Source organism: Panicum virgatum, chromosome 3K (assembly GCF_016808335.1).
Source record: "Panicum virgatum strain AP13 chromosome 3K, P.virgatum_v5, whole genome shotgun sequence".
NCBI lineage: Eukaryota > Viridiplantae > Streptophyta > Magnoliopsida > Poales > Poaceae > Panicum > Panicum virgatum.
Window position 1 is genome coordinate 40,026,355 of NC_053138.1, and position 66,857 is coordinate 40,093,211.

At 47.8% G+C, this 66,857-nt stretch overlaps 5 protein-coding genes, 1 long non-coding RNA gene and 1 pseudogene across 7 annotated transcripts; 2 read left to right on the forward strand and 5 right to left on the reverse strand.

Annotated features, from left to right (window-relative positions):
* Positions 1-9,688: 9,688 nt before the first annotated feature.
* LOC120699172 (auxin response factor 14-like) lies at positions 9,689-14,630 on the reverse strand. Its single transcript, XM_039983062.1, has 10 exons — positions 14,346-14,630; positions 14,186-14,242; positions 13,617-13,802; positions 13,436-13,520; positions 12,737-12,827; positions 12,494-12,658; positions 11,941-12,057; positions 11,792-11,867; positions 10,838-11,003; positions 9,689-10,745 (listed from the first exon to the last, which is right to left on the reverse strand). Exons 1-10 carry the CDS (start codon positions 14,586-14,588, stop codon positions 9,880-9,882), a joined length of 2,052 nt encoding a protein of 683 aa, XP_039838996.1. The 5' UTR covers positions 14,589-14,630; the 3' UTR covers positions 9,689-9,879.
* Positions 14,631-25,387: 10,757 nt separating this feature from the next.
* LOC120699173 (cytochrome P450 71A1-like) lies at positions 25,388-28,013 on the reverse strand. Its single transcript, XM_039983063.1, has 2 exons — positions 27,024-28,013; positions 25,388-26,301 (listed from the first exon to the last, which is right to left on the reverse strand). Exons 1-2 carry the CDS (start codon positions 27,987-27,989, stop codon positions 25,681-25,683), a joined length of 1,587 nt encoding a protein of 528 aa, XP_039838997.1. The 5' UTR covers positions 27,990-28,013; the 3' UTR covers positions 25,388-25,680.
* Positions 28,014-29,926: 1,913 nt separating this feature from the next.
* LOC120701456 (cytochrome P450 71A1-like) lies at positions 29,927-31,690 on the reverse strand. The gene is made up of 2 exons (XM_039985493.1): positions 30,717-31,690; positions 29,927-30,636 (listed from the first exon to the last, which is right to left on the reverse strand). Exons 1-2 carry the CDS (start codon positions 31,647-31,649, stop codon positions 30,028-30,030), a joined length of 1,542 nt encoding a protein of 513 aa, XP_039841427.1. The 5' UTR covers positions 31,650-31,690; the 3' UTR covers positions 29,927-30,027.
* A 15,605-nt stretch (positions 31,691-47,295) lies between these two features.
* Positions 47,296-48,276, reverse strand: LOC120701457 (L10-interacting MYB domain-containing protein-like). The gene is made up of 2 exons (XM_039985494.1): positions 47,971-48,276; positions 47,296-47,869 (listed from the first exon to the last, which is right to left on the reverse strand). The coding sequence occupies exons 1-2, from the start codon at positions 48,274-48,276 to the stop codon at positions 47,303-47,305; spliced, it is 873 nt and encodes a 290-aa protein (XP_039841428.1). The 3' UTR covers positions 47,296-47,302.
* A 1,640-nt stretch (positions 48,277-49,916) lies between these two features.
* LOC120699174 (gibberellin 2-beta-dioxygenase 3-like) lies at positions 49,917-51,689 on the forward strand. The gene is made up of 2 exons (XM_039983064.1): positions 49,917-50,900; positions 51,022-51,689. Exons 1-2 carry the CDS (start codon positions 49,965-49,967, stop codon positions 51,262-51,264), a joined length of 1,179 nt encoding a protein of 392 aa, XP_039838998.1. The 5' UTR covers positions 49,917-49,964; the 3' UTR covers positions 51,265-51,689.
* A 179-nt stretch (positions 51,690-51,868) lies between these two features.
* LOC120699176 lies at positions 51,869-54,156 on the forward strand. Of its 2 annotated transcripts, none has more exons than XR_005685263.1 (3): positions 51,869-51,966; positions 52,701-53,729; positions 54,100-54,156. It is a non-coding gene; the product is annotated as an uncharacterized LOC120699176 (long non-coding RNA). The 2 variants fall into 2 exon arrangements; XR_005685262.1 differs by lacking the exon at positions 51,869-51,966 and having other exon boundaries at positions 52,609-53,549; positions 53,645-53,729.
* A 3,881-nt stretch (positions 54,157-58,037) lies between these two features.
* On the reverse strand, positions 58,038-59,964 carry LOC120699175 (annotated as a pseudogene).
* Positions 59,965-66,857: the final 6,893 nt, after the last annotated feature.

The window sequence follows — 66,857 nt, forward strand, 5'->3', positions numbered from 1 at the left end:
AAGGTGTCTCCCGTCACGTTCCGCACCAGGACCTCCAAGGCCTCCTGGGTCAGGTCGCTTCCCTCCCCGCGGTGGGTCCTGCTGCAGTCGTTGAGGCCGGTGAAGCTCCACGCCGGTCGTGGCCGCTGCTTCAGGGGGGCGATCCGCCGCTTCACGAAGTCGCCGAGCACGTGCCATGAGGTGAGGCCGCTCTCCGCCAGCGACCTGATCTTGTCCAGCACGGAGTCGAACTCCGGCTGCAGTGACGGCTTGGCCCTCCAAGATGCTTTGTCGGTGGCGGGCCCCGCGGTCGGCAGGGCAAGGCGCTCGTTGGCTTCGGTGGTGGCGATCACCCAATCCCTGCGCCACTCCTCCCACCTTCCGCCAGCAAGGCCGGGAATGTAAGGAGTCGGCAGGTCGCTCCTTATCTGGAAGTAGTACCCTCCCACTTCGTCCCTGCTCCTTCCGGACCTCACCAGAATGAAGAAGTAGCGGAAGAGGATGACGCAGGGCCGAACTCCTACGAACATCTCGCATAGGTGCACGAAGATGGACGTCAGGAGGAGGGAGTGCGGTGTCAGATGCTGAAGTTGGAGGCCGAAGTCTTCCAGCAGCAGCAGCAAGAATGAAGAAATCGGCAGTCCCACGCCGGCGGAGATGTGCGAGGTGAATAGCACGAACTCCCCGGCGCGGAGGTTGCCAAGGGGAACCGAGCCTGCTCGCACGCCCCAGCCGGTCTCCTGAGCGCTCCACCCAAGCAGGCGGCGCACTGTGTTCAGTTCTCCCTCGGTCTGGAAGCGACGGGGATGAACAAGGGACGCCATCTCTTGGTGGGTGAGGAAGGAGCTTGTGTAGGGGGGAGAGAAGAGCGAGGAAGGCTCGGAGGCAAAGGGGCGCAAAGGCTGGAGGAAGAAGACGAATGCGGGAAAGCAACCGTGGAATGCGGTATGCCCCGCTATAAAGCCTGACTCAACCAGCGCGCCCCGGAACCGTCGCCGGAACTCAAGCGACGCCCGCACCCGGAGTTAGCCGCCCAGTCCATGACGTGGGGGCCCAGGCCCACCTGTCAAGGAGGGTGGGTAATCAACGAGGGTGCGAAAAGGCGGGATCCGAACCGTCGCCCACGCGCGTAAAGCAAGGCGGAAGCCGAGCCGACGTGCGCGCATTAATCGTAGGCGCGGCCGAGCTTTTCGGGAGCTGCGCCGGTGGTAAATGATTCGTTTACTCCGGCCGCAACAATGCCGAGCGTCGCGCGTGTGACTAGGTGAACCACTTATCATGGGGCCCTTAGTCAGTAATCCGTTGCGACGTGATGAGGCAACATCCAATCCGACGGGTGGTCAAGGCCGGTCGAGACCCCTGCAGAAAGGAGCTTCAAGCTATGCAGAGCCAAATCGCTGAAGTGGCCCCACCTGTGGGTTCGTACCTCTCCCAAGGTGGGCCCGGGGGCCACTGTCGGTACCCTGTAACAGGGATACCCACTCTTACTGCAGCAAGACAGGACCCGCGTAGTTACCCGTAGCTGCGCGGGAAAGATGGAGTAGCCAGGCCCCACAGGCCAGGTTTTTCCCTCACCAGGCCAACGGCCCCGGACCGTTCCCCGCCTGAGGATGGGTCCGGTGACGCCACGTGTCTACACAAAAGGGAAGCTCCGAGCTGACCGCCGGGGCCTCGGACCCCCAGAGGGGTCCGGAGCCTCCTGCGCCCGTCCGGACTCCCCTCACCGTGTAGGGGTCCGGAGCTGCCACGTGTCCCGGAGACGTGGGGTTGTGCGCGAGTCTTCCGCAGGAAGACTCGCCCACCTACCGCATTTAATGCGATGGACAAGGCGTGCTCTGCCACCGCGGTACACAAGACAGCCTTTTGACAGGCCCCGCTACGCGCCGCGTATTACCAAGGAGCACAGTGGAGCCGCCTGAGCCGCGCCGCGCAGAGCCCGTCTGCCGCATTAAATGGATACGACGGCCCGGCACTTTTCCATCATGCCGCCTACGCCGCTCCCTACATAGCCGCTCAGCTACATAACAGGCGATGCTACTAGCTGCGCCGCGCTCCGTCTCGACAAGACAGCGCCAAGACATGATGGACGGAGGGCTCCGGGAGCAGGTGAGCGAATCCAAGAGAGAGATCTCCCTCGCCTACAACGCCATAAGGTGTGAACACCTTGTTATTTTATATCGCATCGTTGGGCCCACCTGTCGGGGATCCAACAGCCGTGTACGCGCCCCCTTGAGATATAAAAGGGAGGTGCCCGCAGTGCACAGGACAATCTCCACAATCCAGACAGGCTGAAACTCTCGCACCTTCTCACTCTCGTGGAAGGCAATACAACACACAGTGGACGTAGGGTATTACGCTCCGGCGGCCCGAACCACTCTAAATCCGGTTGTGTTCATCGAGTTCTTGAGGAAGATTGATCTAAGACTAGCTAACCCCCGAGTACACACCCTCTGGGCTAGGGCGGGTGCCTTCCGCCACCCGGCCGTGGTTTGCAGCACCACGACAGTTGGTATTTTGTAACGTCACGAATAAAATCCACAAGCGCACGGATACTGCTGTAATTTTTACCCAAGAGTATTCCAGGGTATCGTATCTACTGAAGAACATGAGTACACTATCTACGGGTTCAGGCTCATTCAAGGACACACACTGGTGTAGGAGGGATAGAACATAGAGGACTTTATAAGATTTAGAATCTATGCTTAGAAGAAGAGATCACGTCGCCGTTATACTTCGAGCTACTAGTTTCGACCGGCTTATACAAGCCGATAGCTCCAATAATAATACTCTATCCAATATCCAAACTTGGAGGATTACTAGGGCTCGAACAGGACTGTCACCACCAGCCGGCTACCTCTAAAAACCGTAGGACTATCAGACAACTGAGTGGTATAGTCCAGCCTAGACACCACGTCTATGCTATTCCCTACTAATCTTAGCCCTGGCCAAGACTTGTCTTTTCTATCCGGGGTCTTAAGCTAAGATCAAATGCTACTCTCTAAGCATACACTCAACTTATATAAGGCAGATATAATAACTTGCAATCAAAACTCTAATTCTAAATAAGAAAGTCTCAAACACTTACAACCGAACAAGCATTGGTCGAGGTACAAGCGGAGAAGAGTGCCGACAAGCCCGGCACTTCCCCCGACTCCTCCTCACTCTCCTCCTATTCTTCTACACCTCCTAGACTATCTAAGCATCTACGATGAAGGCCTCAAGCTCCAAGGGAAGAGAGGTGAGTTGAGTTGTGTGGTATTCATTTCTTCCCCCCTCCTCTACTATTTATAGGAGGGAGCCAGGGTACTCCAGCCGGTGAAGTAGCTTGGGCCTGCCGAAACCGCCTTCTAGAACCAACTAGGAAGCACAATGTGGAAGATGGAGCCGAGGGGTCCCACTGGCATGTCGGCGGACCAAGGTGGTCGGCCGACCGCCACGTGGCACGAACCGACTTCAATCTTCTCTGGGTGACTGGTAAGTGGATCCCAACGTCGGTTATGGGTGGCTCGGCCTGTCTTAAGTCGGTTTACCCCCTCTGGTGGGCCCATAGATCCTTGTGCTTGCGTCTGATTGGTCGAGAGGGGATCGCCTTGGATTGATGACGTGTCCTGCGCATTGGCTGCTTCTCCTCCACTTGTGTGATTGCCAAATGGGCCTTTTCGGCCCTTGGGCTTGCTTGTGCTTTGTTAGAAATTTGTGCCTTCGATAATATGCTTGTTACATGCAGTTTTGGCCCAAATTCGCCTGCACACATTCTCAGACCAACATATGTGGATTTCATCAAATAATCATCCTATGCTAACATTTGTTCCTTCCGATGCTCGACTTTTGCACGATAGTTGACGGTCAAAATGGATCAATAGAGACCGTCAACAGTCAATAGAAACAGAACTGTGCAGAACAGGCTCCTATCGGAACTTCCGACCTAGGGTTGGAACTTCCGACAGGGCCCGCGAAGAACCCTAATCTTTGGAACGATAGATTTTGCAATCCAAACTGAATGAGATTTTAGACACTAGTTCTAGGATGTGTCAGGAAGCTATCCCCTAAAGGAATCCATCTAAAAACCATCTACATTAATAGATCAGGCGACAGGAAGTTTTGAACAATACCTTGAGCTTTTCCCGTGCGAAACGGAGAAGAGATGAAGGGGATTGGAGTCTTCGAGGAGTGGGGAATCCAATGCACACCTTGACAAAAAAAAATCCCATGGTCCAAACTTGAGTTCTCCTCATGGGTTTGATAGTGGAGAGTGAGGGGCAACGGTGGAGAGAGGGGGGAGTCAGGGTTTGATGTGTAGACCGTTGGGTATATATATATATATAGGAGGACTTATCAAAAGTTCTGACGGGGGACCGGAAGTTCCTACGAATCTAAAAGATTTACCCGAGAACTCTCGGTCGGAACTCTTTTGAAACTTCTGATTGGTGTTGGAAGTTCCGACACACTGCCGGATGTTCCGACGAAAGAAAAAACAGCCGGCCGAGAGGGTGAGGTCGAAACGCATCCGAAACTTCCTTCCCCGGACAGAAGTTCCGACAAGCACAAAACAACTCCAAAAAGATAGATTTTGACATGAAATGATTTGGAGATTTTGATAGATAATGCTTGTAGATATATAAGGCAACTTAATTCAATGTGATGAGGCACAAACAACATTTCATAGCAATGATTACATGAATCAAACCTTGATCCAAAGATCAAAATCCAAATTTTCGAAATAACTCACACAAATAAATCCACTTTTCTTATCTAGGCAGCAAGCAAGTATGTGCAATATGTCAAGCCAAGTTATGAGAATCCAAGTTATTTAATTCACTCCTCAAAGCACAGAACTTTTGCTCATCTAGTGGCTTAGTGAAGATATCGGCAAGTTGTCGTTCGGTGCTCAAATGACGTAGAGCGATATCTCCCTTAGCCTCATGATCCCGTAAGAAATCATGTCTTATATCTATGTGCTTTGTTCTAGAATGTTGCACTGGATTATTAGCTAGCTTGATAGCACTCTCATTGTCACACAAGAGTGGAATCTTACTAAACTCACAACCGAAGTCACTCAAGGTTTCCTTCATCCACAAAAGTTGGGCACAACATGCACCCGCTTCAACATATTTGGCTTCGGTGGTGGATAAAGCAACCGAATTATATTTCTTGGAACTCAAAGATACTAGAGAACGGCCAAGAAATTGACACATCCCCATTGTACTCTTCCTATCTACTTTGCAACCGGCATAATCTGAATCGGAATAGCCAAGTAGATCGAAAGTGGAGCCTTAGGATTTCACAAGCCAAGGTTAGGAGTATGTACCAAATATCTCAAATTCTCTTAGCAGCCATTAAATGACATTTCTTACAATTGGCTTGAAATTTTGCACACACGCTAAGCATAATATCGGGCCTAGATGCACAAAGATAAAGGAGGGAGCCAATCATGGAGCGATACACCTTTTGATCGACTGACTTCCCATCTTCATTTAGATCAAGATGATCATTTAGTGCCATGGGTGTCTTGATGGGCTTTGCATCGGCCATGTCAAACTTCTTGAGCATATCCTTTACATACTTGGTTTGACATATGAAAGTCTCTTCCTTCATTTGCTTCAATTGAAACTCAAGAAAGAACTTCAACTCACCCATCATAGACATCTCAAATCTCTTGGTCATGATCCTACTAAATTCCTCACAAAACTTTTGGTCAGCTGAGGCAAATATAATGTCATCGACATATATTTGACACACAAAAATATTTTTATCAACTTTGTGAGTAAAGAGAGTAGAATCGGATTTGCCCATTTCAAAAAATGTTCTTGAGATTAAAATTCTTATGGCATTCATATCATGCTCTAGGAGCTTGCTTGAGCCCATAGAGTGCCTTATGGAGCTTGTACAAATGGTTCGGATACTTGGGATCTTTAAAGTCTGGCGGTTGTTCCACATACACCAACTTAGATAGGAGGGCTATTCAAAAATGCACTTTTCACGTCCATTTATGAAGCTTGAAATCATGGTGAATAGCATAGGCTAATAATATTCGAATTGACTCAAGCCTAGCTACGGGTGCATAGGTTTCACCAAAATCCAAACCTTCAATTTAGGTGAAACCTTGTGCAACTAATCTTGCCTTGTTTCTAGTGACAACACCATGTTCAATTTGGTTGTTACGAAAAACTCACTTGAGGCCAATCACATTTTGCTTTGGGAGCTCAACTAACTCCCATACCTCATTTCTTATGAAGTTGGTTAATTCTTTTTGCATGGCAATTACCCAATCCGGATCATCAAGTGCTTCATCTACCTTGAGAGGTTCTGAAAGAGCATCTAGGCCCTAGTGGATTTTGGTGTATTGATTGACAACACGATTAAAGGAGTAACTTATTTGCATGAGATTATGAGCAGGTATTTAATTCAGAGATTAATGAAATTTGAGATAACTCATGTATTGCAAGCAAATGTGTATGTCCCATTGACAATCATTATATGTGACAAGCTAGAATGAAAAAGAAAAATGAAAGAGCAAGATATTCATGATTGATATGAAAGCTTTAAATTGTTGAAGCTTGTTCATTTATGTGGGACTCAAAGTGACAAGCAAAGGTATAAAGAAAAAATGTGAGCAAGGTATTCATGGTTTATATGAATGCTCCAAGATCTATTAAAGGCTTGTTCAACTTATGATGGGATTCATATGACAAGTGAAGGTTATGTGAATGAGACACGATAATACTTATGTATTGTCTCAAAATTGGAAGACTTGTCATGTGAGAAGAGTATTGTTGTCAAGGGAAGCAAGCAAGAGAAAAGTGAAAGAGACATGAGTTGATGTGCATATGTTGTCTCAAATTGAAAAGCTTGCACATGAAATTAAATGGTGAATCTATATTGATAAAGAAGATTTCATGCATGACACAAATCAATGTGAAGTTCAAAATGAATGGCTAGGGTAAAGGTAGAGAGGACCGAGAGGTGTGTTTCAAGAGGCTACGCAAGCGTCGGCTTGGAGGGAGCAAGAAAACCTATACGTGTCAAAATACCGGAGATCCTAGAGTCATGGAGAGCTCTATGTTGAAGAGAGTCATTATTTGAAAAATGGAAGTGACTTGTGAATCAAAGATGGATTTCATTCCTATATAAAGGAAGATTCAAAGTCACTAGCTCAAGCAGGCATGCTCACTGAATTTAAGGATGTTGACAACCTCAAGATATTGATTGAAGAAAATTTGGCTTGATCAAGACATGAAACTCAAGTGTTGTGTATGTATTATTTTATGTGAACTTGAGTATAGGATGCCGTACTATCAAGGGAGATGCAACATCAGTGGTTTGACATTACCAAAAGTGTTCATAGCAATCCCATGTGAGAAAAATCAGAGAGAAACACTTGAAAGCAGAAAACCACCTGGGACCAGTCTGACCGATACAAGCGACCGGTCTGACCGGTTGGGGTCCGACGGCTAGTTAATTTGAACCGACCGGTCTGACCGGTCCCCTGGACCGGTCTGACACTGACAGAGCAACGACTAGTTTTTGAGAGAGAGCTATTTATATCCCACACCCTCACCCATTCGTGGGTGCTGATGCCATTACATTCCATAGCCATATCTGAGCCGTGAGAGCACTTGAGAAGTCCTCCCCAACCTCTTTTTGTGAGATTTGAGTGATTAGAGTTGAATCCTTTGAGTTGGGTTGAGTGAAACCTTTGCTAAGAGAGTATCTGAGCAGTGAGAGCATAATTCCTAGCTTGAGCACTTGTGATTGCGCCCGCAAACTTGTTGAAGCATTTGTTACTCTTGGAGATGAAGCCTCCTAGACGGCTAGGCATCGCCGGCTAGCTCCCAAGATTGTGGTGAGCAGCGGCAAGTTTATTGCAGCAGCGATTGTGTGCCAGGAGGGCACATGGTCATATAGTTAAAAAGAGGAGATAGCTTGACCTTGTGGTCGTGATAAGCTTCCTCAACGGAGAGTAGGATTCACACATGGTGAACGTGGTGAATCCGAACTTCGGTGAAACAAATCACTGTGTCTCCTTTGCATCATCTTCATTTGGTTTGTCTCACACTTTGTGCTCTACCTTTATTTGTGCTTCCGCTTCGATCTACTCGGTTGTGTTGTTTCTGTGTGTGCAAGGTTTTGAGACATATTTGTGATCACCTACAGCAACACCTCACCAAGTTGCATTTGTGCTGGAGCTCGTAAAGGGGAGGAATAACACTTTTGTGCAAGATCTGTGTAGGACCGGTCTGACCGGTTGGTGTGGTGATTTCCTGTTTCTAAGTCTAGGACCTGTCTGACCGGTCTGTCTGGTCGGTGGCTGACATTTGTATTAAGTGTTTTAATCTGCAGAATTTGTTTTAAACGCCTACTCACCCCCCCCCTCTCTAGGCGACATCACGCGATTAAAGTCCTTTCAGGTTCCAAAGATGAAACAAAAGAGTAATGTTCACAAAAACTTGTTAAACGTAAATGAGTAGTTACCCCTCTTCGAATACTCTCAAGGATGTTGTCAACGGGATGATCCATTGTATAGTTTGATGCACTCTTGGATGAGATACTTGATGTTGAGGTTGAATTGGTCCACCATCATCATCATTTTCAGCTTGAGGAGCTTTTTATTGAGCTTCTTCACCTTGTGCTCCACCTTGATCCATGCCACGATCATGATCGTCATCATGAGCTTGACTTTGATCTTGAGAGACTTGAGAACTTGGTGGCTCTACTCTTCTTGATGATGATGGTTGATTATTGACATTTACTTCAACGGGAGCTTGAGTGTTCACTGCACATGGTCTCACTTCACCCAGGCTCATTCTTATGATTTAGACACTTGGAGGCTCTTCTTGATATACAAAACTTTTATTAACTTGCTGTACTTGAGAGCCGTTGGATTCATCAAAAGTCACATCTACCGTGACCTCAACACAACTGGTGGTTTTGTTGAAAATACGATTGGCATGTTCGTTAGTACTATAACCAAGAAAAAAAAATCCTCATCTACCTTTGGTGCAAACTTTGAGCTTTTAGTTTCCTTGTTAAGTATGAAACACTTACATCTAAAAACTCTAAAGTAATGAACCTTGGGTTTATTACCGATGATTATCTCATAGGGTGTCTTGCCCAAATGCTTGTGGAGGTAGAGGCGGTTGATTGCATGACAAGTGGTGTTAATTACTTCGGCCCAAAAACTATTTGGTGTCTTGTACTCATGAAGCATGGTTCTTGCGACTTCAATTAAAGTCTTATTCTTCCTTTCCACAATGTCGGTTCTTGCGACTTCAATTAAAGTCTTATTCTTCCTTTCCACAATGTCATTTTGTTGAGGAGTTTATGGAACAGAGAATTCATACTTGATACCTTCCCCATCACTTATAAAATCACTTATAAAAGAAGGCAAGGTCGTCACTTACGTTTCGCGACAGTTGCGAAAACATAGAATTACCCAACACTAAGATATGGAGATACTTTCTCATTGACAACAAGTGTGACAACTATACCAATACCGACCAGAGATCGACCGTTTCATGGATGAACGAAGCAAGGTACTCCGTAGGGTCCTTTGCGCCGCGAGAAGACCAGGTGATTTGATGCTTCAAATTCCAGTCAGTCACTGGAATTGTAGTCGGTTCCACGTCCAGTCGCCATATCGATTCGGTATAATAGTACCGCAATGAAAACCAAGAAACAACACCCATGCCTTGTCGCGTGCACGAATCTGAAGACATGATGCGACAATTCGTACTGGAATTTCATACCAGAAAAAAAAATGCCAAATCAAAGAGGCAGATCTAATAGCCTTCGTTGGACATGATGTGGGTTTTAGCGAACCACATGTATGGTCCAAAGTTCCCCACGCAACAAAAATGGCCGAATGATTACATGAATCTAACAGCTAACTCTGAAGCAGAATCAAATTCCCAAGGGAGCAGCACACGGAGCATGCAGAGGCAGAGCACTGGGTGTAGATTGGCTGTGTCCAAACAAGTCCAGAACGCGGGGAGTTTGCGGAGCCGCTTCGTAGTTTTCCTTCACACCATCGTCCTCTGCTCCCAGGATCTCGTCGGTCAAGGAGAAACCAAAAAGCCTGCAGCTGCTTCGCCTAACTCCCTTATCAGCTAATCCAGATTTAGCAGCAGCAGCATAAGCTGAGGCTTCAGTTGTGTTGAAAAGCTCGCTTCCATTTTCACTAGCCCTTTGCTGCTGCGCAGATGGCCAGGTTTCATCTTCTCTCTGTGTTGCGATGGGGGCGTATCGGCTGCCATTTGCTTCTTCAAGGTTGGCCATACCTTCTACCTCAGGCTGTAGCAACATGGTTTGGTTAACCATAGGAACAGAAGAGGGTGAACGCGCTTCTCTTGCTAGCAGATTAAACTGCTGGAGCGGATATCCTTGAGTTCCAGCTGATCTCTGCACATCAAACGAGCCAATTCTGCCATTCTGTGTGCGAGTACCGAAAGCAGCTCCAAGGAAAGAAGGAACCACCCGAGACATTTCTTGACCTTGCAAGACCTCTGGGAATCTAACAGATTCACTGAAGCCTAGGGGCTGGTAAGCAAACCCAGTGGCATTTCGCTGCCGGAGCCCACTCATTGCATCATTCATCTTGCAGTTCCACAAATCATCAGAGAATCTCCTTTCACACGAGCCTTGACATTTGGGGATATCTGATGAATGAGAGCATGCAGCACCGTGAGTCCTGGAGCGCACCAATTCTTGACCTTGCAAGACCCGATGGAAACATTCAGTTTCCATGGAGTCGGGACGACCATTTCCATCTACACAGTTCATGCAAACAGTTAAATGAATATGGCTAATAAAGGAAACTTTCTACTCGGAACTTGTATCAGTTTCATGTTGTGGAACCTACCTAGAATAGGAGCGTACAAATCACCTTGAGTAAAGTAAAATTTTGGTCGCTTTGATACAGATGATGAAAGACAATGGGGAACTGAAATTGAGCTGCCAACTCTCTCGATCTCCCATGGAGATACTCTATTCTGGTGGCTGCAGTTAGTATCACCATCCCATTTAACCTATAAATCATGCAAATAGATGGGTATTAAAGGTCGAGGAAAGTCAAGGACCCGCATGCTATAAATTAACTCCAAATAAGAAACTCTTTAAATATTCAATCCATCTCTATTTATACTGCATAGGAAAGTACAAAAGAAATCTTTGTACACCTTCAGCTAACCATAGTTGTGGACATATTAGATTTGGGTATAGAAACCACTCTCCTCTAACACCTCAAGCAGCACTTTACCTCCCCCAGATATATGCAGCCAGCTTAGGTTCAACCTTAACAATGATCTAAATTCCACTCAAGGAATCAGAAGTCCAAGGCTAAAGTTTACCAACTTGTTGAGGTCAAGCCAATCAAATCGAAGTCAGAGGGTTAATAGGACTTAGCAGGTATCAGTAGACAGTAGTACACCAACTTAGGTTCAACCTAAGCAACAATCCAACTTACACCCAAGGGTTAACAGAACTTAGCAGGTATCAGTAGTACACCAACTTAGGTTCAACCTAAGCAATGATCCAACTTACACCCAAGGAATTGGAAGTCCAGGACCAAATTTACCAATGTTTTGTGGTTAATTGCAAGCTAATCAGATTGGATTTAGAGGGTTGATAGCGCTTAGCAGGTATCAGTAGCAAACAGCAACAAGCAGAACCACAGAGGAAAGGCTAGGTACAATTCTTTGGCTTGATAAAATAAACAGGACCATCAGTAGCAAACAACAACAAGCAGAACCGTAGAGAAAAGGCTAGGTACAATTCTTTGGCTTGATAAAATAAACAGGACCACCTAAAATGATACCTGGAGACATCTCCATTTTGATCCAGGCCAGCCTATGGAATCAACTTCGCTGATACCTGAGATCAATCCACAAGACCTACAAACATAGAAGACAATTCAAGAGACTGCTATACATGGAAGAATCCATTTCCAAAGTTAAGAGAGTATACCTCTGGTTAGCATCTTCATTCTCACTGCCAACTTTAAACTTCATCCCAATCGAAAAGGGACAGTTCAAGCTCTTCAAGAATTTGCAATACGGCACAATAAATTCTGAAGCACCAGTCCTGTTCAAGGAAGAAACATCTGACATTAATTAAGTTTGCTCCAACTATGCGAATACCCAAAGTACACACTGCTTTTAGAAGTTAAATCTGCGTTACAAGTGTGCAAGAGATAAGAAGTGCAGACAAGCATGCAATGACATAATAGACATACAACACATAAACATCACTAGATGACCTTGAAGGTGTAGAGGTCCAAATTTTGAAGACCACATAACTGGGTTAGCTGATATATTTTCTTTATGTATAAATTATTAGCAATAGTGTAAACAGAACTCAGTGAAAAACAAACAAAATACCTAAAATGTAAGAAATTGAAAAAAGATTTGTGAAATCAAAGGACTAGATACTTGCAAAGAGTGATTTTAGAATATGCCCTTGTATACTTAATAGTGATTAATTATAATCTGATGGACATATTGTGCGCCAGTAAACAAACCTTGGGTTGAAAGAAATGTGAAATATACTTCTGTTATCCAAGGAACTGGCCACAGCAGACAGTGTACGTAGCTTTGAATCAGTACTGTTAACAGCTTCAAGAAGAGCTTCATTTTTTAGTTGAACTGCTCTCCTCACACCCAATCTTAGCTCACCATCACTACCTCTGTATGTGAAAAGAATGAACACTTGTAGGTGGAAAACCACTCAGTAGTTAAGTTTAGCACATTGCCAACATGCTTACCTAAGAAACAAGACTGCGTCCCCTGAGACTAATTTCTTCTTATTGATAAATGAACTCCATCCAGTTGTCAAAAGATGCCTACGTGGTTGACCTGAAATTTCAATGAAAAAGAAACTTTAGCTCTAATCTAACCCATAGAGCCTTTTTTATTATTAGTCCCAAGTTCTGAGAAGCATCAACTGATAACAAGGACATGTGGAATATATACGAAATTTAGCCTTTGCACGGATATAATGGCAAACAGAAAATGCTTTCATGAGTCATCAACATGTCCCTATTCAATAATATTGACAGCAACTTATTAGTGCTCTTCCCAAATTGCATTTACTTTACTGACCCAAGGACTAGGAGTATTTCCCAGAGAAAAATGTAGGAAAGACTCCAACTGTGAAATATAACTGATGTACAATTGAGTTCTTAGCACAACAAAACAAACTCTTGCTTTAGAAACTGAATCACATGAACTCTTCTCAGTCCAAAAATTACCACACGACTAATACTGAACAGTTTCATCGCCTTAGTTCATGCATATACCATACCAAGCACAACATGACTTTGATTGGGGGAAAACATGCACATTCCTTTTCCATGTGAAGCACGGAAAAATATACCCTATATAGATGTTACATTAGCAATTTTAAATTCTGATGGAAATTAGACCTACAATCCACTCCAATTGATTAGTCAATGTGTTGATACCTCTATAGATATGTCGGAACCTCCATTTCATGCCGTGTAAATCCTTGGCAATGAGCTCTTGAGATGGCCTAAGCTGCTCATAGTCCTAGAAGGAATAGAAGAAACATGAACTGGTTTGAGCAGCAATTCAACCAAATCTGGAATTCAGGAGCAAATTGAAGCTAGTTTCCATGTTCATCACCAATGGTGGAAAGCAATCCTCAGCAGCCCGCCGAGGAACAGAAAACCCTCCATGTGTGCTTGTATCCGAAGTTGTGAGTGTCTTGCAGAACATGTGCGGTGTTCGTAGCTTCTTTTGTCCATCACCATCCTCCATCTCACAGTTCTTCTCTTCAGTTTCACCATCACGAGTATTTTGGTCAAACATCTGGGTCCAATAAACAATGTTTTTAGATACCTGTTAGTATCTTTTCCTTCTAGTTCAGTTGTTTTGAACAAATAATGATAAGGAAAATACGAAGAAGTCCTAAAGAAGCAACGATTTCAAACTCCTCCAAGCAAACATTCCGAGCAACTCCTAAGCTTATTTTGATCAATAGTGAAGCTAACCATTCTAGATGGGCAGGTACCCACATTTTGATTACCAAAAAAAAACTCTAGTGACATCTAGCTCCGCCCTCTGACGAAATGCAAAGTGGAACTCAAAACAGGGAAAGGAGTCAATGGAACAGACGCCCCCGCCGCGAGCATGCCTAAAACTAGAAGCGCCCGAAGCATGAAGCATCTACCCGCGGTGGAAGCGGCACTCACCTTGCCCTCCGCAACCAGCGCGAGCCGCGCATACACCTCATCCGTCGCCGCATCCGCCTGCACGCTCACGCACCGCACCGGACGTCAGAACCAACAAAGCCAAATCACCAGACGAGACGGCAGCCGCAGCGAACGCGGCGCGGCGGGCGGGGCAACTCACGCGTAGCTCGACGTCGACGACGCGGCACGCCACATGCGGCGGCACGCGCGCCGCGGCACCGGCCGGCACCTCCACGCCGTCGCCGCGGCCGCCCTCCGCGAGGTGCGCCTGCGGCAGGTACACGACGGCGCTGCCCCGCCGCGGCAGCGCCACCCCCGCCCCCGCGCACGCGTGCCACAGCTCCCCGCACACCGCTGCCCCCGCCGGCTCGTCCTCCTCCACGGCGTTGAGATCGATCCCCATTCTCCCCGCCTTCTCCTCTCGGGTCGCTCGGCCTGCGCCTACCCGCGCGCGCGGCGCGTTAAGAGCAAGTATAGTAATGCCAACTAGGCAGGCTGGGAAGGCACACGTCAGAAAAAATCGTCATCGGCGGAAAGAGAATCGAAGAGAATTGTGCCGTGCCTGGCCGCGCCTCAGACACGTGGGCCGGTCCGGCCCGGCCCATGTGTCTGAGGCGCGGCCCAGACCGACCCAGCACATGGGTCGGCCCGTGACCACGAAGGCCCACGTAGCCCGCTAGCCCGAGCCGGCCGACCATATATAAGGGGGAGGGGGCGGGCGCGGATCGCCGGTAACTCTAGCCCCTCTATTCCCCGCCCGCTTGGTCACCACCTCGTCTCCTCCGCCTCTCCGCCTTCCCCGCTCCTCGCCAGATCCGCTCCACCCCGACCTCCACCTCACCTCTCCGGCGTAGATCCGCCGCTCTCCAACCTCCTCCGCCTCTCCTCAGCCAGATCCGCCGCTCCAGTGGACCTCCTCCTCCTCAGGCCCTCACCTCCTCCCCTCTCCTCGGCCAGATCTGGCGACCTGTCATGACCGGCGATGAGGATTTTTGAGGAAGAAGGAGGGGAAAGGTGAGGGGCGACAATGTGAGGCAGTGGTGCTGCACTGCTGCTGCTAGGTTTGGTTGTCTCCCGCGCCCTCCCTGTCCCTGGATCCCTCCATATTCCCTTGGTTTGCTTGTTTTGTTCCTCTCTTGGTTGTTGCATTCTCTCATTTCTTCTCCTTCTTCCTCACGAATCCTCCTCTCCCCTCTTTGCGAGTCTGTGTGGACTGCAACTCCGGTGAGGGCGTCGACGGCAACTTCGGTCTTCGGTGCTCCGGTCAAAGGTAAGTCAGAACTCATCTTTCTTCTCCTTCTTCCTCACGAATCCCCCTCACAGATGTTCCTCCTAGTGCAGGCCGTGAGGGACCGAAGACCGGCGATGGCCGCCGACGACTCCTACAACAATGAGTTGCGGTCGATGGACTTTCGCGGAGATGATGAGGATGACCTGTCTGCGGATACCGCTGAGCTGTTTGGCAGCAATGCTGCCATCGACTTGGATCCATAAGGCCTTCCTCAGGGGACTCCTAGATCTGGCACTGGCAGCGCGAGCACCGCCGCTGCCACTGAGTCTGGCGCGACCAGGAAGAGGAGGGCGTCCACCTCCAAGCTCTGGAAAGACTTTGATGAGATCTATGAGGTAATTGATGGTAAGGAACGTCGAACTGGTGCTAGATGCAAGCATTGCAAGAAAAACCTCACTAGTAGATCAACCCATGGTACTGGTCACTTGAAGCGGCACATTCCTATATGCCCTATTTTGAAATCTCGTAATGCCATGGCTCAATCTCAACTTAAGTTTAATCCTGATGGCTCTGTGCACTTTTGGGAGTACAAACCAGAAATAGCTCGTACTCAGTTGTGTAGGTTAATTGTTCGTCTTGACCTGCCTATTTGCATTGGTGAGTCTGATGTTTTTTAAAAGTATATTACTACTGTTCATAATCCTAAATTTGCTAAGGTGTCTAGATAAACAACCACTAAAAATTTTGCCAAGTACTTCATTGAACGTCGTGCTCATCTTGTTGAGTGCTTGAAGTCTGTATCCTCTGTTGCTCTTACTTCTGATATCTGGTCTGGCAATGTTGAGGATTAACTTAGTGTGGTTGCTCATTTTGTGAATGCTGATTGGCAACTAGAGAAAATAATCTTACGTCTCAGGTTGATTGATGTGTCTCACAATGCTGAGAATATTGCTGAGCGTATTACTTCTGTTATTGCTGATTATGGGTTAACTAATAAAATCTTTGCTGTTACACTGGACAATGCTGCTGCTAACACTAGGGCTATTAATCAACTTAATCATGTTTTGTCTGGTTATGTTGGTAGCTTGTTCCTGCATCAAAGATGTGCTTGTCATATCATAAATCTTATTGTTAAGGCTGACATTGAAGTGTTTAAGCCAATGCTTGGTGCATTTAGATCTGCTATATTATTTCTAAACTCATCTAACCAGCGCATTGCTGCATACACGTCATATTGTATTGCTGTTGGTGAAAGACCTCCCAAGTTTGGTTTGGATATGGATGTGAGATGGAATTCTACTTATCTTATGTTAAAACATCTCCTGCCCCATAAGGCCACATTCTCTGTTTTCATCACTACTCAGCATCCTTTAGTTGATGGTCAGCCACTCCTGACAGACCAGCACTGGTATGTTGCTGATTTTTTTTTTGAATTCCTTGAACAGTTCTATGATTCCACTGTTGTTGTGTCTGGTGTTTATTACCCCACATCTCCATTAATATTGCATCATGTTCTTGAAATAGCTAACCATCTAAATAATTATGAAAATGATAGAGACTTAAGATCAGTTGTGGTTCCTATGAAAGATAAGTTCTTGCAATACTGGTGTGACATACACATACTCTACTCATTTGCATTTATACTGGATCCTAGGGCTAAGCTGAAAGGTTTCACCAATGTTCTTAGACTTCTATCTCAGCTTAATGGTAATGATTACTCATACTACTTGACTGAGGTAAGGGCTGAGTTGTCTGTTATTTTTTGCTAAGTATGATGAGAAGTTTGGTGGTGTAAGGTTGCAAAGGGCTGCCCAACCAAACCCTACAGGTAAGAGAAAAACTGCTTGGGGAAGAATTTTTGGTGGTGAGTCTTCTTCTTGCTCTAGTTTGTCTGGTACTACTCTTGGTTCTGTTACTAGTTTTGGTTCTGGGTCTACTTCCTCGTTGCATAGAAGAACCTCTGCTAGTGCTCTGTTGCAAGTTGCAACTTCTGGTGCTTCTCTTGCATCTGGTTCTGAATTGTCTGCCTACCTGGACAGTGATACTGTTAACCAGTATGATGATGATTTCAATATCTTGCACTGGTGGCATGAGCATAAGCTATCATATCCTGTTTTTTCAATTCTAGTTAGAGATATAATGATTGTTCCTGTTTCAACAATATCATCAGAATATGCATTTAGTATGACTGGCAGGATTATCGAGGAGCGACGACGGTGTCTGGGCCCTGAGGTCGTGGAGATGTTGGTTCTGATCAAGGACTGGGAGTAAGCCGATGCAAGACTTCAGCACCTCATAGAGGATGAAGAACTTGAAGAATCCTTTGAAAACTTATATTTAGATGTTGAATCTGTATAACTATGTAGTGTGGACTGTGTAGTCCAAGAATTGAACTTGTGATGAACATTTGAACATTTAGAGCTAGGTGTATTCTTTTCTTTTGTAGAGTTTTGTCCTCACGAGGTGTGGGATTTTATCTACAAAGATTTTTAACGAGGCAGCACACAAAATAGCTCAATTTAATAAATTTGTTATCATGAAATGTGCTTCTGTTCTGTGATCTGTGTGTGTATGATGTATCATTGATTAAGTTTGAACTGTGTATCTGTGATTCTGTGAAATCTTCAATGTATTTGTGAATTTAAATCTTAGATTTGAAATCTTGAAATCATTCTGAGTTAAGAGAGGGGCGGCCGGGTGCAGATGCTTAACCGGGCTCGGGCTGGCACGGCTCACAAAGCCCGCCTGCCATATCGGGCCGGGCCGGTACGCCAAACAGGCCCCGTGCCGTGCTCGTGCACATCGCTCGGCACGTGGGCCGGCCCGGCCCGACACAATTAGTTATCCGGGCTAATTGTGCCGGCCTAATCGTGCCGGGCCAGATCGGACCCGTGCCGGGTCGGGTCGGGCTCGGCCCATTGGACAACTATAGACGCGGCGGTTCTTTACGACGGCAGCCGGCCGGCTGATCCATTAGCCCTGCTCTAATGGCAGCAGCCTCCGAGGCGGGCGGGCGCCGGGCAGGTGAGGGCGGAAAGCGGCGGGGGCAGTTAAATCGGCGGAGGCGGCAGTGGCGTTAATGCGCTTGTCCCCCCGAAGGCGCCGCTCCCGGGGCTGCGCCAGCGACAGTCCCGTCCCCCACGCCCCTGCGGCAGGCGCCCGAGCCCACCACCGGCAGCGGCTTCGATGCGTGCGGGCCGCGGTTCCCTGTGCGTTCCCGCGCGCCCGCCTGGCCGCCACGCTCTCTCGCCGCCGCAGTGACCGGTAGGGGGGGCGGCGGATGGCGGCGGGCCGGGCGTTTGCCGCGTTGGAGGCGCGCTGGCTTTCGCGTGGTGGTTTTGTTGGTGGTGGCGGGGTGACCGGTGGCTGGTGGGGTTGCTCGTCGCCTAGGGGTTCGGGCTCCGCGGCCCGGCGCCCGTAGGCGCGCGTAGCCGTTGTTGCCGTGCCGGCCGCGAGACGGAACTGTTTGCCCACAGGGCGGCGGCAGCCCCTCGTTACCGTATGTCTCCTGCTCGCCGCCTCGGGCGCCGGGACTAGCTAAAAACGAGGGAAAAGGTTGCTTTTTGCCTTTTTCACTCCTCCGTCCGAGCTCGCTCGGCTCGTTCGTGCTTTTCACGCGGTGCGCACGGTGGTGTGCGCTCGAAGCTGATCGAATTCGGATATTTTGAATATCCATCTTTCGATTTGGATACATCCAAATGTGCTCTTTCAGTTGTGGATTTTGCTCTTACAGTGTTTTGTAGTACGTATCCAAAGTTCAAGAGTATATATCAGCAAATTGATGATCGACAAGTGTCCAACCGTCGTTTCAAAAAAAAAGTGTCCCATAGCAAAAATTAAGGCTATGTTTAGTTCGTGAAAAAGTTTGGATTTTAATACTGTAGCACATTTCGTTGTTACTTAACAAATAATATTTAATTATAAACTAATCAGACTTAAAAGATTCATCTCATGCTAACCAATTAGACTGTGTAATTAGTTATTTTTTAAACTGCATTTAATACTCCATACATGTGTTCAAAAATTCAATGTGACGGGTCATATAGAATTTTTTTTTAAAACTAAACAGGGCCTAACATTGAAAGTGTTCAGAAGAAAATTGGCCCTTTCTATTTTCATCCCATTTCCATCATTAGGATGGATTCGCATGTAAATGGATTCGGGTATTTCGAATATCCATATCCTTGTTTCGATCTCTATTCGTGAATACTGTCCTAGCAGTGTCACGCTTCGATTTTTGCTTCATTTATTGGTAGATGTGCTATCTTTTTATCGTCGAACCGTGTGTAGATTTTACTTTTGACAAGGCGAACGTACGCGATGTAGTGGTGTTAACTGCCAAAAGCATAGTGTTGCTTTACCTTAGTATATGGTGTTGATTGAAACTGCAATTGCTGCTTCATCCCTACTACTTCATCCGTCCGAGAACAAATTAGACTATACCTCCTGACGAGTTAGATAATTTTAAGTTTGATCAAATTTATATAAAATAATATAAATATTTATGTTATAAAATACGTATCGTTAGATTATTTAATATCCTTCATAAATCTATTTGAAGATATAATTTTTGTAAATTTTTATATAAATTTAGTCAAACTTGAAACTGTTTGACTCGTAGAGAAGCCAGAGTTGAATTCTTTTAGGAATGGAGAGAGTAGTATTTTTGAAATGCATGGAATTTTACAAGATTCTAAATGACCAGATGACACACAGGGGCTGTTTAGTTCCCAAAATTTTTTGTCTCCCTTTTGAACACATGCATGAAATATTAAATGTAGTTAAACAACAAAACTAATTGCACTGTTTGGATGTACACGATGAGACGAATGTTTTGAGTCTAATTAGTACGTGATTAGCCATAAGTGTTACAGTAACCCACGTGTGTTAATGATGCGGTCAAAGTCCTCAAAATATTCGTCTCGCGATTTTCAAGCAAGTTCTGAAATTAATTTTTTAATTGTGTCCGAAAAACCCTCCCGACATCCAGTCAAACAATTGATATGACCTTTGAACCAAAAATTTTCACTAACTAAACACCTCCATAGCAGCGGCGGAGTAAAGGATCTCAGCAAGTCAGCATAGGGTAGGCGAATGAGCAAAGTCACCTGCGTTTATTTGGATAGATTAAAGTTGAGTACTAGTAAACTTTATCCCCCAATTAGCATTTATATTATTTCTAAACTTAAGTTTTATTTAAAGTTCAGCCACTATATTACCACTACTGTTTGAATGAACTAGTGTTAAAGTTTAACACTGGAGTATTAGCATTTATCCAAACACCTTATAGTAGTAGAGTCTAGATAAACATATTATTAGATAAATTTGAGCAGCACTGAAAATCGAATCCGCAACACGGAAGAAGGGACGTCGCGGCGACCGGCGAAGCCGAGCCGTTGGCGGAGAGCCCGGGAGTACAGCCGAGTTGCACACTTGCGCTAGATTCCCCTCCGAGACGTACAGTGAACAGTGAACAGTGCTTACCCCGAACCAGCGACGTGGGGCCTCCCGCACGCAGACTAGTCAAGCGGTCAAGGCGCGCGGCGCACCGCACCGCCGCCGGCGCGTCCCGTGCCGCCGTGCGCGGGGGGGGGGGGGGGGGGTGACCCTGTCCCCCGACCGCGGGCGGGAGCGCCCGTCTGCGCCGCCCGCCGTGGCGCAGCACGGGAGCGCGTCAGGCCCACCGCGACGCTGCCCTGCCTCCGCCCTTCCCGGCCGGCAACCGGCGGCAACGCCATCGAGACACGGCAGCCAGCCACCCATCCACTCCATCGACGTCTCGCGCCGCCGGCGGGCCCCTGGCCGCGCGCGTGAGGTCCGCTGCCTCCGGCCTGCGCCACGGCACGGCCAGGGTTAAATTTTCCGTCCGGTCGCCCCTAACCGCCGGGGTCTGATTCCGGCTAACCGGACCGGGTAGTCCGGTTACCGATTGGAACCGGACAAACACAAATTTGAATTCAAATTCTCCCGTTGAAACGGTTCTAACCGGTATACCGGTCGGATAGACCGGTTTACCGGCCGGTTTAACTGGTAACCGGTCAAATTTAAATTTTTTTTCTTTTTTTGTTTAAATTCAAATGCCCACAAAGTATACTAAATAAATATTTATATAACATATTTTAGTCTAAATGAACCCTCAAATCCTCTTTTGTACTACTTTTACACTGTATTTGTATACTTTTGTATGCACGTTTTTTTGTTTAACTTCAAATCTCCACAAACTATACTAAATGAACGAATTTTTAATAAAATTTGACACCATTAAATTTGTCGCACCTTGAAGTATTTTAAGAATATTTTTAGGAATTTTTATTTTTTTGAATTTAAATTTAAATTTTAAATTTGGACCGGTTTGGTACCGACCCAAACCGGAACCGGCCCGGTCCCCACCGGTTAGGTAAACCCTGGGCACGGCACGGCCAGCAGCGGGTCGCCAGGGCGCTCGCTGCCTCCCCCCGTCTTTCCCGTGACGCGACCCTGCTCTCGTTCCACTTTCACCGGCTCCGCACCCGAGCGAGAAAAAACAGAAAAAAGGCCTTGGCCGCGCCGTGCGGGCGGCGGCGAGACCAGCTCCTGCTTTCCTCCCGACCGACCTTTTCTGGTGGGTGCGGCGCGCGCGTCAGGCGACGTGACGCGACGCGGGCAGGCAGCAGGTTGCAGGGGAGGGAGGCCGCGCGGCTTTCGCGGGGGACGTTGTCCCTGTCTGGCTGTCTCGCCCCCTCCGCCACCCTCCCCCTCGCACGCTCTTGTCCCCCCACCCCCACCCCCTCCCCCTCCCCCTGCGGCCCTGCTCCGGCCACGCCCGCTCTGGCCGCGTTCACATGGCGTGGCCCGTCACCCGTGAGACCGTGATACAAGCGACGCGACAGCTTTTACTCGGGCGCCACTGGACCCGGCGGCTGCCCGCTCCTGTGTACCGGTAAATGCAACAGCGCTCCTGCCTGTCTCGGCAACCGTGACCGCCACTTTGGCAGCGCAGTGATGTGATGCCCGAGCAGAGACCAGCGCCGGTCGGTGATGCGGTGGTGGCGGGCCGCGAAGTCGCGAGACCCGGCGAGGCCGGGTGGTTTTCCTTCCTCGGCGGCGGCGACGAGCCGACGAGGGCTGGTCGATGGTCGTTCTCGTTCCGGCCAGCGCCTGTACTAGCTGTTGGCCTGTTGCGTCTTGGTAAAACGTCTCGAAACTGTATTAGGGCATGTACAACGCCGATTAATGACTCGTCTGTATACGGTTAATTACGATTACCAAAGCTAATTAAGCACCGAACCAGGTGATGTCGTCGTCTCGTGAGATGACGGCACCGGCTCGTGCTCCTAGTGCTTACGGACAGCACGCCTAGCGTTGTACGACAAGATGCGACTCGGCGACGGCAAGCTTCGATCTGATGCTGCCAGCTTCAGTTTCCCCACGAGCGCGCACAAAATCAGTCGTTGGTGGCAAATCTTCCAACGAGTGTGCGCTTCTCTCCGGCAGCCATGGCGCTCACCGCTCGTCCGCCCGCCCACCAGCGGAGGCTCCGGCGTGCCGCGCGCGGCCGGGCGGCGGCCAGCGGCGAGGCAGCACCCCTCATCGCCCTGCCCCACCCAATTGGCTGCCGGGAAGGCGACGCGACAGGCACGGTCGGGCGGAGCCCTCGGCGGGCGACGAGGCAGCTTGCCGAGCGGAGATGGCTAGCGGCATGTGCACCAGCCAAGGAAGCAGACTAGCGGAGGGAGCAAGTGCAAGAGATTGAGATGCCGGCAAGATAGAGAAGAGACCGATTGAGATCGAGAGGATGTGATAAGATATTTTACTATTTTCCGGTTCAACCCTAAGAAGAGATACATATGATTATAGGAAAGTCCTTTAGTAGGGAAACAAGACCAGAAATAAAATAAAAAATTACATTATAATCCTTCTACTTCGATTGCATTATCGAAAGAATGCATGTGTATGATTTTAAGATAGTCCTTCTACTTTGATCATACACATATATGGAGCAACAAAATGACACACAAAAATATGCTTATATTTGATCATTATGGTTTTTGTGTCCATACATGAATTAATTAGCTTGTAGATGTACTAATAGACGAACCAGAGTAAATTGTCCATTTAGTTGTCTTTATGCGGTGTTCCATGCACTTACACACACCAGTTGTCTACACAGACGGCACTTAGAGCCGACGTGGAAAACCATGCTGCAGCAGGGGCAGCAGTGGAGTGGGGCACCAGGCGCGGACTGTTCGCTGGGCGTCCACTCCACGACGGTCCGGCTGTGGATGGCAGCTGGCACCCGTTTCAGGAGCTTTGGAGCAGGGTCAAATGGGCTAGATTAGCGAACGAGCCAGTGGCTCAGTGGTAGTACTCGCGGCTGCGAGCCTGCCCGCCAGCGTTTGATCCCCCGTGATCGCAATGCCGGTGTCGCACCGGGTGCTGAGGCACGAGTACGTGGGTGTGCGTGCATGTGTGTCAGTATGGCGTGTTTCGAGACTATTCGAGTAGCTTCGTCTGCGTTGAGTCCTGTCAGTATTGTGAGCGTCTAAAATTTTAGACGACTCTCCAGTGCTTAAAAAAAAGGGCCAGATTATTTGATCTCAAAGGACAAAAGTTACCGCACCAGCAAGCTTTTATCTGAATTCTGGAGCGGTTCGATCTTTTTTTTTTCTTTTACTGCTTTGGTTGTCTGCAGAATTCAGCCATGGCATCCGCCTACTAGGCAGGACTGGCGCTCTTTCTTCTGCTACCGGGCCATGGTTGGTTTGAGGTGAAAAAAATTTCGTGAAATTTTTTTTGCATCTTTGACTACTCATTTAGATTATTCAATAAAGTCTAATTAAAAAATCATCTGCAGGACCTCCTGATAAATTTACAAGACCAATCTAGTAAGGCATTTGACCGCACGATTAGAGAATGGTTATCGTAGCATCAATGTAGCGAATTATAGATTAATTACTGTCATTAAATTCGTCGCGAAAAGTTATACCCATCTCTGAAAAGTTTTTACAAATAGACTACATTTAGTACTCCATACATATAAAATTCCCTTCTCGCGAAATTTTCACTGTAGAAACCAAACATGGCCCTGGTTGGTTTTACCAGATCACGGTCAACTGCAGTTCCATGCTTCCCCTTGTCCTCTCCTACATTTTTCGAGCACATAGTTTTCCTTTTGAATTCTCGAGCACCTTGCTAGCTCAGCAGAAAGATGGGTTGTAAGTTTCTTTTTTTTAAAAAAAAGAAGTATAAAAGGGTTGCGAGTCTTGTGAACGATCGAGTCAAAAAAAAAAAAAGAGTCTTGTGAACGATCAGCGTGAACGTAAAAAAATGTTTTGGATCCATCAAGCAAAACGGCTCGTCCATATGTTCCATGTCCCAAGGCCCATGAAAACTACATGGCAGGCCATTGGATTTTCAATGGGCCAAGTTGGGGACATCAGTGCATCACAAATCATCCGCCATCCCGACAAATCTATTATTTTATTATCTTATTATTTGACCAATAAACAGAGACTCCACATTTACTTTTAAAATTTCGAAATTTTCATATTAATAAGAGAAAATAGAAAAATAAAAATTACCCACCACTACTATTACAATAAAAATTAGTTTAAAATACGAAAATAAAAAAATAAAAATTACCCATCACTGCTATTACGATAAAAATTAGTCTAAAATACCACTGTGCCTAATTAAAAATCACCCACCAATATCATTATAAAAAATTAAATATAAAACACCATTTAGCTATGTATCAGTTACAAATATATACTATTAATAAAAACTAAAGCTAACAACAATCAATCAAAATAAAGTAAAAATAAGAATAATTATCTGCATAATATTATTAAAGCTCAACAAATCAATTTGTCATTATAGGTAGATCATAGTTGAATTGTTTTAATTAATAATAAGATATAATTTACGATAATGAACAGGATGATGTATGGTAAAAAAAAATTGTATAGCATTTAAGTAAGGATACACCGACATGCAAATTTTTGAATTTTCAATACTAGCCGTGCAAATGATCGGGCTGTACGCCTAGTATATGATGTATAGTACAATTTTTTTAGATGGCCGCAGCTTCAATTCGAGATGTATTCTTACACAATGATTGTACAATATATTCAGAAACGTTTGTCCATGCAAGCAGAGACCCAGAAATTGAATGCTGGATAACTTTTTGTTTTTGGAGAATCCATAGCTGCATACCAAACTATATATTGTAGATGATCTTCCACCTTACCTGACATAGCACACACACAAACCATCGGCTCGTAGTTCACGGACGGAAGGGTTCCGCGACGAGGGTCAGGGGGGACTTGAGACCCGCGGCGATCCCACTCGACTCGACGAGCTCGAACGAGCCGGCGTCCTGGCCGCCCGGCAGCCCCCAGTCGAAATGGTAGAGCATGCTGGCGAGCGCGAGCTCCGCGAGGCGCGTCGCGAAGCCGACGCCGGGGCACCCTCTCCTCCCCGCGCCGAACGGGATGAACCGGGCGTCCCGCCCGCCGTAGTCGGCGGCGGCGCCGCGCGCGAGCCACCTCTCCGGCCGGAACGCGTCCGCGTCCTCCCCCCAGGACTCACCGTCCCGGCCGATCGCCCACGCGTTCACGACGACCCGGGTCCCGGCCGGGACGTCGTGGCCGCGGAGCCTGGTGTCGTGGATGGCCACGCGGGGCACGAGCATCGGCACCGGCGGGTGCAGGCGCAGAGCCTCCTTCATGGCGGCCTGCAGCCGTGACATGGAGCTCAGCCGCTCCTCCGAGACGCTGCCGTGCGGCCCCACAACCTGCCGCACCTCGGCTTGTACTTTCTCCAGCTCGTCTGGGTAGTTCACCAGCTCGGCCATCGTCCACTCCACCGTCTTGGCAGTTGTGTCCGTGCCTCCTAGGAAAAGGTCCTGCGGCGCATCAAGGAATCTGTGTGTTAGCGACACGTGCCAGCGTGCTGATTAGAGCTGGGACTTGCGCCGTGCCGGCCCGGCCCGGCCCGGTCCTCTCGTGACTCGTGCCGTGTCATCGGGTCTAGATTTCTAGACAAGATTGGCACATCGTGCCGTGCCGTGCTAGCACGATAAGTCTATTATCAAGCCCAAACACGGACCATGCCACACCAGCACGTCTTCGTGTCATGCCGGCCCAAGCACAGCCCTCCAGATACTTGCAATTGAATTTATATGCATCGATGCAGAAATGTTACTATTATAATTAGGAAGCACATAAACTATCGATGGTAGGAAAATTATGTGATTTTCTTGAATGAATAATATTTCCTTCCATGATTGTTGTTAATTAGAAATGAAGATTAATTTTCATAGTAGAACAATAGACTACATACAGACCGATGGGCCGTTTTCGTGTCATGCCGGCACAAGCACGACCCAAAATGCAAGTCGTGCTATACAGCCCGTCGTGCCGAGATCCTAGACATGGCACGGCTCTCATGTTCGTATTGTGCCGGCACGGCCCAAAATATTTCGGACCCTGCCGCGCTTTGGGCCGTGTCAAACAATCGTGCCGCACTCCGCCCAAAAATAGCCTGCCAGCTCTAGTGCTGATACGCAAATAGCATGTGACAACTAGCTTGAAGACGGTCAAGATCAATAGAGCGTGCATGGCTTACAAGGATGAGTCCCTTGACGTCAGTCCTGTCGAGGTTCAACCTGGCGCCGCCCTCCTTCACGGCCGAGAGCAAGTCGTCGAGGAGGTCATCGGCCTCGCCGTCGTTCCCGCCGCCGCCGCCGCCTTTCTCGTGCTCCTGGAGCGCTCCCTCCATCACGGCGTCAAGCTTGGCCGCCGTCCTCTTTATCCTCGCGTCGAGCCCCGTCGCCCAGTCCACCCACCGGAGTCGCGGGAACACGTCGCCCACCGCGATCGTCTCCAGCAGCTCGCTCGTCTCCTCCATCATCGCTCGGACCGCCCCGGGTTCCATCCCGCCGAGCCTGTTCCCGAACGCCGCCTTGGAGATGACGGCGTAGGTCAGGCCGACGAGCAGCTCGCTCAGGTTGACCCCGGCTCGGCGCCCGTCCTCACGGTGAGCACCCGCGGCGCGGATCCGGTCCAGGAAGGACGCGACCTCCTCCTCCCGGAGCGCGCGGAAGGAGTCGACCCGCCTCGCGCTGAGCAGGCGGAGGGCGGCGATGCGGCGCAGCTGGCGCCACCGCTCGCCGTAGGGGCTGAAGGCGACGTCGCGGCAGCCGTAGAGGAGGCCGCGGGCCGTGCGCTGCGGCGGGCGGCTGCAGAAGACGTGGTCCTGGGTCCGGAGCACCTCCTCGGCCACGGCGGCCGAGGAGACCACGACGGTGGGCACGGAGCCGAGGCGGAGGAGGAAAAGCGGGCCGTGGCGGCGCGCCAGCTCCCGCAGCCGCCGGTGGTAGTGGCTCCGCCCGAGCTGGTGGAGGTTGCCGGTGATGGGCAGCGGCGGAGGGGAAGGAGGCAGCAGCAGCACCCGGCCGCCGTCCTTGCGGCCTGACCGGAGGCATCTGGCGATGACGAAACAGGAAACCACGAAAACGACGGTGAGGAGGAGCAGGTCAGGGTCGAGCTGAACGGGAGCCATGTGGGCGCGGTGCGAGCGTGCGACGATCATTTGGTGTGACGCACGACGAGCGCGCGCATGCTAAAAAGGTTAGGACGCTGTACTGTACCGACTATAGTGAGGAGATAATGAGTGTGTGATCAGGAGCGATGCGACGACGACATCCACACATAAATGGTAAATCTAATAATAAGTAGAAAGTGAGAAGCAACCGATGATTGCCACGTAATTTATTCAGTTTATGCAATTACACTACGTAGATCCATTTATTCAGGTAGCATCCTCACCTTTTTTTTTCCCTCACTCATTGGTTTCTTGATGTTCGGCAAGAATGTTTGCTATTCAGGCACCATCTATTTGTCTTTTATCATTAGTTATTACATTATGTTCTGAGCATTAGATGGCATTAAATCTTAGTTTTATTGATATTTGAATCATATTTTTGTGTGCATAAATTCCTTCTTCCACCATGGATGAAGAATAGATTGTTGCACAGATATATAGCAACGTAAAGCAATTCTTGCAATCTACATATATATAGATAGACAAATGCAGAAGTGGGCGTTTCCCTGATCTTGCTTACACAAACACCTTATTGCAATCTCCATTTTTCATGCTTGTAGAGGTTTTGCAACAAGGATCAAGGCAGACTTGAGACCAGGAGACATGCCACTCGACTCGGTAACTTCAAACGAGTCGAGGTCTTGGCTCTCAGGTAGCTCCCAGTCAAAATGGCACATCAAATTGGCCAGCACAAGCTCAATAAGGCGCGTCGCGAATGCAATGCTGGGGCCTGCCCTCCTCCCAGCGCTGAATGGTATGAACCTGAAGTCTTTGCCGCTGTAGTTGATGGTATTGTGCATGAACACTGTCTAGCTGGAACTCCTCAGGGTTCTCCCACGGCTCGATGTCCCTCCCGATCGCCCACATATTGATTATGACCTGGGACTTGGCATGGATGTCGTAGCCATGGAGCTTGGTGTCCTGAACCGTTTCACGAGGGGGACAACCATCGGCATTCAAGTTGGGAATGGGTCGGCCTGAACTTGGGTCGGCTCGTGGCCTCAGAAATTGGCCCTGAGGCCAATAGGGCCAAGTCCAAAGTCAGGTCCGGGCCGACCCATTCCCAATTTGACCTGCGGTGGTCCACAGGTCAACATCATCTTAGATGTGTTGCACACAATCGCTAAGGTGCCGGCTGCTTGACGTTTGAAGAGACGTGCGCTGTGCTCCACTCATGTGCCAACCGGTGAGCATGAATAAGGTGTTGAAGCCCTTACGCTTCCTTGCTAGCGTAAAATCTGGTGACAGATTTTTTTTAGTATTAAAATTTGGACCCATAGGCATTTGGCGACAGATTTTGAGCCAAAAAAAAATATGCCACCTTATGCTCGTAAAATTGCGGAACGATAATTGTGTAGGATGATTTTATATGTCCACTACATTGCATATTCACACATGAATTGGAAATTTGGGTAGTAGATAATTCTTTTTGTGAATCATTTGACCATGAAAATCTTTTGGCGAAAAATATATCAAAGCTATGTAGCGCTTTGTTTGGTCACTTTGATTTCTCTGTGTGTGCATTAAAATTTAAAATCATAAGTGTCAACTGAAAATTTCTTGGTGTTTGAGATTTCTAATCACTATGGAAGCTTAGGTTCATGACTTTTTTCATGGTTGATAAATAATACACAGTCCTTAGTTAGTGGGAACCGTGCAGAGAGTTCATTTAGTTGCTTGATATTCTTAGTGCTTCAAATCATCTGAGAAGGGGTTGCTCACCAGTTTACTTAATCAGGTACCATATTCAGTCCTTTTCGCATTTATCAATTACTTGACATTCTTTGTATTAGTTTATTATCAGTCATAGTATGCTTTACATTTTCTTCGATGACTGTACTTTGGTCAGAACACGCTCGTTGGTGTTCTAATTGACTTAATGTGGATATATTCCTCATTCAACCTTCTAGATCAATATATCACACTTATAGAACGAGTACATCAGGTGGCTATATTACACGGATGGCCTCGCTCTCATTTTTTTCCCCTGACAAAAGTACCTACTGCTGCCTGCAGTCTGAAAGATTCATGCTCGCGGAGGTTTCGCGACAAGGATGAGGCCAAACTTAAGAGCAGGTGACAGACCACTAGACTCCACAACCTCAAATGACTCGACATCCTGGCCCTCCGGCAGCTCCCAGTCGAAATGGCACATCAAATTGGCCAGCGCAAGCTCGGCGAGGCGTGTCGCGAATGCAATGCCAGGGCATCCCCTCCTTCCAGAGCTGAATGGTATGAACCGAAAATCTTTGCCATTGTAGTCGATGGCGTTGCGCACGAACCTGTCTGGCAGGAACTCCTCAGCGTTCTCCCATGACTCATTGTCCCTCCCGATCGCCCATGCGTTGATGATGACCCTAGTCTTTGCAGGGATGTCGTAGCCGTGGAGTTTGGTGTCCTGGATCGTTTCACGGGGGATAAGCAGCGGCACCGGTGGATGTAGCCGCATGGCTTCTTTCAGGGCTGCCTGCGGTCTGCTCATCCTCCCAAGATGCTCCTCTAGGACTCCTTGTGCCCCTGCAACCTGCCTCACCTCTTCTTGCACTCTGGCCATTTCTCTTGGGTTCTTGATCAGATAGGCCATTGCCCACTCTATCGCCTTGGAAGTTGTATCGATTCCTCCTATAAAAAGGTCCTGCAACATAAGAAATATATCAGTATGCACAACATCACTTGCTTGCTCGTACAAATTAGGCCTTGATCTTGAGAATTTACCAAGATGAGCCCCTTGACATCAATCCTATCCAGGTTAAGCCCCTCACCGCCCTCCTTGATCACCAAAAGCAAGTCGTCAAGAAGGTCAGCAGCCTCATCCTCGTCTTCAGGCTTCCTCTCGTGCTCCTGGAGTGCTCTCTCGAGAACGTCGTCAAGCTTGCCCGCCACCCTCCTCATCTTCGCGTCGAGCCCCGTCGCCAAGTCCACCCACCGGAGTCGCGGGAACATGTCGCTCACCGCGACCGTTTCCAGCAGATCGGTGACCTCCTTCATCATCGCGCGGAAACTCCCGGGATCCATGCCGCCGAGCTTGTTCCCGAACGCCGCCTTCGAGATGACGGTATAGGTTAAGCTCACGATGAGCTCGCTCAAGTTCACTGCTCGGAGTTTGCCCCTGCTATCATCCGAGGTCCCCGTGGCGGCGCGGACCCGAGCCACCAACGACGCGACCTCCTCCTCCCGGAGCGCGCGCAGGGAGTCGACCCGCTTCGCTCCGAGGAGATGCACGATGGCGATGCGGCGAAGCTGGCGCCACCGCTCGCCGTAGGGGCTGAAGCCGACGTCCCGGCAGCCGTAGAGGATGCCGCAGGCCGTGCGCTGCTGCGGGCGGCCGCAGAAGACGTGGTCCTGGTTCTTGAGCACCTCCTCGGCCACGGAGGCCGAGGAAACCACCAGGGCAGGCACGGAGCCCAGCCGGAGGAGGAAGATGTCGCCGTGCCGCCGCGCGAGCGCCTGCAGCTTCCGGTGGTGGTGCCCCCGGCCGAGCTGGTGCATGTTGCCGATGATGGGCAGCCCCAGGGGCGAAGGCGGCAGTACTCGGCCACAATTGCTGCGGCGCGGCCGCCGATGAAGAAGGCGTCCGACGATGACGAAACATGGAGCCGCGAAGAGGAGGAAGAGGGCTAGGTTGGAATCGAGCTGAGGCGGAGCCATGATCGAGTGGCAGAATTGTCACGTCACCACCAGTTCATGGCTTGAACGCTGCATAGAAGCTCAGGGTCCAAAAATGCCAATTTTCCGAATCGGGAATGAACCCAACGATGTTTGGCCCACAAGATAGAGGCACGATGGGTGGTGGTGCAGCACAGCCATTGCCAACAAGATAGAGGAGGAGAGGCGGCCACGAGATGGTTTATTTGGGTCATCTGGAATGGGCTGCATTGTTGGTGGTGAGCGATTTCCTGTGTGATCGGACGCCTGATGGTTTCCGGTAGGGGTGCCAATGGGTGACCTTAGGACACCTTCAACCCTCTTCGGTGTCCTAAGGTCACCCATTGGCACCTCTAATTTCTGGCATTTATGTGGTTGAATGCACGTTTCCAAATTATTGAACATTGTGGACTTGTATACGTGGCTGATAAAAAAATAGTACTAGACCACAACTGACCCAAAAAACACTGAAACGAGAACACCAGCTCGTAGGACATAAAGCAGGTGGCTGGTCCAGTATCACTATACGTGCGCACGACCACGGTTGGGCGCGTCGCTACCTAGTCGTGGTGCTGCGGGTCCGGGCCGCCGGGCACGCTCCGCTTCTCCCCGCCGAGCGCCCTTCCCCTGTTCCACCTGCTGGGCGCCCGCCGGACTCCTCCAGCCAGCTGCTCGCCGTCCCCGCCGGCGACCACACCGCTGCTGGCACCGACAGCGCCGTGACGCCGGGTCACGCGGGCCTCGGTCACGGCGCCGCGCTCGGCGCCGGCGACCAGGATCAGCACCAGGAGCGCAATGCCGGCGGCGTGAGCGGGAGCGGCCATCGCTCGAGGTGACGATCCGCTCAAGAACCTGCCAGTGGCAGATTGTGTCCCGTGCGTGCAAGCCAAGCCGATCCAGCTGATCTGCTCGTGGTGGTGGCCGATATTTATAGGTCGTTCTCGGCTGCAGGCGCGCGTCGTGACAAGGGGACGGCTTTTGGAACGGGATCTCGGGCCGTTGGGCATGCTACGGTTAGGACAAAACGGCACACGCAGCAAGGCGGCCGGAGAGCGCGCGTCCGAGTGGCCACCAGCCCACCATGGCCGCTCGATACACAAAAAGCTTCCGGCCTTTTCTGGTTCGCCTGCGTGATCGATTTCTACGATGCTTGGGTGCCAAGCCTCGGTTGGATTTCGATCGTGCGCACGGCAGAGAGATCACGGGTGCACTGTGCACTGGCGATAGATCACAAGGTTCTATACACTCCCATGGAGGCAGCGCAGTAGCTAGCACTGGGACTGCTAAAAGTCAAGGTGCCGCGCGCAGCGGGACTCGGGGGCGTGCAGGCCGGCCTGGAGACAATCGCCCACCCGAAACCCCTCCCAATGCTTTCAAACTATCGGGAGGCGTCTTGTTTGCGCATCCCCTCCACCGCTGTCTCTACGAACTATTGGTTAAGTGGATCTGTTGATCCAAACGACGCCGGTCGAAAGAAGAAAAAAAAAGAAGAGAGGAGATCCTGGAGGATTCCTTGGTAGCTCGATGATGATCCAGCCCTGTTCCATTTGCTGTCCACGTCTGACGGGCACGAACGGAAGGTAGGTATCTCAGTTGATAAGTCTATGTCGATTCGGTTAGCCATTTTGTATTTTAGCAGCTTTGCACACTGGAAATCAGGAACTCTTTTTGATGGATCCCAAGCTGCGAATCCGTCCGGATAGGTTTGTTGCAATGTGCTCCTTTTGAGCTAGCGTGATCCTCGGACGAACCTTCCTTTCACAGAAGAAACTAAAGCACTCTTCCCAAGCCTCAAATCATCGCGGTCAGAGAGAGAGAGAGAGAGAGAGAGAGAGAGAGAGAGAGAGAGAGAGAGAGAGAGAGAGAGAGAGAGAGAGAGAGAGAGAGAGAGAGAGAGAGAGAGGGAGAGAGGACCGCAAAACTAACTGAAAGTGCCCCAGCTGATGGTGATGAGCTCCAGCTCAACTGCTCAAGTGCTGGGCTCGCACCCCCTCGATCTCATTGGATAGCGCGAAGAGGATCAGCGAGCACGAAATCGCCTTTCGCATCTCAGGTGCTGCCATCTCCATTGCAAATCGCCAGCGTTTCGTTGGACGCGCGGCTGCTGGCTGCTTGCTTTTGGGCTCAGTGGCCAGAGAAGCGGGACCCAGGCCATCAAGAGACGGCGTTTGGTTGAGCCGCCATTCTGTTTTCATTGGCCAAGACTGAGTGTACCGACATGCTTCGTCAAAAGCTTCTCAACTTGACCACCACTACCATTATTTGTTGATTTTAATTTGTACGCAATGTGTTGACCAACCACCATTATCAAATGAGTTTTTAAGTTGGGTTGACTAGTTTGGTTAATACTCCCTAGCTCCGTCCCAAAAAGAATGCAACTCTCGTTTTCCGAGGGATCAAACAATTTTAAGTTTGATCAATTTTTTTAAAAAAGTTACTAACGTTTGTACCTCCATATTACATAACTAATCTAATGATATTTATTTCATAATATAAATATTAATAGTATTTTGAATAAATTCAGTCAAAACTTGAAATTGTTTTACTCCTCGGAAGACGAGAGTTTGAGACCTATCTTTTTCGAATTGTCAGAGGCTATGAGATCCACTTTCTTTCTTTGGGAAAGAGAAATACATGTCTTTAGGGAAAGGATGATTCTTTTTGGGATGGTGGAAGTATATACTCCTTTTATCCCAATAAGGTTGTTCTTATAGAAAATTTCAAACATACTCCCTCCTTCCCCGTTTATAAGGCATGGTGGAACATGACACGGTCTTCTAAACAACACTTTGACCATTTATTTATCATATATTATATCACTTTTGATTATAAACTTATAATCATTGTAAAATATATTTGATTATGAATCCAATCATATGAAATTTGCATTATAAAAATAAAAATTTAATAGTCAAATTATTGGTCAAAGATGACAAGATTTGAATCTTGATATACGTGTATGCCTTATAAACAGGGAAGGAGGGAGTATTACTCATCATAAGAAATGAACTTGATGCCCCTAATTACTATAGCAATTGTGATTGAAAACTGTGTTTTTATTTGATTTTCTAGATCCTCAATAAATGCATGCATCGCAATTAGAAAAATAGAATAGAATGTACTAAGTATGTGATTGGCTCTATGCACTTTTATATATATATTTTTTCTTGGTACTTGGTATTGCTTTAATTAAATAAATCTTACTACAAGCTAAACAAACACTCTTTGTGAGACAAATTTTAAAGGCTAAAACATTAGTCTTTTGGGGACGGAGGTAGTAGGTACCTTGAGTGATATATATATTTTTTGGAATTGTCGTGCTATTTTTCTAGCATAACACGAATAATCCAGAAGTCCCCCAAACCCTTAACTACTAATACATCTTTTTTTTAAAAATAAATTGCAACTAAAACACACACTCTCCAATCCTAAGTATAATCAACTTGGACCAGTGTAATAAACTAAGGTATGTGGTTTCCTTCCATTTTGTGGTCAACTTATATTTGCTAAATATTGAAAACAGGTGCATTTATGTTAGTGGAGAAATAAGAAACCAAATTTTGTTTTGTCCTTATGAAAAATAACCCAAAATATCTTCAACACATCATAATACATTCTTCATATTGCCCTCTGTGTGCATGTGTGCGTGCAAGACCTCCTCAAGAACGATTGTAATCCTTTGAACTAATCAATAAAGCTCTCTTTTATCCGCAAAAAAATGTTGCCCTCTGCTATCATTATGAAAATATTAGCTTAATATACTCAAATCATACTTCTAAACTATCCATTCGTGTCATTATAAAGAAGTTCACCCAAACTATCCCCTAATATCTGCTTCCAAATTATTGACCTGTCATTTAAAAAAAAAGCATCAAAGAACCCAAACCATTACACTAAATTAACATGCAGTGTGTGTGCGCGCGCGCATATATCTTACACAGGTCTGTATGTTTTTCTCTTAAGTTTATTAGGTCTCCCCTCCTCCCCTGTCAATTATGTGATGAAGTTTGGACATAAAACAGAAAAATTAAAGATACTATACTATAAATTTACAACATCCAAACACAATACCAATGACGTGAACATGAGGGGGGAAACACGAAAAATACACTGTCTCCGATCGGGTAAAAGAACATACTAGTAAGAAAGCTGACCAATATTATTTACATAACATGTCACGTCAAAAGTTCTAAATCCACGCATCTTACTATGAAGTTCTATTACTATTTTTAAAAAGGATAACTTCCATCTTCAGAGTTTTTTCTGAGTTCCGTTGTAGTGACATCCGTGATTTCTACTCTGGAGGGTGCTAAATCTACGTGCTGCTCGATCTACACCTTGTTGAGAAAAAAAAAATACAGAGCACTGAAATTGCTTTCGAAATGGACCCGCTAAACCGTCGGCCAGGCAGGTCACAGGTAGGTGGACCACCTCAACTGATTCTCGTTGTCTCCGTCAACCATGGGCCATGGTCATGGCCTTCTGGCCCGTGTCAAATCTCCACAGCCGCTGGATCCACCACGAGCAGTTGTGCGGCCCACATGTCGGCGGCCCGAAATAGTACCCGTCCACGTTTCGGATTCCGGTTGATCGTATCCACACCAAACCTATATATCTTCCGGAAGATTTTTTCTTCCACACCTTCCAGTGTTTGAGATTCGTGCAAACAAATAACAACCGTTGGATCCACACATCCCAAACCCTATCTTCCTCACACCCTAACTTCCATCTCTCTCTATCCCGCGCCGCTGCTCATGCCCGTCGCCGCCTGCGCACCGACCATCGCATGCTCGCCGCTCCTCGCCTGCTGCTTCTGCGTGCCCCGCCCCCGCCGCCGCTGCGCCTGCCTCTAGCGCGCTGCGACCGTAGCTGCTGTGCGCGCCGCGCCGCGGCCTCCCCGCGCGCGCGTCCTCATCGTGCCTGTTGCGAGAGCGCCGCCGCCGGCTGGACGCTGGAGCTGCGCCACGCGCCGGCCGATGTGCTCCTGTGCTGGCCCGCTGGAGCTCCGGCGCCGCCGCACGCGTTGCCGGCGCCGGAGAAGAAGGTGGGAAAATTTTGAGTTCAACCTTTTCTAAACACTGATTCAACATTTTCAAAATACTCGTTCAACATTTTCAAAATGCTAGTTCAACATGTTTAAAATGCTAATTCAACATCAACTGGGCCTTAATGGCCTTTATAGATGATTTGCTTAACCATCTTACACAAGATGTATAGGAGCCCCCTCGTATCCATGCTCTTTTTTGAAAAAGGAATCGGCAAGAGTTTTGCCGTTTACCCATGCTCTTCAATCACACGCACAAAAATGATTTGGTGAATGTAAACAGGTGTTGTAGACTTGTAGCATATCGTACATGTAATTCAGTACAATTATCCAAAACAGCATATACATCTCCAATCGTAGAAGCCGGTGTATATAACATTGGCTTCTTTCTCATTATTATTGTGAAAAGAAAATTGTAGACGCTAGCTAGGCTGCATCTGATTATCCAGGTGTCTAAACTCAATTACTGGCTTCTGTAAAGACTGCTGGAAGCAATGCCAGCAGCTCAGGTACAAAACGACGGAGATGCAGGCTTCCTGGGCTTGGGCGTCCCTCTGCCTGGCCATTAGTGATGCTGGGGGTCCGGCCCTCCCGGGCTCAGCCGCTTGTTCTCGTACGGCACGGCGATCCCGGCGACGGCGTCACCACCTCCCTCCCCGGCCGCCCCGCCGCCGAGGGCACCCACGTGAACCACGGCCGCCGGGCGCGGGAGGAGGCCCTCCGCAGCCGTCGCCGCCTCATCCTGCTGCAGCAGCGGCCGGGCCGACCGGGCGTGCTGCGCGACGGCGGCGAGCAGCAGCAGCAGGACGCAGAGAAGAATTCCCCTCGCGCCGGTGCCTGCCATGTTTCTTAACTTGCTCGACGGCCGGCTGGTTGTTCAGCTCGATCACTAGTGTAGCTACCTGCTACTGAACCCGGCCTGGGACACTGTATATCCAGATGTGTACTACTTGTTGGCCACTGTACTCGAGCTATAGCCGTGCCGCTCTGAATTGTGCAAGATCCACGACGCGGAGCAGGGTCTTATATAGAGCTCGTAGGTGCCTAAGATGTGCATGGTGCCACCGTCATCGGGCCTTTTCTGTAGTACAACGTGCATCCATCCAATGCACCTGCGTACGTGGAGGCAACTTGGACTCGTGTGTGGTCGTGTGGATTGGCATGATCATCTCTCTGCTACGGATGGATGATCACTACACTTTCCGGCTGTGATCTGCGTCACTGGCGGCGCCTATTGGCATTGGTGGAATGAGCGAGGAGGAAGGCAAGGCCGCTTTGACGTCCTCCCATTCAGAGGGGTGAGTGAGCACGACCTCATGGATGGATGGGTACGGAAATCCAATTCAACAAGCGGCTGCGCGAGTATGTCGTGTACTCGTGTATGTCTATGTATGAGACGGAGGTTTAGCTGTCTAGCTTAAGCCCGTACGTGAGACTCTTGTGCACACAGCACACGTATTACTTTTACATTTTTTTTTCTTTTCTTTCTAAAGTGTTCCTTTGAGTTCGGTTAAACTAAGTTTTCTTTACCAATATTTTTACATTCTATTATGTTATCTCTTGAGAAGTTTTTATTTGATAAATGTTTCATTGAAATTATGCTAAAAAAATTGTTATGGAAAGTTGGATATAGTGAACTTATGTGTAAAAGTTGTGCGAGAAATTTTTCTGATAATATTATCGTGGGAGTTATGCTAAAATCCTCCGATAAGTTTTCTAAAAAAAGTTATACATGTAAGTTGTATATCATAGAAAAGTTATGCTAAAGAATATCTTCTGCGAAGTTGATTGAAAGAAGTTATACATAAAAATTTTGTGTATCACGAAATTTTGGTGAAAAAATATTCCCTGAGTAGTAGTTTGGAAAAAATTATACACAAAACTTTTATGTATAAGTTATAAGTTTCCAAACAAGAAAGTGGAGGATGAGAAATCGCGCCCTGTCGGAGATCGCGCGCTCGCGGGGCTCCTGGCGCGCGCGCTGATTAGATGGCCCCGGATGGGTATGGTCCGTATCCGGACGGGACATTATTTTCCATCCCGTCCGTCGATCGGCATGGAAAGCCGGCGGCGGCAAGGGCCGGGGTGCCATCTCCGCCGCCGGCCGCGGGAGGACCGCACGTACGGGGACGATGATGGAAAGCACGCGCACTGACCCGGGGGCCATTATCTTAGACTCAGCACTGCAAACTCCTCGTCCTTGACCTCCCTCAAAAAAAAAAAACTCATCCTTGGCCAGCAGGCGCAGCACACCAGCTATTCAATCACAACGCGTCATTCCTGGCTACGGCCACAGGTTGTTGGGCTATTGTGGCCGTGGACTGAGAAATAAAGAGATTCTACTACAGCCAGTTCAATTCGTGGAGCTCAATGGTAAACCTTCCGGTTCGTTAGGCATGTACGTCTCGCTCGGCTTTCTCCTTGCAAACGTTTCTATAGAATCATTTTTTAAGGCATTAATTTTGGCTAGTGTCGCCGGTGCCCTGTCGACACCTATATATACGGTTACACAAGGGCACCAGTGAAATTGTGACTTTTTCTGTCAGAATGCTCCAAGATTTATCACACACAAAGAACAAGTGAATCACTGAGGTAGCTATTGATCTCTACTAAACCTAATCAGAATGGAGGTTGGTGTTAGTGTTGTGTTTGTGTCGGTGTAAGGTTATAACTTGGACTCGTGGGTTGGATGCAATGCAACTAGACTGAGGGTGGGTAGTAGTAATCAAACGGTTTGTTTGGAAAAGCGATGGGAATGGACATGCAGGTAGAGATATGAGTAGGCAGAGGAAATTTACACGGAAGTTGGATTTTTTATATTATATTTTAGTCCCTTATTTGGTTTGTGACGGGAATTAATTAATGTGGGGAATTTACAGTGGAAGTTAGATGCACTTTGTAGCTTTATGAATCGTCACTTCATCTGTGCTGAAGTAACTTTGGCCCAACTGCCCAAGTCCCGTAAGCCGCAAGTTTCGATCGTTGAGAAGTCCAAAATAATAAACTCAAATCTTGACATAATTTTTGCAGCTTCGTCCCTAAATGTAACACTAACCACGCATTAACATTACAAACGTGCTCACTGAAAAAGCAATTTCCTAACAATTACTACTATTACTTATTAGCAGCCTCTTTATACCATACCGACTTAATAACCCCACGGTAGGTCATGAAGGTCTAATCAACAATCGGATGATGAGCAGGCTATGAACCTAGTCACCGGCCACAATCTTTTTAGGTTAAATGTTCCTGTGATCCACCCGATTGGATCAGTCCAATGTGTCAGACTGTCAGTGGTGTCTTTTCAGTAGTTTGAGAGCTATCTTCTGAAGATTCACGTACAATTAGTGCTAGTGTTATCCAGCCTTTCACAGGTTGCAACTCGATTGCGCTCCATTTGACCGCCCCCTGAATCGTAAAGAGTAGATAGAGAAACCACATGAATAATTGTACTAAAATATGCTTGAAAGTGAAGCATGTTTCTTGTTTCAGATAGAAAGATGACTCATGGTGCTTGCAATGCCAGAGGTGCATAACCTTCTGGCTTCTGCAGTAGTGCGCGCTCTTAGCCTGGTGAAAAAGTACCCCATCTTTGTGAATGGATCTTCAGGCGTCAGGCGCTGCATAAATGGCTGAATGTGCTCTCAGATCTCAATGAGGACAAACTGGCTCCTTTTCAGTATTTTCAAGGGATCCATGCCAGTTGCCACTACTAACTGTAATTACTACTAACAAATTTCCAAGTAGCAAGGCGACGACGATTTTGATGAGTGAAGAATCGGACATAATCTGCTGCAGCCAAAAAGCCAAATTCAGAGCGAAAGATGGTGCTGTTCAGTGGAAGTGGGGCTGTGCTTTTGGCGGTGATGATAGGCTGATAGCATTCAGAAAAATAACGTTAAAATTTGCCGAACACCGCAGAATATATGGACGCAGCGTGTCTGTATGGTTGTTGGTTGACTAGGTGCGCTGATGGAGCCGGCCGGCCAGGCCACCATGCTGGGAAAGATATCACGGGCGCTTTCCGGCACAAGACGCTCTGTGGACTCGTGCCGCGTAAGATCCTGATCATCCAGCAACAAGAAGCAGGCCCGGACGAGTACAGTGGTTTCTTCAGAAACCAATGGATCTCGATCGCCACGCAATTTTTTTTTGTCTCTCTCTCTCCCTGAATGGTCCACGATGACGCTTCAATGACTGAAGGTACGTATTGCAAGCACTGAAGCACACGTGCTCTCGGCCTAACGTGAAACGTGTTTGCTGGCCACCAACCGCAGCCAATGGTTAGATCACAACGACACAGTCGACAAATTAGACCAATAGTTTTCATTCTCCACACCACTCTTTTACATATTGTCGTGGGATTTTTAGGGTACCCACAGCTGGGTGGCGGAGCGCACCCGCTTATTCCCGGTGAGAGAGGACTCGGGGAAGTACTAGGCGGTTAGGCTAATCTAGCACGGAGGCAAGCACACATGAACTCACGATCTAGAGTGGTTCGGGCCGCCGGAGCGTAATACCCTACATCCACTGGGAGAAGTATTGTTCTTGGTTGTGTATGAATATATCCTCTGCCGGGCCTTGGCCTTTTTCAAGCCTGAGCCACCTTCTAGCGGGCGCCCTCCCTTTTATAGATCAAGGGGTACGGATACATTGGTCGTTGAGGCCCCGACAAGTGGGCCCAACGTGACTATGTAGCATACTGCGCAGAGTACTTAAATGTCTACAGTAGTTGTGAATCTTTTCTCTGATATGCTTTCATGACCTGCTGGCGTTCTGACTCAGGGAGGTCTTCTCTTGTCCCGTCAGCAAGGTGCCCGTTGGGGAAACGTAGCTTGCGGCGTGGCCTGTTGAGGCTATTATGTAGGCGTCATAATGATTGAAGCCGAGCTGTCGTGTCCATCTGTCATGGCAGACTGACAGGCGCGGCGTGAGCGGCGCCAGCGGCTCCACTACACGTCTTGGTAATACGCGATCAATAGCGTCCCCTGATCAAAGACTTGCCTCGGCTTCTGCTATATCAATGCGGACGTCCACCTACCGCAATGAATGCAGTGGAAGGTGAACCTTTAGTATGGAGACCAAGTGGCCTTATATACGTGTCTGTGCTTGCAGACACGTGGCAGCTCCGGACCTCCCCGGGGCGGGGTGTCAATTCCTTCCCTTAGTGAGGGGTCCGGTTACTATACAGGGGGTCCGGGACTCCGCGGGGGTCCGGACCTCCACGGAAGGTCCGGAGCTCCCGGCTGTTCGGGCTGAGCGCCTGCTTTTCCCGAAACATGTGGTGCTCCCAGACCCTTCCCAGCCGGGGGACGGGTCCGGGACCGTTGTTGGGGTGAACAGGGCTCCGGACCGCGGGGATCCGGCTGTTTGGACGTAGTCAAGGATAACCACAATGCTCCTGCCTAGACACAACAAGAGGGGGTACCCCAGTCCTGGGGTACCGACACATATTAATAGTGAAATGTACCCACAAAAAAAATTAATAGTGTATTGTGAATATGTAGACACACTCTAGTGCAGAATATCTTACCCATGCCGACTTCTAACCCTCATTTGTGACATTATTGCATCGGCACTATGGATATGGGGCTGAGTATGTATACATGCCAGTATCGAAGCCATCACGTATATCTCATTTGTTGTTATTGTTGTTGTTGTTGAAGAAAGAGGAGGATCAGATGGTGTCGGACCATCGGGGGAGGATCCAGGAATGCGAGGTTTATGTTAATGTTTTTTAAAAAGCAATTGCATAAAAGATGTTGTTTCAAAATAAGGAAATTCATGTCAGCAAAACTGTATATATATGTGTATATGTCGAAATGATATTTATCTTTGATAATGATAACATTAAACATTCATCTTTTATGCAGGTTATTTTTCAGGGGAACCTACTGAATGCGATTTTGGTTAATGTTGTAGCATGAGGAGAGAACAAAGGATTTGTTCATGAGTCAGCACTTCTTTGGATATGGTAGTCTTAGACCTGTTTGCGAGCCATGGATGAAAGCATAATAATAGACTTTGTCGGACTTAATTTTGCTTCTTGACTCCCCTGATAATCCAGCGATTGAAGCTAGAAATGTAATAATTGAAGGCTGTGTAAGCTAAACCGTAGAGACCGAAAAAATCCTTTATCTAAAAAAAATGTGTATATGCAATCAGTGGCAGCTTAACTCTCGTTTCATTAAAAAAAAAGAAATTGTAGCAACGACGGGTAGAATTGTCGCCTTTGTTAGTAATAACCTTGACATGGTTTGCCTGCGGTGTGTGTGCGTCGAGTCTGTGCGTGTGGTGCGCGTCTTGGATGAACCACAGAGTAGCTGCGGCCATGCCCGAGTCCGAACGCGCGTTCCAGGTCGTCTGGGTCGAGCTCGCGAGCAGGCTCGATCGGTGGGCGCGTTAGAGTCGGTTGGAGGAGCGTGCCAGTGGGTTGCGTGACAGCGTGAGCCGCGCGCTGGGGAGCACGTTCTGCAGACGAGCGTGAAGCTCGGGCATGGCCTGCTGGCGTGGTCCGGATCGAGCGGAACGGCGCGACGCGAGGAGATCGGACGTTGGAGGAGAGCTCCCGCGGGTGTCGCTATGGTCTAGGTCGTTGTAAATCCTCCATCTCAGTTTGAGTCCAGTGACAGAAAGCCAAGATACAGGTAAGTTTGTCACCGCGGCGACGGCGTCCGTCGCTGAAATAACCCTGTATGTTCCGGCTACCGTTCATCTTCTTCCTTGCGTTGCTGTCGCGAGTGTGAGAGAGAGCAAGCGTTCCTGGGCTCCAATTCCAGCCTTGCCGGAGCCAGAGCACTAGCAAAGCACGGCCCTTCTTCACAGCCTGATAGTACACTGCTCGCTGCCTGCTTCCCCACCGCTCCGACACCTATCGCTGCCGCGCCACGGACCCGAATCGATGCCTTTCTTCACCGGCATGCCGCAGACGCCCGGGGCGGCCTGACACGGCCATTCAGGAGCCCCTTTTGGTCACAGTAGCCCCGATACCATTTCTGCAGAGGATCCCGCGGCCACGTCGTTGGCCGGCGGCCGATGCCCGATGGCATGCGTGCACCCGCGCACGCGGGGCCGGGACTCCCCGCACAGTATCCGGTGATCCCGTTCCCTGTTGACAGCGGCGGCCGATGCCGATGTCGGATGCCGCCTCCGATCCTCCGCCCCCACAAAAGAAAAAAAAAAGCAGCCGCCGATCGATGCGGACCCGTCGGCGGGCCGCCGACCACCGGCGCTGCCGCACCCGCAACAGCGCCAGGGTTGCCGAGAAGCTTATCTCTTATCCGCCGCGCGGCCGCGCTGTTCGACCGCGGCGTCGCCCGCTTTTTCTTGCCGCGACGCGCGCGTGCTGGAATCGGAGAAGCTGCTGGGCGGGCCTCTGCGGCGGCGTACGTGCTCGGCGGCGGCTCACCCGCGTGCCGTTCGCCTAGTAGTCGGCAAGGCAAGGCAAGGCAAGGCACGGCAAGGCCGCGAGGGAGAGGGAGGAGGGACCGGCGCGTTTGCGGCGCAAAGGCGTGCACGCGTCGGAATCTGCCGGCACGCGGGAGGACCTTGTAATTTTTCTCTCTCCACTAGGCGGCGCTTCCGACCAACGGCCTCGCCGGGCAGTCGGGCAGATCGGCGTTCACCTGCAAAACACAGAGCTCATCTACACGTGCTCTGTCGATCGTGTCTGCCCAAAGTCCTAAATTATTCATGATTCCAAATGCTCGTAGTTTTCAAAATGACTAGACAAATCAAATGTGTACCCTTCTAAGAAATTGTAGTTTCACTAAGAGCAATTATATATTAGTGGGTTACCAGAAGAATGAATTCTACGTGGAGGTGAGAGAAGAGAATTTAGAGAGAAAAAACAAGTGTTTTCCTTACCGCAAGCTGAATGTCTGCTCGTGGGCCCAGATGAATTGAACCGGCAGCATGCAGCCCGCAGCAGGCACATGGCTGCGCATGCAGCGGTTGCATTATTACCCTTGCTCTAAAATGTACTACTTCCATCTTAAAATACAGCAACTTTTAGACTTGATCAAACATTTTCATCTTTTGATCAATTGTATCTCTAAAAAATAATCACTTTCAAATAAAAGAGTTACATATTACGATAGTTTGGTTTCATTATCAATGAAATAATATAAATTTTTATATCGCCAACCTCTATGATTTTCTACCATCTAAAGTCAAAATTTAAAAAGTTCGTTTTGAAAGAAAAAACTAAAAGTAGCTATATTCTGGGACAAAAATGTATAGCATATATGCGTAGTAATACAATTAACATGTATAGCGGTAAACGGACAGAAACATGTAGTGCATATCTTCTTGGTGTTCTAAAAGGGATTGAAAGATATAGGCGACCTCACCCGATGGACGCGCGCTTGGCCGACGCATTCGCCATTTCGGTTGTTTCTATAATTGATGAAGCAAAGGTCACCTCAGACATTATTATTGTCACTGACACGTACGATTCTGACAGGACGCTAACGATGTCATAGCATTGGTCCTTTTCTTCAAGCTCTACTTTTAGTAGCATGATGACTTATCAACAATCTTCAGCCACGCACTCTCCCGCCCGGCCCGGCAGCTTCTGCCCACTTTCACTGGTTCATTGTTCACCACTTCCCATCCCATGGAAAAAGAAATTTCTGCTGCAGATCTTCAACTTTTAATTTGATGAAACACATCTACTAAACTTGGAAGAACTCGCTTTCAGCTCATGCAGATAAGGACTTCTAATTTACTTGAGTAACTACAGATAGTATATTGAGTAGTATGTGCAACTCTCAAGACAGTATCTCAGCGAGCAGTCTGTGTGTGTGTGTGTGTTTTTTTTATAACCCCGGATTCGAGCTCTGGATAGCCGGCACCACAACTGGGTACCCATCAACCTCCTCATACGTTCATAATAAATAATTTCTAGCTTGAGCAATGGTTTCTCATAAGCTCCATTGACCCTCTACAACATCAATGTAAAGTGGGGGACATCGATATAAAGTGGAGGCGCTCTGGTTACAATCACTCTGTTCTGCTAGCTATGGCTGAGCCGGGGGAGGGGGGGAGGAGGAGGTACTGGCACTCGCTAGAGTGTAGGGTTTGAGATAGTAAGGGCTTGTTTGGCATGGCTCCAACTCTGCCTGTAGCAGCTCCACTCCAAAACTCCAGCTGGAGCTAACTCTGGGTGGAGTTGGAGCTGTCTGGTTGGTGTGTTTGGCATAGAGGGTGCCCTCAGCTCCAGAAAAGAGGGTTGTCAAGGTGGATTGTCCCTTTTGCCCCTGGTTTGAGATTGTACCAATAATGAGATAAATTCATAATAGCTACAATGTCCATACTATAACACCAATACGCTACAGAAGTCTACCAAATATTCCATAAATAATATAAATATATAGATCCAATGTCCACACTTAAATATTTCTTAATTAAATATTTCTTAATGACAGGTTCATAATAATAAAAACTATTACACTAGTTCCATGCAAGTGCAATAGATGTAGCCATACTATCACGGAATACGTCCATAGTCACAAAGATTGGTTCATCTGTTGAATCATCAGAGGCATGTGGGGACACAGCATATTTGTTGTATCTTTCTGGGATAGTAGGCACAAAGTTAGGATCTCGATCGAAATTAGCAAAATCCTCATCATCACTTGCATGCTCACGTATGAAATTATGAAGAACCATGGTAGCAGCGACAATCTTCTTCTGTGTTAGCATTGAGAAGCTAGGCATCTTATATAGCATTTGTCATTTCATCTTCAATAGTCCAAATGAGCGCTCAATAACATTACGAACAGATGAATGTATCCGGTTGAACTTTTCTTTTGGAGAATTTGGTTAAATACCTCGATGCCACTCAGGTAAGTGATACCTCTCACCCTTGTATGGACAAAGGTAACCCGGACGATTAGGATAGCCCGCATCGACAACATAATATTTTTCTGCATATAGGTACACCGTCATAAGAATTGGATATAACAATACAAGCATCCATATGATTTTAGAAAGAATATACCTTGAGGAGGATGTGGAAAGACCTTTGCATCAGCTTCCAATGAATGATACAAGACGCTCGTGTCATGCAAAGCACCCGGTTGACCCGCAGCCACATAAGTGAATCGCATATCAAAATCACAAACTGCAAGCACATTTTGAGTCGCAATTCCTGTCTTACCAATATACCTCACTTGTTCTTCAGGTGAAAGACTGACACGGATATGAGTTCCATCAAGTGCACCTATGCAATCCTTGAAGTGTGGATATGCTCTTTTATCATTTCGAATCCACTTGTGCACTTTGCGAAAGTTAGGATCTGTTGGTGTCAAGAAATGTCCAGCCATTACAACTACACATTCTAGAACTTCATGAAATTTTCTACTAATGGTTTCACCGGAGTGTTTGAAATTGTTTTGCGCTCTTCTATTTGACTCACTTCCAGCACATATGAATAGAAATATTGCAAGCATCTCATAAGTAGTCATGTGTTTTGATGGTTTCAGTGCATACCTCTCAACTAACACATCATGAAGATCAAAGAAGATGTGCTCGTTCATTCGTAACATTTTATGACATTCACCTGGAGTGTTTACAATCTCCATAAGCCACCCCATTTTAGGATTCAATTCTACTTTTGATACTTGTCATTGTATTTCCTGGTCAACCAATTGAACCGTATCTCGTCAGTAGGCAAGGTCATAAACATCTCTCGTTGCTCCTTCTTCACAAACAATTCAGATGCAACATAATGCTCATTGCTCCCATAGCCGGCACCACAAGCAATCACAAGTTCCATCACTTGGTCAATTGAATATTTTCCCTCTCTCTTGGAAACATACTCATTAGCTGAGCTAGCCATACTTGTAACTGCTTCTTGAATGAGGATTGCATTTCCTGTCTTTTGCTTCTTTTCTTTGTCTTTTCTTGGAAAATGTCTTGCTAACCTCTTGCCAGTAGCAGGTGAAGGAGAAATAACATTCTCTTCTTCTTGATTTTCAGCAACAAATGCATCATCTTGTGTCCCAAAAATCCCTACCTCCTCTTGTGTTTCACCATCAATTGGAGGTGCTACGCCATTACCTCCCTGAGGAGACCAATGGTCAATACCAATATTAGTGATGCCCACAAAACACCTTGCCAATTCTTCTTCATTTCGAAGGGGTTGCTTCCTGAACTTTCCACATCCAGGAATATCCTGAAATTGCCAAAGACAACCACATATTAGTTCAAAGAAGAACAAAATCAGGTAAAAACAGTAGCAAAATAATAGCAAAACTGAAAACAAAACACACTTACAGCTCTAGCTTCCTTCCACCATTCATCATCCATATCAAATGTCCTCTTTACAGGATCCCAACCGGTTCCAGTTTCCCTCATCTGGAGTTTCTTCCATGCCCTGAAATCTTCTTTTAACTTGTCCCACTTGTTTTTCAGTTGACCCTTGCTGATCTCAAGCCATGTCCTATCTTTGAACCCTTTCTCAACCTCAGCATAACCAAGTGCATTCAGGTAAGTGCTTGGTCGATTTCCTTTCTCAACTTGTTCGGCAAACAATTTACACACAATCCGGGTGTTCTTAGCGTTCCAATCAATTTCCGACATCTATACCACCTCACAAATTAAGTTTTAGAAGGCATTACAGTGCTGCACAACCACATCCTAACAACAATAGTAGCATCTCACAGAACCACAAAGACATTAAACCAATTTTTAAAGTGTATAGAGCCTCAAATTAAACTAATTTTACTATTGCATTACCACATCCTAACAAATGCAAGGAGAGAAAGAGAAAGCATGGTTGGACCTTGTCTGGTTCCTTGCTTCGCTTGACAGGTGCAGCGGCGTGGGGGGCTTCAGTTCCTGCACCAAAGGGGGGGGCGACCTCAAGATCTGCAAGAGCCAGCATGGGATGAAACGAAGGAGGAGAAACAGAGGGCGCCATGGGCACCATCACTGCCGAATCTAGGGTCGAGCCCCCGAGCAACTCACCTGCAGATGGGTGGGGGGTGCGGCTCCAGCGCCTGGATCTGGCAGGAGGAAGGCGGAGTTGAAGGAGGACGGCGGCTTCGGCCTGCAGGCGGCGGCCCTCCCCGAGCTAGCATGTGGTGGCGGCGTTGCAGGTGGCGACGACCCTGAGCGAGCAGCCGGCGGCGAGGTAGCCCAGCAGGCGGCGGCGGCCTGGGAGAGGCGGAGGCGGCCGGCAGGGTCGGCGCGCAGCCGCGGGCGGCGGGAGGTGACCGAGAGCAGGCGGCGGCGGCTAGGGTAGCGAGCGCGTGGGGGTCGATAGGGGCTGGGATAAGGTTGCAGTGGTGGGGGGCGGGGGAGAATAGAAGAAAATAACGATTCGGGGTTTGGGGTGTGTAATCGATGGCAAACGTGGGTAATTTTGTCCGAACTCCAAGTCGATGTCCATACGAGAGGGTTTTGGAGTTGGAAAAGAGGTGCTCCACCGGCTCCATGAAAAATGACCTACGAGCTCCACCCACTCCAGGAGTTGGTCAGCTCTAGAGCTGGGGTGTTTGGCTCCCCTTTGCGAGCTCCAGCATGGAGCTGAGCTCTGGAGCCTTACCAAACACCCCCTAAGTTGTTTAATTTTTACAGCATATATAGATTAACATCTACACTAAAATGTATAATATAACAAATATTAATTAAATAAGAAATGCTCCAAAAGAGAATAGAAAGAGATGGTAAGCATTCAGAAGCTCCGCATTGCCTTTTGCTCTCGCTAGTCCTCGAATTAGCCACGGAAGTTGACGCAGGAATTAAGATGTGAATTCAATTTTGTCCAAATCTCTTGTTTGGTTCGTGAAGAAGGGAACTAAAGAAGAGGAGTTTAAGAGGGAGCTGGGACTAAGGGCGTGTCCAACTCCAGAAAAATAGTGAACAAGTCTTCAACAGCCTTACACTACATGCGTCGTTGGATGCTGGATCAAGATCATAATCACCCTCCTTACCCTACCCCCCTAACAAAATCCTCCAGGTAACTAATAGTATGGGGCGCGCCACGATAGTGCATCTGCTGTGAGTGGCACCAATCATTTAGAGAGCCCAAACCCACAGCTAGACTGTAGCCTCGCTTCGTTCATATGTGCCCTCTCATGATGGCGGGTACTACTCTAACCTCGGCAGGAATCCGTCAACAGAAAACTTATCCGAGATGAACAGCACCCGGCCGACCGGACTCTTATCTCCTCGCCCCTCCGCTCCGGCCGGGACACGTCTCCTTCCTCCACAGATCACTCGGCCAATTAACACGAGAAAGGGGAACAGAAAAGAGCTCGGGAGCGATGCAACGTCGCTCGCTCCATCCCCGCTCGTTTCGTATCGCCGCTTCGGGCCCCGCCGCCGCGGCGCTCCCCTATATATACGAGCCACGAACTGAAGCCCTTCACCTCCCCCCCACATGCACTACTCGAGCTCGAGCTGACCAGCCGTACGGTGGTGCTCTGTTTCTTGGCGGCACCACCAATCCAGGATCCACCATGGTGGTCCTCGCGAAGCCGCCGGCGCTCGACCAAATCTCGCTGGTGAGGTCGCCGGAGCCCGGGGCCGGGCCCCCGTTCCCCGGCGTGCCGGCCGTCGACCTCTCGGCCCCCGGCGCGGCCCTGGCCGTCGTGGACGCGTGCGAGCGGTTCGGGTTCTTCAAGGTCGTCAACCACGGCGTGCCGGCGGGCGTCGCGGACAGGCTGGAGGCCGAGGCCGTCGCGTTCTTCGCCCGGCCGCAGGCGGAGAAGGACGCATCCGGCCCCGCCGACCCGCTGGGGTACGGGTGCAAGCGCATCGGCCGCAATGGCGACACCGGGTGGCTCGAGTACCTCCTCCTCGCCGCCGACCAGGGCGCCGGGGCCTCCCTGCCTGCCCCGCTCTCCGGGGACGCGGTGAGCGAGTACGTGGGCGCCGTGCGCGGGGTAGCGGCGTCGGTGCTGGAGGCGGTGGCGGAGGGGCTCGGCGTGGCGCCGCGGGACGCGCTGAGCAGGATGGTGGCGGGCGCGGCGAGCGACCGGGCGCTCCGGGTGAACCACTACCCGCCGTGCCCGCTGCTGCAGCGCCTCCCGGACTCGTGCAGCGTGACGGGCTTCGGCGAGCACACGGACCCGCAGCTGGTGTCCGTGCTCCGCTCCAACGGCACCGCCGGGCTGCAGCTCGCCCTCCGCGACGGCCGGTGGGTGCCCGTGCCGCCCGACCGCGACGCCGTCTTCGTCATCGTCGGCGACTCCCTGGAGGTACGCGTACGGCGGCCCACTGCACATAGTAGCTGCATACCCACGTATGTACAGACACGCACACATGATAGATTGGGATGGTGATGGCTGATTGGCTGTGTTGTACGACATGGTGCGCCAGGTCCTGACGAATGGGAGGCTGAAAAGTGTGCGGCACCGGGTGGTGGTGGCCAACAGCCGGAAGCCGCGGGTGTCCATGATCTACTTCGCGGGGCCGGCGCCGGCGCAGCGGATGGCGCCGCTGCCGGAGCTGCTGGGCCGCGGCGAGCAGGGCCTGTACAGGGACTTCACGTGGGGCGACTACAAGAAGGCTGCCTACCGCACGCGCCTCGGCGACAACCGCCTGGACCCCTTCCGCATCTGATCTATCTAGGCACCACCCAACTGTAGCGCTATGCCCCTCCTGCCTGCCTGCCATCGGCGCCGGGCCTCCCTGCTCCTGGGGATCACTGGAGGCAACCAGGAGCCAGTACACTACTGATTGCTTCATGGACGAGCAGGAAGGGAGGGCCTGGAGAGCTGGGTTATAGGTAGGTGTGGGTAGGGTTGGATACGGAGACAGGTGTGTGCTCTGTTGCATGCATGCTTATTGCTTTGTGTTGCTGCCGATGCCAACTTGCCAAGTGTACAGTGGCTGTGGTACTAGCTACAGGAGAGGGAGCTTTTGTATTTCATCTGGGGTCTGGGGCTCCATGATGCTATGCTGTGTGAATGTTGTGTGTGTGTGTGTGTGTTTTCTATAACAGATTTACTCCTCGTCAATCATTTGAGGATTTGTTTATGTGTCAATCGACGCTGTGAGCCATCCGATCAGGGTTGGACGTGTGGGATATATTCGCTTCTACTTTGTGTAATCGGGCCCGCTCGGCTCAGTTGTTCTGCCCGTTGTAGTGTTACCGGGTTGGTGTTGAAGTCTTATTGGGTTTGGTACTCGATGTCTCCTGTCCCTTTCATTTCTGTGATGAGCTGCATGGAGGCGGAATAGGTGGAGACGGAGAGGTGGGCGATTCGGCAGACCTTGTCTTCCTCAACGACGATTGTGGATTTCCGGCGAGGTCCTCTTGAGGTTAGTCTCTTCTTCTCCCCATCTTTCCATTCCTGGTTCAGTTGTTTGATGTGAGGGTAGGCGGACAGATTGGCCTTTGAAATCCCCTCTTCATCCCCTAATCCCATCCTGTCTGGTTGAGCTGTAGATTTTCCACGGGAAGCATCTGCATTGGCCGTGTGCCACCATACGCAGGCCACGCAGATGAGAAATTAGTGGAGGATTTAACCCGTTTGCCTACATTCGTCTCCTGTTGGTTTCCCCACTTTCCGCTATGTTCGATTTGCGCGATTAAAGATCCATGTGTTCATCGATTTTTGATGGTTTATCGCATATGTGTATCCTGTGTCCATGTGCAGTTAACTGGGAGATGTGTGTATGTCTGAATTGTGGCGATAGTTTTGGTATTTTATCTGATATCATGCATGATAGATTGTTCCGGTATTCCATTTCCATATGTTTTAGAAAAGGGGAAGTATATTGTGTTGACTGTTGACCAATATCTCCTTTAGAAATTGCACAGATTGAAGAATCTTTTCCTTGTTTTGAAAATGCTTGAAGCCTACTAGTATTGCAATAGCACCTTTGATCTCCTTGGTAATATAGCCATCTCTTTTTCTGTATGCTCCGGCTAAGATTGTATAACTTAGCAAAGTGTCTTACATCACGAGAAACACTGATGGGTGATGTTCCTACTTGTGCTTCATGTTCTTTCGCTTTTCTGTATCTGATTATTGTATTTTTCTCATCAACAGCCTGCTGTAACAATGGGCAAGGGGACATTCTCCTTTTATTATTATTTTTGTTGGCTTATACTATCCATCATATATATGTATGTGTGATTTTTATACTTCTACACAGTGCAATTTCTTTTCAGCAAACAATTCATAAAACCATATGTATTTGTAGTGCTTCTACTAGCAGTATGATATGTTGAATTTGTCAAAATTATATTTTCAAGCTAAATTCACATGGATATATATTCTTCGTACCATGTACCTTTTGCATCAGTATGTTCTTTGGGTGATTGTCCTTCATATAATGTCTAAACTTGTCATTTTCTTACAGATGTTCTTCATTCTTTTCAGTTTTGAATAATAAAATTTATAGTGATAATTTATATCAATGTGGCATTATTATGACATTTTAGTTTCATTTGAAAATCCTTTTCATGTAGTGATATAAAATTACACTAGTGAAACTTCTTCAATTTCATCGCACAGATTGTACTTTCTATCTTACGGAGGGTGCCCTTTTATTGCTATGATGTACAGTCATTGTGTGTTTTATCTCTTCTAGAGGCTTTTTTTTATTTCATCATAGTCTGCTCGATCATGGAGGGTTAGCTCAAATCTTTCTAGCTAGTTTCTGCCCTCTCTACAACTGTTTCCTCATGCACCTCCACATTTACTGTACCATTCCTACTTAATTATAGTTTAGTATATGCAGAGACAATGTTGCCTTTCAGTGCATACGACCACTAAATCTTGGATAATCCCATGCTTGCATATTTGAAACTATTTTTCCTGGCCGCCATCTATGGTTTGCTTGGCATCCCTTTTTTCATACTTGATGTGGTACAGGCCTATCTGCCGCATAATGAGGTATGTGGCATTGGTTATAAATGCCTTTTAATTTTGTGTAGCTTTTGAATCTAGGTGACCGATTCGATTTGTAATTATAATTTCTATTGTTCTAGAACAACGATGACTCTAAGATGATATGTGAAGACAACTTCAAGAATGTATACAAGTTATTTTGTGGTTGAGTATCCTATTGTGTAAGTTGCAAGCTCTCTCTCTATATGGATCCCTTGTCTATTTGCACAACACGTATCAATGACACTGCACGTCTAGTTTGTAAGTTTAATTTTATTGTAATATTTGTGATTTTACTGTAATCTTTTAAGTTTACTGTAAATATTGTGATTTACTTGTAATTTTTTTAACTTTACTATAAATATTGTGATTTTACCTTAAATATATTATACTACTCTTATACCCTGATTTTTTACTGTAAATATGCAAATGTGCATCACCTCACATATTCTTGTCAAATATGACCAGTGCTTACAATTTCAATGTAAATATGAACTAGTTCATACATATTTATGTCAAATGTCAGTTGTCTTGATAAATATTGTATATTTTTCAGACTAAGAGTTTACCCAAGTGTTTTTGAGATGAGTGGTGTGTAATGCACCTTTCCAAGGTACCTCTTTCGTTCAAAACTAAGCTATATAGTTTACCAAGTGTTCATCATGTTTTCTAGTGTTTTACAGTTCGTTAAACAACTATGTATTATATGAACATGTCTGAGCTAAAAAATATTAACTTTATGCTATGTAGCAGCTGTGATTTTTCTATATAATATTTTTATAACCATGTCAAATGTGAACTGCATGGTCCACGGCCTGGTGTTCACAAAAATGTGTACTAGCATCTATTGTCCAGTCACACCTCCATGGTCTGCAGCTTCTACATGAGCTTATAACTGGTTCATGCCCAAGTGTTTAAAATATATGTAGCAACTAAGGATTTGGGAATTTAATTCGGGCGCCAACAAATATGGTATAAGTGACATTATAAATTATTTAATTTGGTTGCATAGTTAAATGTTGTCGGGCGCCAACTAAGGATTTATAACAAAGCTCATCATTTCACACGTTGGGCTTATTTGGCCCATGCTATGCTATTGGGAGAACCTAATTTAGAACCTGTGCATATGAAAACTTTTTGTTGGATTAGACATAATGCTAAATGTTCATGAGCTTTGTTTGATAATGCTTCTATGAATCTTAGGTCACAAATTGTTAAATGTGTGGTACATAGTTTTTTTTTATCTGATCGTTGTGTTTAGAACTGTGATTGTGCAAATTTTTAAACATGCAATGGCAGATGGAACGTCAACAATATAAGGTTATCATTCATGTTGCTTCGTTGCAGATTTGTATGGTACGGTGTCACCCATAAAATTGAAATTGTGTTCTCCCTGAGCTTTATTAGAGCTCGCAATGTGGAGGAAATCAGCACTGGTCAAACTGTAACTGTGGCATGTACTTGTGGGGGTGATTGTAATGTGTCTGTGGACCACAAATAATATATTATGCCTAAGTTTGTGGACTCATTTTTTTATGCTACTTTAGATGTATTTTTCACCCTCTCATGCTGTTATTTGATTTCCGGCTTGCATATTTAATTTGTATGTAACTTTATTGTCATCTAGAAAAATATTACATGTAAATTTTTAATTTTTGATGTATTTTTCACCCTCTAATGCTGTTATTTGATTCCCAGCTTGCATATTTTATTTACATGTAACTTTATTGTCAACCCGTAAAATATTACCTGTAATTTTTTATTTTTGATGTATTTTTCACCCTCTCATGCTGTTGTGTGTGTGTGTGTGAGAGAGAGAGAGCTCATTTTATGTTTGTGACTTGAAATGTGTGTAAATTTATTTTTTTGTGTGAAAGAAATGGGTGCGAATTTGGAATATGCTGTGAGTTCCCTTGCATTCAAAATTTTAAAATCTATACATTAACAAACAGCTCGTATCATTGGGCATTTTTTGCACTTCTACAGAGAACTGCTAACTGATTCAAAGTAGTCCAAATAGTCTAAACGGATATGAAAGTACACATGGACCCATTACTGCTTAATTACTATGCATCGAACAAAAGAAATTGTGGACCCTGTATGCTCGTACGCTCGCACCAGTGTGGAAGGTAGGCAAAAAGACAGGAAGTAATTTAAGCTGTTGATCCACCATCCAACGGCTAGTGGAGGTGATTGAGAGATAACAAATATCTCAATCAGTTGACGTGGAGACACATCCTTTCTATAAATGGTATGCCACCTTTCTCCGTTTGCCGTGCTGACCAAATGAATGTCCAATATTGGGTACCCTGGGTTTGGGCAAATTTGGTACTAGAGCTATGCCCAAATATATACAGCAAGGGCAGCAGGGGTTTTGTTTTCCATCTCTGTTGTACTAGTGTTCTAGTGTTTGTTCTCTTTTAGTGTTTCCATTTATACTTGTGTCTGAGTATCTGCGGATTCAGTGCCGGTTGGACCTCATTTTATAGCTTCTACGTGCATCCGAAATTCCAAGTTAAAGTGCAGAGTTCCGCTTTCGTGCAATACAGATTTCCAAGAACACATATTCCAGTAACAGTCCTTGTTTCATGCTTCCATGGATAACCAATCTAAAAATAAAAGAAACAGCACACATGTACATCGATCCCCACCGCTACGAACGCCTACGAGAGACTAGGTGGTAGCGGATCTTAAGATTTGCGAATGACTAGAAGTGCAGTGGTGTTAATATGTATGTTGCCTACTTATTATAGGGAGCTACTCCCTCCGTTCTGTAATATAAGGCATTCCAACATTCTTGAAGATCAAAGTTTTTCAAATTTAATCAAATTTATACAATAAAGTAATAATATTTATGATATCAAATATGTACCATTAGATTCTCCATTAAATACATTTTCATAATATATCTGTTTGGTACCATAAATTTTTATGAATCTCTCTAAAAATTTGATCAAATTTGAAAAACTTTGACTCTCCAACAATGTTGGAATGCCTATATTTCAGGATAGAGGGAGTATATATGTTCATTTTATTTTTGAGATGGAAGAAACTAAGCATTTCTAATTTTCTATTAAATTAACCATAAACTCCATAGTTTTTCCATGGTCTATATGTTCCCCGGAAGAAAAAAATTAAGCACACGTCTAAAAGTTAGTCCATTAATGAAAACATGTGTCTGAGGGTATTTTTCTTGCTCAACTTCTATATATATTACATATAGAACCAGTTTATAGAATCGAGAATTGGCATGGTTGGAGAAACATGTCTGATCGATTTATGGAACTGGCCCGACCAGATTTGGTGGGAGTTTCAAAATGAAGGTTTGACTTTGCCGTTATATAGCTCTCGTTGAGATGATTGAAATGCATATATAGAATGTTCAATCTAGAATTCAGATGAGAAAAGTATCGGCTCAAGAAGGACCTCACCTGAGAAAAAAGGTCAGAGTATTTCGAGTAGGAGTTGTATTTCAACATGATATTTGTAACTAATTCAATTTCGAGTAGGGTACGACCTCCCACCCAATATATATATGAATGGCTACTGCCGATCGAGGATAATCCAATCAAATCTAATACAAGTACCTTTATTTTTATCTCTAAACCTATTTGTTTTCCAAATCCTAACTGTTGTTCTTCTTGTGTTCGAGAGTGTTCTAAGTGGCCTGCCAATCTTAGAGAGCTCTCGGTGTTCTTGATTTTCACAGCACGTTTATCAAAAGCGGCTAAGTTGGTTCTGAAAACCGGTCAGACTAATTTGCACTAGAAGTACCATAAGGTGATTCGTTGCAATCTTTCACTCTGTTCGGCTGGATGTGGCTGGTGGCTATTGCTGATTTGCTGTGAGAAAAAAGTACTGATTGCTGGCTGGTGGCTGGTGCTGATTTAGTGGGAAAGAAAAGCACTATTGCTGGTTGCTAGCAGAAAAGAGTGATTGTGTTCTGGCATATCCGGTGTATTGATCGAATTTCACTTTAATATTTTATTAAAAAAGTAAGCTTTGTTTCCATAAGGTCAACACTTCTCCGTGACTCCGTCCTAGCGTCCGTAACATACTTGCATTCAAAGGAGAGATGCACAATATTCATCAAAACGAAGGCGCATCAAATTAAACCTGAGGTGTCCAGTTCTACTCCTTTTCTTGAAACGGGTGCTCGGCTGGGAGATTGTTATAGGCTCATGTCCGTATAAACACCTTGTTACGACATTCAATTCCCAAATTTTCTTCATCTTCGAGCTGATGGCAGGGGTGAGGACGATGACCCCCACTGCCGCTGGCGCCTCCTGCTGTATATTTTTACAGCGCACAAATGCAGCAGTGCACAAATCTCTTGTGCGGCTGCATTGCCACGCAAATTCTCGTCCGCGTTCCAATTTACGTGCGGTTTGTTCAAACAAAACAAACGCTATTTGATTTTTCTTCGTTACAGACTTATAAAGTATCCATCCATGACGATGGGCGATCAACTGAAACTCTAACAGTACAACAACATCAACAAGCAACAATGCCACGCAAACAAATCTCTGTTCATCCTCGAATAATTTAGCACCTCTCTAGGTGCGAGCACTAGAGCATACAATCGGTAGGTCAGTGACACAATGCACTAAAGAAACGACGCGAGTTTATTTTGGGCCCATAACATTAATAGCGAATTATCCTGCGCCGTAAATCGGCGCTAGAAGTCACCCTAGTGGAGTGGACAAGACAACGGAGCAAGTAAATCCTCCTCTTACGTTGTCTCCCATGACGTTTGGGTCCAGGCCCACACGTCAGCGGCCAGGGGCAACGTTAGAGGAGACCCGTCGGTAAATCCCAGCTTTCCGATCACTTCTGCGCCTTCTTCTTCCACAGGTCGCTGAGCGCCCGCATGGCGCCGCCGGCCTTCCGCTTGCCATTGGGTCCCTCTTCGTCACCGTCCTTGGCTGCCATGCCCTCGCTCTCGCCGCCACCGGCCGAGGCTGGGCCGTGGCGCTGCTTGTCCGTGCTGCTGCTGGCACCCGCGGGGCGGCCGCCGAGCACCGCGGCGGCCCTCCTCAGCCACCTTCCGCCACTGCTCGCTCTGCACGCGCGAGCGCTGCGCCTCGGCCTCCAGCGACTCCCGGGCGTACTCCGACGCCCGCAGCCGCTCGGCGAGCCGGGCCTCCCGCGCCGCGCCCTCCCGCAGCGCGTGCTCGGCTTCCCGCGCCCTCGCGGACGCCGCCTTCGCGGCCTCGGCAGCCTCCTCGGCCATCCTGCTCAGGTCGGCGTTGTCGGCCTCGAGGGCGGCGATCTCCGCGTCCTTCACCATCAGATCCGCCGTGAGCTTGTCGACGAGCTCATTGTTCAGCATCAGCCTCGCCTTCAGCTCCTCGAGCTCCGTGCTCTTGGCTACCACCATCTTCTTCAGATCGTCGACCTCCGTGTCGATCACCATCAGCTTCGCCCTCAGCTCGTAGCCCTCCATGTCCTTGGCCGTCAGCTTCGCCCTCAGCAGCTCAACCTCCGGGCTCATCCCCTTCTTGCCATCGTCATCGGCAACGGCGTTTCTCGCCTCCTCCTCATCGCCAGTCTTGTTGCCCTCCTCGACGACCGGGCCCTCGTTGTTCCCCGACTCGCCCGACACGACAGCCTCGAAGCCGGCCTCGGCGGCCGGCGACGGCGACCTCATCCTCATGTAGCCTTCCTCCCCGTTCGCACCCTCCGCGCCACCAGCAGCCCCGTCCGCCGGCGCCGGCGCCTTGCCGCCATCGTGCTCGACCGGCGGCGGCGCCGCCGAAGAGGCCGCGTCATCGTCCCTCTTCTTCGCGGCCAGGCGCTTCTTGGCGTCGGCGAGCGCGGCGCGCGCGTCCTTCCTGGCCTTCTCGGCCGCCGCGAGCTGGTCCCGCATCCCCATAAGCTGCCCGTGCGCCTTCTCCAGCTTCGCCTCCAGCTCCGCCGCCCGTGGGCCCGCGCCGGCGCCACAACCAGCACCGGCGGGCTTCTTCTGCAAATCCACGTTCATGAAAAAAAAACATAAACGCCACGTCACTGACGACACGCACTACATGGCGTTTGCACATTGCACCGTCCATCATTTGATCACAAGAACATCCTTGCCTCGTGCAACGGGCTGCGCGGCGCCATGGCCCGGACGCCGAGAGCGCGCCGCGCCGCGCCGCCGGTTGCCTCCGCGCCCGCCGCCGCCGCCGATTTCAGACGCTGCACTGGACGCTGCGGCAGCTCAGACACGGCCCTGAAGCAGAGTTGCTCGTGAATCCGATCGCCTCCGGATATCGGAGCAGAAAAGGCTTCGGATTTGATCGGAGCGTGAAAAATTGCTAGAAGAAATAGTGCCGGACTCGGACTATACCTGGGCCTCGACATGCGACTGTCCGAGTCCTCGAACTTGCTGCTCTTCTTGCCATTGGCCGTGTGTCCTAGCATCGTAACAGCAAGAAAAACTGGCCCGTTGAGAGTTGAGGCACACCGGCGAGACGGGACTTTCAAATCTGGGTAATTATATCGTTGATGATGAAGGAACAACGCCGAGGACGCTTGGTTGGTGAGCGCGTCTACCTCCCGATGTTAATGCTGATCTGGTACTGATTGGAAACTTTGCTTGGAACAGATCAATCTGTCCGGAGCTTAGGTATGTAGTAGTAGCAGATTAGGCTATGAATTTTCCCTTTTTCTTTCTTTCTCATTCGCCTTCGTGCTCGTGCTCATGGAGATGGAGAGATGATCGATCAACGCCTGGAAGTTCAGCTATATCCCGTGGCATTCCCTCCCCCTCTCCTGTACTTGCACTGCTAATAACTTTGAGAACATATCCGAAGAAGAAACCCATGGCGATGCGTGCGCCGCAGCGACGACGACCACCGGAGTTTCTCACCTCCATTTCCGCCATTGCCGGTTGCTAGATTCCGCAAGCACAAAGTGAGCGATATGGCTCACCTGGATGATGCGAGGCGCCACCGGCTCGTCCTGGGCTGCACGGGCGTTTTTTTAGCTTCTAAGCTTTTTGCAGCGCGCGGGCGCTCACGAATCACCAGTACGGCGGGGGAGAATTATGGTTAGAACCCACGTCTTCGTCGGAGAAAGAAGATCAGGCGCGCGGACGGAGGGTGCGAATTGTCCGGTCATCTCATTTCGTCTCCAAGCTAAGCATTTGATCGGTGACAGGCTGACAGCAAGTGGACCCACCATGTCGGAACCGGGCCGCATGTTTCTGGCCCACGCACCGCGGCTGCGGAAACGGGCCGCAGGTGGCAACAGCTCCCAGCCAGCCCAGGCTACTACCCCGTGAGGCCCAGCCCACAAGGAGTTTAAGTCTTTTTACGTTTTTCTCCGATTTTTTTTTTTGAGGGCTCTGGAACTGGAACAACGAAAGCTCTCGACGCTCGTGCCCCGTATCTGTTTGAGCCAGGCTACGAGCTGCCTAGCAGCTACATCAGGTCCTACACGGTGGTCCGGCACTCGAACATCCTCATACTCCTATCTGCCAAGGACATCGGAAGTCGGAGCAAGATCAGTGACTGGGTGTTGCCATTCTCCGGCCGTGCCGAGTACATCCCAGAGTACAACCTGCTGTGCACGTCGGACCCGTCCGCGGCCTCGGAGCTCAGGCCTGTCAGAGGATTGGCCTACGCGGCACCTGGGGTCCGGCAAGTTTTACGTCGCCAGGTTCTTCGAAACGCCGGAGGAAGATCCGTGTGGAGGTGGCTCGTCGGGCTTCATCCACTGTGGGTGTGACAGATTCCGTGCTCACCGGCGTGGAGGTGGAGCGCTGCGGCGAGGCTGGTGGAGGGCTCAGGAATCAGGATGATCGCGCACCGGTCCAAACGCAGGTTGCCGAATAGTAAGTTGCCCGCTTGGTACTCTGAGTATCTGATTTCCTTCCTCTAGGCCGGGTGGAGCTGAAATAATCATCTCAGGAATCAGGACCGATCCATCTTTGTGTCCATTTTTTTATGTCGTGTTAAATGTTTGTCTGATTGGTGTCCGACGAGTCTCCAAGGAATTAGCGATGCTCATCCTCTGTTTATTCCCTGAATTCTGCTGTGTATTTGGGAACTCTGACGACCATCAGTAAAAGCCTACTGTTCGTCCATATTTCTTATTTTGTTAGAGATCTTTTTGGAGTATAAAACTTTGTACAATGATCCTCAATTGTGCCATTGTACTATTGTTTTAGATTCAGGATTTTAGATGATGTTGAGACTGCACATGGTTTACCAGCCAGGAGCCCCGAAAGCTTTTAGGTTTTTTTAAAAAAAACACAGACACATACGCTCACAAACACGTACGCATACTCATCCCTATGAATACACGCACGCAACCCTACCCCTATGAGCTGTTAGAAATCTAGGCAATTTTCGGTATATTTTAATTCCAAAATTAAATGTATAAACTAGTAATATTTCTATGACTTTAAGGAGTAAAATAAAATATGTGAACATGTTTATACTTATCACACATATAAGCATAAACAATATAAATAACCAAAGTTTCAGGGAGTACTCTAAAGCGGGGCCGTTGCCGGAGGGCATTGGCTGCGCTGTTACCAACTGGAGTAGACATCTACTCGGTTGGCCTCAGTCGAAGTAGTCGAACTAAATCGGTGCAGGAAGAAGTTCGCAGTGCAGTCCCACGAACGGTCACCAAGATGTAGTCGACGTAGTAGTTCGGCCACCAGAATGTAGTCGACGTAGTCGTTCGGCTCGTCCACCAGGAAGTAGTCGTACAATCGGGCAAAGCCTTAGTATTTTTGAGCAGTCACGCTAAAGCGTTACCCAAAAACCTGATTGCCCGCCTATCCCGTGCAGGATCTCAAGGCGAGCAAGGTTTCGGAGGCCTGCTCACGCTAATTCTATGCGCGCAGAAATTAGCGTTGGGGAACTCAGTTGTTGCAACTGGAGAGGGAGAAGAGAGGAGCCGAGTTGCCTCAGTGCTCTGGTGCAGGATGGATGAGGGGAATGGCACTCCTTATATAGTGACTCAGGTGCTCAGGATCGTTGAACCTGGACACCATCAGAGTCATTTAGGTGATGCGGTTATGGCCATTAATTACAGATTTAATTGCACGTTTAATCGCACGATTAATTACTGTCAACGGCAAAATAGCCATCACATCGCACCGCGCCACGCCGCACCGCACCGCACCGCACCGCCCGTCCGGCCGGCCGCGCCGCGCCGCGCCGCGCCGCGCCTCGCCTCGCCTCGGCCTCGGCCACGGCCACGGCCCGGCCCGGCCCGGCGAGGCGAGCGAGCGCGCGTGCGCGTGCGGTTCACCGTCCTCCTCTTACCGGCTTCACAAGTGGTGTACAAGAAGTCCACCTTTTAAGTCGGTTGAGATCCTCCTCAATTCCCGGTACGGAATTAAACATTGATTCCCTAGCATTAATAGTGGGCTTTAAATTCTTTTAATGCTTTAGAATAAATGGGCCAAGCCCATTACTCCAACAATCCCCACCAAGAAATTCAAGCCACACTAGAAATACCCTCATTCTCTCATTGATATACCAGTATTCGACAGAGACTGTTAAGTTGAACTTCCATCTAGGACAAAGGCTACACTTATTCACAACTGTGCAATGGACTATGCCTTGAATTGCCAGTTTTGTGCAAACAAGTTTGACCAGAGCCCTACACTGGTACTAGGCTGCAAAAGCATCCCGCGGTTTGGAGCTTATAAGTCATACTCCAGGCCCTTCATGAGTTTCTAGAGAATACCCAATTCTCATAGACCATGACCAGTGGTCAAACTCATATAGGTGTGTTCCTTTCAGATGTTCTGTAGGACAACATCTTTGTTTCAAGAAAACAACTCATTTGTTTAAAAAGAAACCACCTGGCACACATTAAGGTATAGACCAACCTGCCATACAGATTAGAAGAGAAATGCACCTTATACACGGAATGAGCCCTTTTCACAAAGGTTCTCTTCTCACAGTCAGACTTTAGTTTGTTTTACCATCCTAATTCACGGGATCTCCGATCACATAGGACAGGTTTCCACTATAGAATGACTCACGTGGGTCTCAAGCCCAATTCCATAGATGCATTGTCTATCACATTTCGTGAAAGACCCTTTGTAACTGATCTGCCAGATTTTTAGCCGTCTGAACATAGTCCAGGGCTATAACTCCGGAGTTTCTCAATTTTCTGACAGATTTCAACCGCCTTTTCACATGTCTAGATGACTTCATGTTATCCTTTGAACTATTCACCTTGACAATTACCGTTTGATTGTCACAGTTCATTAGGATTGCCGGTAACGGTTTTTCAACTATCGGCAAGTCCATAAGGAGCTCACGAAGCCACTCAGCCTCAACAGTGGCGGTATCTAATGCTGTGAGTTCTGCTTCCATAGTTGACCTCGTTAAGATGGTCTGCTTGCAAGACTTCCAGGAAACAGCTCCACCACCAAGTGTAAACACATATCCACTTGTGGCCTTTATCTCATCAGCATCAGAAATTCAATTTGAATCACTATACCCTTCTAGTACCCTTGGGTACCCGGTGTAGTGAATTCCATAGTTCATTGTCCCCTTCAGATAGCGCATTACTCTTTCAAGACCCTTCCAATGATCATCTCCCGGGTTTGAAACAAACCGGCTCAGTTTGCTTACAGCAACGAGATGTCAGGTCTTGTAGCGCTCGCTAAATACATTAATGAACCAATGATCTGAGAATATCTCAGCTGATCTCGCATTATCCTTTTGTTCTTTCTAAGAATTAAACTGGCATCATATGGTGTTGAGACAGGTTTATAGTCACTATAACCAAAGCGACTTAACACCTTCTCCACATAGTGAGACTGTGTAAGAATCACCCCACCATTGATCTCTTTTACCAGCTTTATATTAAGGATAACATCAGCTTCTCCCAGATCCTTCATCTCAAAAATTTTGAGATAAAAACTCTTTGACTTCCTTAATCACATTAAGGCTAGTGCCAAAGATCAGTATGTCATCCACATACAAGCACAAAATCACTCCTTCAGCCCCACCATAGCGATAGTACACACATCTGTCAGCTTCGTTCACAACAAAGCTGGCAGAGGTCAAAGTTCTATCAAACTTTTCATGCCACTGCTTAGGCGCTTGCTTGAGACCATATAAAGATTTTAACAACTTACAAACCATTCCTTCTTGACCCTTTGATACAAACCCATCCGGCTGATCCATATAGATCTCCTCTTCTAACTCTCCATTGAGGAAAGCCGTCTTAACGTCCATCTGATGACGAGAAGACCATAAGAGGCTGCCAAGGAAAGTAACACTCGAATTGTGGTCAATCGGGCAACTGGTGAATAAGTGTCAAAAAAATCTTCTCCTTCTTTTTGTGTATAACCCTTGGCCACAAGCCTAGCCTTGTACTTTTCAATAGTACCATCTGGTCTAAGCTTTTTCTTGAACACCCACTTGCATCCAACCGTTTACATCCATAAGGACGTTCAACGACCTCCCAGGTTCCATTAGACATAATAGAATCCATCTCACTCCTTACTGCTTCCTTCCAATAGTCAGCATCAGGAGATGAATATGCCTCTTCAATGGTTCTGGGTGTATCATCTATGAGGTATACAATGAAATCATCACCAAAAGACTTTACAGTCCTTTGTCTCTTGCTCTTTCTCGGAGCAATCATTGTTATCCTCCTCAGGATTTTCTACAAGTGTATGTTCATTGTGTTCTATCGGCTCAGCAGAGCCATCATCCTTGATGAACTCTTGCCTAGATGAACTTGTTTCATCTCTCATGGGAAAAATGTTTTCAAAAAAATGTAGCATCTCTGGACTCCATTATAGTACCAACATGCATGTCAGGTACTCCAGATTTCACTATTAAAAATCTATAATCCAACGCTGTGAATAGCATAACCTAGAAAGATACATCCACAGTTTAGGTCCAAGCTTACGTTTCTTGGTTATTGGCACATTCACTTTTGCCAAAACAACCCCATGTACGTAAGTATGACAGTGTTGGCCTTTTCTTCTCCCATTCCTCGAAAGGAGTTATCTCTTTATTCTTTGTAGGAACACGGTTTAGGACATGACATGCAGTCAATATAGCCTCACCCCACCATTCCTTGGAAAGTCCCGCTGTATCTAACATGGCGTTAACCAAATCCGTTAGAGTGCGGTTCTTTCTTCGGCAACCCCATTTGACTGAGGTGAATAGGGAGGCGTCCTCTCATGAATAATACCATGTTCCTCGCAGAATAAAGTAAATAAATTTGAGAAATACTCGCCACCACGATCTGACCTAACTCTTTTGATCTTTCTCTCAAGTTGGTTTTCTACTTCAGATTTATAGATTTTAAAGTAGTGTAAAGCTTCATCTTTGACTTCAACAAATAGATGTAACAAAATCTAGTACTATCATCAATCAAAGTCATGAAATATTTTTTACCAACCTTTTATCAACACTCCATTCATTTCGCACAAATCGGAATGAATTAATTCTAAGGGTGCCAAGCTCCTTGCCTCCGCGGTCTTATGAGGCTTACGAGTTTGTTTTGATTCAACACATACATGACACTTAGAATTTTTGACAAAAGTGAACTTTGGAATTAAGCTCAAATTAGCTAAGCGCATCATACAACCAAAATTAACGTGACAAAGCCTCGAATGCCAAAACATTTGTTTCATCAACGTTAATAACATTGTATGCAATTTTATTACAAACATCTGACAAAGAAAGACGAACAAACCTCCGCTTTCATAACCTTTTCCAACAAAAGTACCAAACTTAGACAAGATACATTTATTGGACTCAAAGACTAATTTGAAACCATCTCTACACAGTAGAGAGCCGCTGACTAAATTCTTCTTGATGGTGGGGACATGCTGCACGTTCTTCAGCTGCACGGTCTTCCCCGAAGTAAACTTCAGATTTACCGTACCAACACCAAGAACACGCGCATGTGATCCGTTCCCCATCAGCAAGGAGGAAGTCCCGCCGGTCTGGTAAGAAGAGAACAAAGAAGCATCAGCACAAACATGAATATTAGCACCAGTGTCAACCCACCACTCGGGTGAACCAAAGACTGAAAGAACAGTAGGTAATAAATTACCGTACCCCGAAGTTCCTCCAGGCTCGCTAATAACCATGTTGGCGGAGTCGTTGCCTTTGCGGTTCGGACACTTTGCAGCAAAGTGATCCGTACTAGCACACACATAGCAAGCTCCCGTCTTCTTCTTCTTCTTAAAAGTGGTTGTCTTCTTAGTCTTTGGTTGGTCTGTGGTGGCTTTTTTCTTGTCTTATGGGAGTTGTTCTTCTGAACAAGATTGGCACTTGAAGCACCAACAACTCCTTTCCCACGTATGTCCTTTGCTCTCGCCTTCTC

Bases quoted from the DNA above. Each gene is read 5' to 3' on its own strand.
- LOC120699172 (XM_039983062.1), bottom strand. From the start codon at position 14,588: ATGGGGATCGATCTCAACGCCGTGGAGGAGGACGAGCCGGCGGGGGCA. The intron at 14,243-14,345 runs GTGAGTTGCCCC...GTGAGCGTGCAG, and splicing joins TCGTCGACGTCGAGCTACGC to GCGGATGCGGCGACGGATGA. The intron at 11,004-11,791 runs GTATCATTTTAG...CATGATTTATAG, and splicing joins CAAAATGGAGATGTCTCCAG to GTTAAATGGGATGGTGATAC.
- LOC120699174 (XM_039983064.1), top strand. From the start codon at position 49,965: ATGCAACGTCGCTCGCTCCATCCCCGCTCGTTTCGTATCGCCGCTTCG. The intron at 50,901-51,021 runs GTACGCGTACGG...ATGGTGCGCCAG, and splicing joins TCGTCGGCGACTCCCTGGAG to GTCCTGACGAATGGGAGGCT.
- LOC120701456 (XM_039985493.1), bottom strand. From the start codon at position 31,649: ATGGCTCCGCCTCAGCTCGATTCCAACCTAGCCCTCTTCCTCCTCTTC. The intron at 30,637-30,716 runs GTAAATTCTCAA...CTTATGTTGCAG, and splicing joins ATGTCAAGGGGCTCATCTTG to GACCTTTTTATAGGAGGAAT.
- LOC120699173 (XM_039983063.1), bottom strand. From the start codon at position 27,989: ATGATCGTCGCACGCTCGCACCGCGCCCACATGGCTCCCGTTCAGCTC. The intron at 26,302-27,023 runs GTAAGCCATGCA...GATGCGCCGCAG, and splicing joins ACGTCAAGGGACTCATCCTT to GACCTTTTCCTAGGAGGCAC.
- LOC120701457 (XM_039985494.1), bottom strand. From the start codon at position 48,276: ATGTCGGAAATTGATTGGAACGCTAAGAACACCCGGATTGTGTGTAAA. The intron at 47,870-47,970 runs GTAAGTGTGTTT...TGGCAATTTCAG, and splicing joins GGTGGAAGGAAGCTAGAGCT to GATATTCCTGGATGTGGAAA.